Source organism: Pleurodeles waltl, chromosome 3_1, assembly GCF_031143425.1.
Source record: "Pleurodeles waltl isolate 20211129_DDA chromosome 3_1, aPleWal1.hap1.20221129, whole genome shotgun sequence".
In the NCBI taxonomy this organism is placed as follows: domain Eukaryota; kingdom Metazoa; phylum Chordata; class Amphibia; order Caudata; family Salamandridae; genus Pleurodeles; species Pleurodeles waltl.
This window is the reverse complement of record NC_090440.1, coordinates 1,140,392,543-1,140,464,631: the sequence shown is the minus strand read 5'-3', so window position 1 is coordinate 1,140,464,631 and position 72,089 is coordinate 1,140,392,543.

Genomic DNA, 72,089 nt, shown 5'->3' with positions numbered 1-72,089 from the left:
CTTAATGTCCATTTCCCTCAGTTTTTGTGACATGTTCTGCTATATGTCGTTCGTTCATACCATATCAACAATGCTACACTTAGCGGTTTTGTTCAATGAAAGGCCGAAATTCACTGACACATCTTTCCCCAAATGTGCCAGCTCCGAAGTATTTCTCTCTCCTTCTTCCTTAGCTACTTTACAGTCCATACTTTACAGTCCTTGTCTGCATCAGGGTTCTTCTTCGTCTATGAGTTCTTACTACCTGATCTCCAACTACCCTTCCTCTGTCTATCTTCATTATTCTGTCTCCTAAAGGCATTCTTCACGTACCACCTACTGTAGTCTGAGTTACTATTCCAGCCTCTGGATTATCGGACCTTTCTGTCAATTTTTGCTTTTTTTCTTCCATGTTTTCAGTTTCTCCAACATTGCCTCACAATGCTTTAAGCTTGTCTCTGTACTGTCTCAGACCCTCCCCGTGTCCCCGTTTGGCCTACTCCCACCCCTTTTCCCTGCTCATTTCTGTCCTTGCATCTCCTTTCCCCTCTGTACTGATCTGAAGTACACCTCTAATTTGTTCCTCCTGTTTCCAAAACACTCTTCTGCTGGTTCTGTCTTCTTGTTCACACTTGTATTCCACTTTCTCCCTTCTGTTAGTTCTGCTTCCGGATCTTGCTCTCCTGCAGTTTACCTCCCCTGCCTTTCACCACAGTATTCCCAGCCCTGATTCTAAATTACTCTTCCTCCCTTTCGCCCCACACCCTTTTCTCTGTGGTCGCTGCTTGCCCATGGAAGTCTCTTCTCTATCTACCCATCCTCCTGTGGCAGGGAACCCTAGGAATGTCCAGTATTTCTGAGGCTTAACACTCAGTGACTTCTCTGCCCTCTCTGACAATTTCATTTTTTCACTAGACTTTCCTAAGCCACACCTTCTTCTGCAGTGACCACTGCAAAGCCCCCATCCAGTATGGTGTTCCACTTCATCGTGGCTTGGCTTGTGGTACGAAAGCTTCATACCTACATACAAAGTCTGATCCTCAAAATAAAGGTTGTTTACTTTTGTTATAACCTCAATTTTGGCTGCTATTTTGTCTTGCCAATGTTTCTGTTTCCAACACAGGAACCTTTCTTGCTACCCAATCACTCCTCCCCGCATCTTACTCAAACCCCTATCAGAAGGCCTCACTAATGATCTTCATGTCACAGCTCCACAAGTGATAGCCATGGGAGCCGTCTTCAAAAAATGAATAGTAGGACTCATGTGATGTGCATATCACAATTCTGCTACGGTACTGTAGCCCATCCTACTGCATCCACAGGAAGTGGCCGTACATTCCAAGGACTCTAGTTCCTGTGCCAATCTGTCAGTGCTTTCATTACTTTGAAGACAGTCTTGATCCACTCTCTCCTTAGAACTATGGCCCATCTCTCCTTTATCAAACATTATTTATTGGCAGTTTTATATAGCATGAATGATATCCAATGGGTGACAGGGTGCTTTACAGTACAGAGTAGACCGGGGCGCTATAGTTAGGCTCAGATTACACACACACAAAACCATAGAAATTCAGCAGCTATAGTTATACTTATCTCAAGAAACTATAACTCATGCCCTAAGGTAACTATAACTCGCTCCCTCGCCATGCAGTTTTCTTATCAATAATTTTATTGAAAATGTTGCAGTGATAACATCAATGATGTCATAGAAGATATCATGTCAGATGTAATATGTTGGGTAATTAGTAGTGCATGGGAAGAGTGAAAGTTATAGTTACCTTAGAGCACCAATATGGTATGGTTAAGACTGAAATCCATAACTTGCACAGTCGTCATGTAAATCATACTTTGTTCACCAGATGCAATGCTGTTGACCTTCGTGGACTATCTCTCAAACTTAACCTCTTAATGTCCACACCGGAGCACTGTTTAAATGCTAATTTCTCGAAAACTACTGCCTGGATTAACAGCAAACCAAGCAAGGTCTATTCCTCAAGTAAAGATATACTTTTATACCAAGTTCAGTGCAATTCTGTTTGACTATTTTGTATGTATCAAGGAGATATGAATCCTATGGGAGTTATAATAGGAAATGCCAGTTTTTGAAAAGCCTTTTATTTTCAACCTCCCTCCATCTTTGAAAGACCTGCTCAACACTTACTATGGAAAACAAAAAGTGCATGTATTTTATTTGGAAAGATTTGTGCAGATTAGTGGCACAGCACCAAAGTCATCAAGAAAACAAAATAAATGCCTTTTCAATTGAACCTTTGACCTAACCACAACTACAGAGCAGGGACGCTATTGCCAGATCTTTAACTTACATATAGAAAGACTAAATGCTCTGTGAATCATCCATTTAACATTTTTATTTATTTAGAGAAGCTAAATATCCTGCAAATGAACTCAGCACTGCAAAATACAGCAAATATTTCACAGTTAGACCTCTTTTACATATGAACTTTGCAACCAGTGTCAAATATTTAATAAGAAGGCTTACCCAAGAAATATATATTCACTGAAAAAGTAAGAGTTGAAATTATGCTATAGTTAGGTGTGGAACTGAGATAACACATGTTTAACAATGGAAATTACTGAAATTCACCAGTTATAATTTAATGTACTAACTCTAACTTGTACACCAGTTGTGCACTGCTTATGACCTAAAAAAGAATCATCACCCATGACGTGTTAAATTACATCATTGATAAAATCACTGCTGGCATCATCCAGTCATTGTCACATTGTCCTATAGAATTTGTGGACTTGAAGTAATTAAACCTGTGCCCAATTCTCTCTCCCCAATCAAGTGATAAGTGGTAATGGGCATAACCTATGACCACATGCTGAACACAGCATATCTCTTAAATCACATTTGGTGGGTTTCCCTGTTTTTAGTTCTATTTGCTTACCTAACAAACAAAATACTTCTATGCTTTACCCCCAAAGAGTTGCAATTGCTAAGTCATATCTTTCTTTATTGCAGTATCACAGGTGAACCCGATTGAAATTCACAAAATGATAACTACAAAGGGTGAACCTTCATTTTTTGTAAGTGCTAAAGGTTTCTATGTTTAAATTAAGTTATGTACAACACTATAATTCCACAATGGCAAATTAGCAGAATTTCCCGAAAGTCATTTCCACAGTTAATGTATATTCTTTAATTTAATGCAACCACTTTGCACTTTTATCGAGCATTACAATATATTTCTACAGCAAATATCTAACAGGGGCACTTTTTTATACATAATTGGACATTCCTTGGTAGGTGAACATTTCACTAGTTTAATGTTTGCATCCTAGTCTTAAAGTATGCTATATGTTAAAAATTAAATATAGTACTTTTTGCTACTAAGTGTTATTGCCTTTCTACAGATTGATAACAAAAATATCTGTGTTGGAAAATGGGTTATTGGTAGGGCAGGTAGGTACCTACACCTAGCAACAAGCCACCAACCTCCACATAGGTACAGTTAGGTCTCAGTAAATTAATCCCAGCTCAACCCTTGGTAGCTTGGCAACGAGCGTCAAGGCTTAACTTAGGAGACAAAGTGTAAAGCATTCAAATATCACAAAACAGTATTTAAATAAAACACAGGAAACAGTTTAAAAATCCAAAACCAATTTATAAAAATAGTTTATATTTTTATCTTTAAAATGACACAAAAACGATTAAAATCGGTTCAGAGGAACCGGAGATATGAATTTTTAAAGAATTATTACTTTTCTAGCGCTTAGAAACAAAAAGCGCCAATCGGGTCATCTGGTTGCACCTCGACCGGGGCAAAGTCAAACTTTCAGGCCGACCGCGATGGAGCCCTGCTCGGCTACAGGTCGCGGGAGGCCTCGGTTAAAAAGTTACCTTCTGACTTAGTCTTTATTTTGAAGTTTTTCTTCACCGGGACGAACCTGCCAGTTGAATCCGACCTCCTGGAGCCCTTGTCCGGATACGCGATGTGGGTTTCCTCGGTGGAGACTTTTACCTTCGGACTTAGTCGTTTTTTCGAGATGAAAATCCTTCGACCGGGGAAAACCTGGATCTTGATCCGACGTCCATGGAGCCCTTCTCGGATACGATGGCTGGGAGGTCCCGGTCAACTTTTTACGTTCGGACTTAGTCTCTTTTTTGGATGTTTTTCTTTACCGGGACGAACCACGAAGTCAGGCCGGGTCGTGGTTGAGGCAAGCCGGCTAGAATTTCCGCGGCGGGTCGGTCCCTCTCTGGAGCTTTTTTCCAAAAATTCTCAAATCTTTTCCAAACTTCTGGGGCTTCACCCAGATGTTCTTTTAAGGTTCTTTTGGGGTCCACAGCTCACCCCAAGGGTCCAGAAGTTCTGTGATGGTCCTTGGGGGGTGCGGACTTCAACTCCCAGAATGCACCTGGCGCAAACTCCTTTTTGGCCACTGGACAGTGGTCAGCTGGTCGCTTTCTTCAGGAGTTGGTGCAGGGGACTCTGGTTTAGCAATTTTTCACCTGTAGCAAACAGGGAGTCCCTCCTTGAACCAGTTGAAGCCAGGCAAAGTCCTTCTTGTGGTGAAGCCCAAGTGTGCAGCTGGTGCAGTCCTTCTGAGTGCAGGGTCCAGGTGCAGGCCAGGGGTCCAGCAGGGCAGTCCTTCTTCTTCTTTAGTTCCTTTCTTGTTGAATTCTGGAGGGGATCTGAGGTGTGGGGGCAGGTCTGCCAGTTTTATCCTTGCTCCTGGGTGAAAAGCAGGGGGGCCCTGGTTCTCCAATCAGGGACAGGGTCGTCCCCCTGTGATGACCACTTCCTGGGAAGTGTGGCAAAAATCCATCCCAGAAGGCAACAGTCTCTAAAAATCCAACATGGATGAATCTGATTTTTGGAGGTTACATCTGGCTGAGCCCACCCACTGGTGTGGCTAAAAATCATAAACACACCCCTCTCCTGCCCTCTCCTAATCTAATCAAGGGGGCACCTAGCTGTCTGGGGTTGCAGGATGTGGGGGTGTTGCTGGGTGCTGCAAATGTCCTTCTCTGCCTTTGAAGACCAGTTTGGCAGCCCTCCCCCTTCCTGCCTCACCATCTGCTGAGGGGAGATTCTCTCCCCCAAGCACATTCCTTTGTGTGAAGTCTGGCCACTTCACACCTCATCAAGGCAGCATGGCAGAAGCTGCTGCAGGCTGGCCAATCAGAGCACAGCAGCAAAAACAATGCAGAGCTGAAATTGGCAACTTTTTAGGTAAAGTCTAAACTTTTTACCTGGACAAGTTATATTAAATCCAACAACTGGAAGTTGTGGTATTTATTACAACAATCAATTTGATACCAAATTCTTGGTATGTAACATTTAAGGAGACTTTAAAATTTAAAATAAAGTCTGCCCATTCTAGCCTATGAAGGCCATTTACTTCAATGAGGGAAAAACGAATTTGGCTGTTTTTACCTCACCAGGGCTTATAAATCTATTTTTATAAAGTCCCTGCTTATAGTTACATGGCACCCAGCCCTAGGGGCACATAGGGCACACCTTAGGGGTGACTTATATGTAAAAATAAGGTAGTTTAAGACTTTGGAAGTACCTTTAATTCCAAAGTCGAATTTGCATATAACTTTAATTTAAAAGCAGCCAGCAAGGCAGGCTTGCTTTTAAAATGACACTGGGCACCTCAGCAATGCACCTAGGTGTGCACCACCTATGCTGTGGTCCCTAAACCTACATGCCCTAGCATATACTAGGGACTTATAGGTAGGTTAACTTAGCCAATTATAATTAGCCTAATTTGCATATCCATTTTACACAGAGCACAGGCCCTGGGACTGGTTAGCAGTACCCAGGGCACCTTTAAAGTCAGGAAAACACCAGCAAAAAGTGGAAAATGGGGGCAAAAAGTTATGGGGCCTCTGCAATCAGCCCTGTTTTCTCACACAACCCCCCCCCCCCCCCAGCCCACACGCCCAGGAGACTCAGCCCAACCCTGGGAGAGTCTTCCTGGCTTGTTAGGCGAGGAAGACAGTGAAGAAAACTGGCTGTCCCTTTGCAGGGCCTACTCTGCCTTACATCCCTCTGTCAGGGTCACTCCCTCTGGGTAGTGAAGCCATCCCAACAGTAAAAGGACCCAACTCAAACTGAAACTTCCTTCTAGGGGGGTCTTCTTCCTTTCTCTCTGCCAACTTGGGTAGTGAGGTGTCCACCTCCCCTACTCCAAACTTTGCTAGGGCAACACCTAGCTTACCCAAAGAGGTCACCCAACACTTGAGCAACCCCACCATGACCAATAGGGTCAGGGGGCCTACTTTGCTATTGGCCCTGGGGTCTGCCTCCCAGGCCAAGTACAGTGCTGCCTGGAAGGCTAGCACCCAGCAGAGGCTACTGACAGCTGTCAGTACCCAGAACCACACCCTAAGCTCTCCACTGACAGGTGGCTGAGCTGCTTTAGGGGCATCTTTGGGGTCCTGGCACCCCTCTTGCTGTCTAGAGTGGGGGGCTACCACCTCCTGTGGCAGACACCCTCCTTCCACTCTCCCTTCTGTCAGTGCAGGGGCAACACCTTGCATCTGGACAGCTGCCTGACTACTCAGGACTTCCTTGGGGTCAGGTGAGGCCTCACCAGTGCCAACTCTGGGCTCCCCCTTTACTGGGGCAGAAGGCCTTTGGCTCCCTGGAACTCTCTTTAAGAGTGGCCTACCCTTCCTTTTCTTCTTTCCTTTTCTTGTGGACCCCTGTCTCCTAACTGTAGGGACTGACTCCCCAGGACTTTGGGTTGGGGGGGCGCCCTGGGCGACCACCCCATCTGTGACCAGACTCACCTCTGGGAGGTCATTGCCCAGGATACAATCTAGGGGAAGGTCAGCACTGACTACCACCTTAATCCAGTCAAGGATACCCTCCCTCTCTAGGGGCACTATGGCTACAGGTTTGGAGGTGACCTCCCCTGTGGCTATCCTGACTTTCTTTGTCTTTCCTGGGACATACATGTCTGGGGTCACTAACCGGTCACTCACTATAGTGTGACTGGCACCGGTGTCTCTCAGGCCAGTGGTAGGGATCCCATTCACTTGAATGTGGTGGAAGTGCCTACTCCCACCCTCAGGGATCACCAGCTTACCATCTGGTCCTGTCTCCCAGCTCAATGCTAGGAGGACTTCATCATCTGAGGAATCCTCCTCTATGGCTACACTGGACAGCCCAGTGCTAACCACCTTCTTTGGACAGGCTGCATCTCCTCTGAAGTGACCTGTCTGCTGACAGTCAAAGCAAGCCCTACTGTCCAAGAGCTTTTTTAACCCTGGGTCTCCCTGTCTCTGCTTGTCATAGTGGGAGTGGGATTTACTCTCCTCCTTCTTAGGGTTCTGGGGTACAGAGGGAGTCTCTGTGGTGGGCTTACCACCTCCCTCCTTAGGTTTTTGGGGACCTGTCCCCCCCTTCTTGGAGTCTCCCCCCTGGGACTTGACAACCACCCTGGTTCTCAACCACTCATCAGCTGCCTCCCCTAGCTCTCTAGGGTTGGTCTGCTTAGAGTCCACTAGATGCTGGCGTAACCTTTCTTGGGTACAATTGGTCAAGATGTGCTCTCTCATGATCAGATTGTATAACCCCTCATAAGTATCTACTTTGTTACCAATAATCCAGCCCTCTAGTGCCTTTAGTGAAATGTCCACAAAGTCAACCCAAGACTGGGTACTGACCTTCTGGGTGTCCCTGAACTTCATTCTATATTGCTCTGGGGTCAGACCAAACTTCTTGGCTAAGCACCTCTTCATACTAGGGTATGAATCTGCCTCCTCCCCCCTTAAGGTCAGAAGCCTATCCCTCCCTGAGTTGGGGACCAACTCCCACAAAAGGGAACCCCAGTATTGAGGCCTAACCCTTCTCATTTGGAGTGCCCTCTCAAAGGCCCCCAGCCACTTATCTATGTCATCCCCCTCTACATAAGCAGGAACTACCCCCTTGGGTAATCTGGGGCAAACTCCCCCACCCATGGACACCTCAGCTTCTTTATCGCTGCTTCCATCTCTTTTCTCTTTGTATGCCCACTTTTTCTTTTCTAGGGCCAGCTTCTCTGCTTCCAAAGCTATGTATGCTAGCTGGGCCTCCAGCTCTCTTTCTCTGATGGATGGGTTCTCTCCTCCTGAAAGGACCCCCTTCCCACCACTAGCTTTGGATCTGCCCCTAGTGACTGTATTTACTGAGGACCGTTCTTCCTCGTCCTCACTTAGGGTCAGATGCCTTCCCTCCCCTGAGTGGTTAGAGCTTGCATACTCCCTTCTTTCTCCCTAGTTTTGTGTCAACAAAAACTTTTTGCAAAAATTGGAAACAAGAATTTAGAAAAATTTCAAAAATTCAATAATTGAAATTAATCCAAATTAAAAATTAAAAACAATTTTTGCACTAGGACAATTTAAAGGATTTTTAATTTGTTTTACCTAAAACTGTAACGTGATATTAAACACAAGTACAGGATCCCGTCGCTGCTTCCAATTATGTTGGAAAATGGGTTATTGGTAGGGCAGGTAGGTACCTACACCTAGCAACAAGCCACCAACCTCCACATAGGTACAGTTAGGTCTCAGTAAATTAATCCCAGCTCAACCCTTCGTAGCTTGGCAACGAGCGTCAAGGCTTAATTTAGGAGACAAAGTGTAAAGCATTCAAATATCACAAAACAGTATTTAAATAAAACACAGGAAACAGTTTAAAAATCCAAAACCAATTTATAAAAATAGTTTATATTTTTATCTTTACTATGAAACAAAAACGATTAAAATCGGTTCAGGGGAACCGGAGATATGAATTTTTAAAGAATTATTACTTTTCTAGCGCTTAGAAACAAAAAGCGCCAATCGGGTAATCTGGTTGCACCTCGACCGGGGCAAAGTCAAACTTTCAGGCCGACCGCGATGGAGCCCTGCTCGGCTACAGGTCGCGGGAGGCCTTGGTTAAAAAGTTACCTTCTGACTTAGTCTTTATTTGGAAGTTTTTCTTCACCGGGACGAACCTGCCAGTTGAATCCGACCTCCTGGAGCCCTTGTCCGGATACGCGATGTGGGTTTCCTCGGTGGAGACTTTTACCTTCGGACTTAGTCGTTTTTTCGAGATGAAAATCCTTCGACCGGGGAAAACCTGGATCTTGATCCGACGTCCATGGAGCCCTTCTCGGATACGATGGCTGGGAGGTCCCGGTCAACTTTTTACGTTCGGACTTAGTCTCTTTTTTGAATGTTTTTCTTTACCGGGACGAACCACGAAGTCAGGCCGGGTCGTGGTTGAGGCAAGCCGGCTAGAATTTCCGCGGCGGGTCGGTCCCTCTCTGGAGCTTTTTTCCAAAAATTCTCAAATCTTTTCCAAACTTCTGGGGCTTCACCCAGATGTTCTTTTAAGGTTCTTTTGGGGTCCACAGCTCACCCCAAGGGTCCAGAAGTTCTGTGATGGTCCTTGGGGGGTGCGGACTTCAACTCCCAGAATGCACCTGGCGCAAACTCCTTTTTGGCCACTGGACAGTGGTCAGCTGGTCGCTTTCTTCAGGAGTTGGTGCAGGGGACTCTGGTTTAGCAATTTTTCACCTGTAGCAAACAGGGAGTCCCTCCTTGAACCAGTTGAAGCCAGGCAAAGTCCTTCTTGTGGTGAAGCCCAAGTGTGCAGCTGGTGCAGTCCTTCTGAGTGCAGGGTCCAGGTGCAGGCCAGGGGTCCAGCAGGGCAGTCCTTCTTCTTCTTTAGTTCCTTTCTTGTTGAATTCTGGAGGGGATCTGAGGTGTGGGGGCAGGTCTGCCAGTTTTATCCTTGCTCCTGGGTGAAAAGCAGGGGGGCCCTGGTTCTCCAATCAGGGACAGGGTCGTCCCCCTGTGATGACCACTTCCTGGGAAGTGTGGCAAAAATCCATCCCAGAAGGCAACAGTCTCTAAAAATCCAACATGGATGAATCTGATTTTTGGAGGTTACATCTGGCTGAGCCCACCCACTGGTGTGGCTAAAAATCATAAACACACCCCTCTCCTGCCCTCTCCTAATCTAATCAAGGGGGCACCTAGCTGTCTGGGGTTGCAGGATGTGGGGGTGTTGCTGGGTGCTGCAAATGTCCTTCTCTGCCTTTGAAGACCAGTTTGGCAGCCCTCCCCCTTCCTGCCTCACCATCTGCTGAGGGGAGATTCTCTCCCCCAAGCACATTCCTTTGTGTGAAGTCTGGCCACTTCACACCTCATCAAGGCAGCCTGGCAGAAGCTGCTGCAGGCTGGCCAATCAGAGCACAGCAGCAAAAACAATGCAGAGCTGAAATTGGCAACTTTTTAGGTAAAGTCTAAACTTTTTACCTGGACAAGTTATATTAAATCCAACAACTGGAAGTTGTGGTATTTATTACAACAATCAATTTGATACCAAATTCTTGGTATGTAACATTTAAGGAGACTTTAAAATTTAAAATAAAGTCTGCCCATTCTAGCCTATGAAGGCCATTTACTTCAATGAGGGAAAAACGAATTTGGCTGTTTTTACCTCACCAGGGCTTATAAATCTATTTTTATAAAGTCCCTGCTTATAGTTACATGGCACCCAGCCCTAGGGGCACATAGGGCACACCTTAGGGGTGACTTATATGTAAAAATAAGGTAGTTTAAGACTTTGGAAGTACCTTTAATTCCAAAGTCGAATTTGCATATAACTTTAATTTAAAAGCAGCCAGCAAGGCAGGCTTGCTTTTAAAATGACACTGGGCACCTCAGCAATGCACCTAGGTGTGCACCACCTATGCTGTGGTCCCTAAACCTACATGCCCTAGCATATACTAGGGACTTATAGGTAGGTTAACTTAGCCAATTATAATTAGCCTAATTTGCATATCCATTTTACACAGAGCACAGGCCCTGGGACTGGTTAGCAGTACCCAGGGCACCTTTAAAGTCAGGAAAACACCAGCAAAAAGTGGAAAATGGGGGCAAAAAGTTATGGGGCCTCTGCAATCAGCCCTGTTTTCTCACACAACCCCCCCCCCCCCCCAGCCCACACGCCCAGGAGACTCAGCCCAACCCTGGGAGAGTCTTCCTGGCTTGTTAGGCGAGGAAGACAGTGAAGAAAACTGGCTGTCCCTTTGCAGGGCCTACTCTGCCTTACATCCCTCTGTCAGGGTCACTCCCTCTGGGTAGTGAAGCCATCCCAACAGTAAAAGGACCCAACTCAAACTGAAACTTCCTTCTAGGGGGGTCTTCTTCCTTTCTCTCTGCCAACTTGGGTAGTGAGGTGTCCACCTCCCCTACTCCAAACTTTGCTAGGGCAACACCTAGCTTACCCAAAGAGGTCACCCAACACTTGAGCAACCCCACCATGACCAATAGGGTCAGGGGGCCTACTTTGCTATTGGCCCTGGGGTCTGCCTCCCAGGCCAAGTACAGTGCTGCCTGGAAGGCTAGCACCCAGCAGAGGCTACTGACAGCTGTCAGTACCCAGAACCACACCCTAAGCTCTCCACTGACAGGTGGCTGAGCTGCTTTAGGGGCATCTTTGGGGTCCTGGCACCCCTCTTGCTGTCTAGAGTGGGGGGCTACCACCTCCTGTGGCAGACACCCTCCTTCCACTCTCCCTTCTGTCAGTGCAGGGGCAACACCTTGCATCTGGACAGCTGCCTGACTACTCAGGACTTCCTTGGGGTCAGGTGAGGCCTCACCAGTGCCAACTCTGGGCTCCCCCTTTACTGGGGCAGAAGGCCTTTGGCTCCCTGGAACTCTCTTTAAGAGTGGCCTACCCTTCCTTTTCTTCTTTCCTTTTCTTGTGGACCCCTGTCTCCTAACTGTAGGGACTGACTCCCCAGGACTTTGGGTTGGGGGGGCGCCCTGGGCGACCACCCCATCTGTGACCAGACTCACCTCTGGGAGGTCATTGCCCAGGATACAATCTAGGGGAAGGTCAGCACTGACTACCACCTTAATCCAGTCAAGGATACCCTCCCTCTCTAGGGGCACTATGGCTACAGGTTTGGAGGTGACCTCCCCTGTGGCTATCCTGACTTTCTTTGTCTTTCCTGGGACATACATGTCTGGGGTCACTAACCGGTCACTCACTATAGTGTGACTGGCACCGGTGTCTCTCAGGCCAGTGGTAGGGATCCCATTCACTTGAATGTGGTGGAAGTGCCTACTCCCACCCTCAGGGATCACCAGCTTACCATCTGGTCCTGTCTCCCAGCTCAATGCTAGGAGGACTTCATCATCTGAGGAATCCTCCTCTATGGCTACACTGGACAGCCCAGTGCTAACCACCTTCTTTGGACAGGCTGCATCTCCTCTGAAGTGACCTGTCTGCTGACAGTCAAAGCAAGCCCTACTGTCCAAGAGCTTTTTTAACCCTGGGTCTCCCTGTCTCTGCTTGTCATAGTGGGAGTGGGATTTACTCTCCTCCTTCTTAGGGTTCTGGGGTACAGAGGGAGTCTCTGTGGTGGGCTTACCACCTCCCTCCTTAGGTTTTTGGGGACCTGTCCCCCCCTTCTTGGAGTCTCCCCCCTGGGACTTGACAACCACCCTGGTTCTCAACCACTCATCAGCTGCCTCCCCTAGCTCTCTAGGGTTGGTCTGCTTAGAGTCCACTAGATGCTGGCGTAACCTTTCTTGGGTACAATTGGTCAAGATGTGCTCTCTCATGATCAGATTGTATAACCCCTCATAAGTATCTACTTTGTTACCAATAATCCAGCCCTCTAGTGCCTTTAGTGAAATGTCCACAAAGTCAACCCAAGACTGGGTACTGACCTTCTGGGTGTCCCTGAACTTCATTCTATATTGCTCTGGGGTCAGACCAAACTTCTTGGCTAAGCACCTCTTCATACTAGGGTATGAATCTGCCTCCTCCCCCCTTAAGGTCAGAAGCCTATCCCTCCCTGAGTTGGGGACCAACTCCCACAAAAGGGAACCCCAGTATTGAGGCCTAACCCTTCTCATTTGGAGTGCCCTCTCAAAGGCCCCCAGCCACTTATCTATGTCATCCCCCTCTACATAAGCAGGAACTACCCCCTTGGGTAATCTGGGGCAAACTCCCCCACCCATGGACACCTCAGCTTCTTTATCGCTGCTTCCATCTCTTTTCTCTTTGTATGCCCACTTTTTCTTTTCTAGGGCCAGCTTCTCTGCTTCCAAAGCTATGTATGCTAGCTGGGCCTCCAGCTCTCTTTCTCTGATGGATGGGTTCTCTCCTCCTGAAAGGACCCCCTTCCCACCACTAGCTTTGGATCTGCCCCTAGTGACTGTATTTACTGAGGACCGTTCTTCCTCGTCCTCACTTAGGGTCAGATGCCTTCCCTCCCCTGAGTGGTTAGAGCTTGCATACTCCCTTCTTTCTCCCTAGTTTTGTGTCAACAAAAACTTTTTGCAAAAATTGGAAACAAGAATTTAGAAAAATTTCAAAAATTCAATAATTGAAATTAATCCAAATTAAAAATTAAAAACAATTTTTGCACTAGGACAATTTAAAGGATTTTTAATTTGTTTTACCTAAAACTGTAACGTGATATTAAACACAAGTACAGGATCCCGTCGCTGCTTCCAATTATGTTGGAAAATGGGTTATTGGTAGGGCAGGTAGGTACCTACACCTAGCAACAAGCCACCAACCTCCACATAGGTACAGTTAGGTCTCAGTAAATTAATCCCAGCTCAACCCTTCGTAGCTTGGCAACGAGCGTCAAGGCTTAATTTAGGAGACAAAGTGTAAAGCATTCAAATATCACAAAACAGTATTTAAATAAAACACAGGAAACAGTTTAAAAATCCAAAACCAATTTATAAAAATAGTTTATATTTTTATCTTTACTATGAAACAAAAACGATTAAAATCGGTTCAGGGGAACCGGAGATATGAATTTTTAAAGAATTATTACTTTTCTAGCGCTTAGAAACAAAAAGCGCCAATCGGGTAATCTGGTTGCACCTCGACCGGGGCAAAGTCAAACTTTCAGGCCGACCGCGATGGAGCCCTGCTCGGCTACAGGTCGCGGGAGGCCTTGGTTAAAAAGTTACCTTCTGACTTAGTCTTTATTTGGAAGTTTTTCTTCACCGGGACGAACCTGCCAGTTGAATCCGACCTCCTGGAGCCCTTGTCCGGATACGCGATGTGGGTTTCCTCGGTGGAGACTTTTACCTTCGGACTTAGTCATTTTTTCGAGATGAAAATCCTTCGACCGGGGAAAACCTGGATCTTGATCCGACGTCCATGGAGCCCTTCTCGGATACGATGGCTGGGAGGTCCCGGTCAACTTTTTACGTTCGGACTTAGTCTCTTTTTTGAATGTTTTTCTTTACCGGGACGAACCACGAAGTCAGGCCGGGTCGCGGTTGAGGCAAGCCGGCTAGAATTTCCGTGGAGGGTCGGTCCCTCTCTGGAGCTTTTTTCCAAAAATTCTCAAATCTTTTCCAAACTTCTGGGGCTTCACCCAGATGTTCTTTTAAGGTTCTTTTGGGGTCCACAGCTCACCCCAAGGGTCCAGAAGTTCTGTGATGGTCCTTGGGGGGTGCGGACTTCAACTCCCAGAATGCACCTGGCGCAAACTCCTTTTTGGCTACTGGACAGTGGTCAGCTGGTCGCTTTCTTCAGGAGTTGGTGCAGGGGACTCTGGTTTAGCAATTTTTCACCTGTAGCAAACAGGGAGTCCCTCCTTGAACCAGTTGAAGCCAGGCAAAGTCCTTCTTGTGGTGAAGCCCAAGTGTGCAGCTGGTGCAGTCCTTCTGAGTGCAGGGTCCAGGTGCAGGCCAGGGGTCCAGCAGGGCAGTCCTTCTTCTTCTTTAGTTCCTTTCTTGTTGAATTCTGGAGGGGATCTGAGGTGTGGGGGCAGGTCTGCCAGTTTTATCCTTGCTCCTGGGTGAAAAGCAGGGGGGCCCTGGTTCTCCAATCAGGGACAGGGTCGTCCCCCTGTGATGACCACTTCCTGGGAAGTGTGGCAAAAATCCATCCCAGAAGGCAACAGTCTCTAAAAATCCAACATGGATTAATCTGATTTTTGGAGGTTACATCTGGCTGAGCCCACCCTCTGGTGTGGCTAAAAATCATAAACACACCCCTCTCCTGCCCTCTCCTAATCTAATCAAGGGGGCACCTAGCTGTCTGGGGTTGCAGGATGTGGGGGTGTTGCTGGGTGCTGCAAATGTCCTTCTCTGCCTTTGAAGACCAGTTTGGCAGCCCTCCCCCTTCCTGCCTCACCATCTGCTGAGGGGAGATTCTCTCCCCCAAGCACATTCCTTTGTGTGAAGTCTGGCCACTTCACACCTCATCAAGGCAGCCTGGCAGAAGCTGCTGCAGGCTGGCCAATCAGAGCACAGCAGCAAAAACAATGCAGAGCTGAAATTGGCAACTTTTTAGGTAAAGTCTAAACTTTTTACCTGGACAAGTTATATTAAATCCAACAACTGGAAGTTGTGGAATTTATTACAACAATCAATTTGATACCAAATTCTTGGTATGTAACATTTAAGGAGACTTTAAAATTTAAAATAAAGTCTGCCCTTTCTAGCCTATGAAGGCCATTTACTTCAATGAGGGAAAAACGAATTTGCCTGTTTTTACCTCACCAGGGCTTATAAATCTATTTTTATAAAGTCCCTGCTTATAGTTACATGGCACCCAGCCCTAGGGGCACATAGGGCACACCTTAGGGGTGACTTATATGTAAAAATAAGGTAGTTTAAGACTTTGGAAGTACCTTTAATTCCAAAGTCGAATTTGCATATAACTTTAATTTAAAAGCAGCCAGCAAGGCAGGCTTGCTTTTAAAATGACACTGGGCACCTCAGCAATGCACCTAGGTGTGCACCACCTATGCTGTGGTCCCTAAACCTACATGCCCTAGCATATACTAGGGACTTATAGGTAGGTTAACTTAGCCAATTATAATTAGCCTAATTTGCATATCCATTTTACACAGAGCACAGGCCCTGGGACTGGTTAGCAGTACCCAGGGCACCTTTAAAGTCAGGAAAACACCAGCAAAAAGTGGAAAATGGGGGCAAAAAGTTATGGGGCCTCTGCAATCAGCCCTGTTTTCTCACAATCTGACATTACCCAGAGGAGAGGAATTCTGAAAAGAAATCTGGTAAATTCTTTAAGTAAATTGGCAGCATGGTAGTAGGCTAAAGCACCTAATGGTCATCACACACAGAGACAGAAGTGTCCTTTTGTCCTTTGCTTGGTATTTCAGACAGCAGACCACAATAAACAGAATGAACTATTGATGGAGCCCAAACCCCCTTGCTAGAGACCATACCTCTTCTAATTGCCCTCAGCTAATTTCCAACCTTCTCTAGGCTGCCTGTCCATGGCACTGTTTTCCTTTCCTCCCATTGGATGCCCAGATTTTATCTTAACAAACGCTCCGCCTCATGTCATTGTGTCTCTATTTGAGGGTTCTACCATCAACGTTCTGAGTGTTTTTATAGCACACATTCACAATCTCCAAGCCCACTCTAATTATTTCTGGTCGGCACAACACCATTGCTCTCTCAAGCATGGGCCTTCGGGCCAGAGGCCAGGTCCTCGGTGGATGGTCGCCTAGAGTGGTTTCTCGTGTGTGAGGAAGCTGAAGCCTTCTCTGTGTGATGTACAACGCGAGGCGCTGCAGGGAGTCGTGCGCACCAGTGATGGCAGGGCTCCACACAACAGCACAGCTTGCCAAAGGTGTAATCCACGTTGTCTTTTTTAACGTACCAGATGTCAGTAGTCGAAATGCACAGTAGCTTTCAAGAAATGAAAAGCAACATTTATACATCTCAACAGACATTGTTTGGGACAGTCGAGCGCTACACAAGGGGGGTGGGCGACACAACAGCAATAAACGTGTATGAATTCTGTTAGCAGGATAGATAGCTCAGAGAGTTTAACCACCGGCTGTTGAGATTTTTATGTTACATGCAAGCATAGATTCGAGTACGTGTGTCCCGGCAGCCTTTCATCCATTCATGATCCACAAATGAGTAGGAGAGAGTTACCTGTAACACTTCAACAGGACAAGCCAACAAAATAAACGCTGCATACATATGACATTATTGTTTGGGCCTACAGCAAATCAGGGCAACGGCCTGGCATCAAACAAGTAATAGTACAAACAAACTGCAGAGTGGAGAAGTATCGTCTCCACCAATCCACCAAGGTGAGTGTGTCCAGTGTGGGTATCATTTCCCTGACGAAAGAGGGGAGTGAGGGAGTGGGCAGGCGAGAGAGACGGTGAAGCAACGCACAATCGAACAGATATGACTCTCACACATATGTAGTATACCGTCTGCCTAGGCACAGAGGGCCTGTGTGTCTGTGTGTGTGTGTGTGTAGGAGTGGGGGATGTATGCAGAAGGTGCTTAAAGACCTTCTTGACGGTCCACAGACAACCAACCTTCCAGCCAGCGCGTTTTTATTTTGTTTACATCATACACCTGTCTAAGTAATAAAGTAATGAAGTCAGTCGGCTGTTGCAGCAGGGTATGGGGGAGTCACAGAGGCAGCAGGAGGCACCGGAGACAAACCACCATGGGTCCTGTCTCAGGCACAGCCAGCGGAGAGCCCGGGCTGGTGCAGCCATCTATCTACTCCTTTGCCATTGGTACTGGTACATTTCGCCCCAGATATCTAGGCCCTTTTCTGCGTGTTCAGGCTACAGCAAAATTGATAAAGAAATCTAAAGAAAAAACACCTAACTGCTCGTGTCAACCACATGAGAAAAGTCGACCATAGAATAAAATACTATATTGAGAAGTACAGTGGTTGGGCTTGTGTTTACCAATGTCCTATTTATATCAATTTTATGTATCCTAAGCTGCCAAAATGTGTCACTTAATGGGTGTCACTGCACACTCCTGGCTCTTAAAAGCGCCTTTGGCAGTTGTAAATAAATATGTATTTATAAAGCCCGAGGTGCCCTCTGCACCCAGTGCCTGAGTTTGTGAAGATTATCGGCACTTCTAATATTTGCTCCTCTTTTTCGATCTAGCCTAATTTGCGGTGACCTACTTCTTCACGCCCTCATTTCCATGAGAATCCCGCGTGTCAAAAAAAAATCAGTCCATCTTTTGGAGCTTCAAAACATCCGTGCTGGCAAACACGATGAGGCATCTGACAGTTCCCTTTCTGCCTTGGCAGGTTGAGGCTCTGAAAAGTTCTATTTATGCTGCTTTGTTCACTATGTATTCATTTTAGGTATTTTCTACAACGCCAGCATGATGTCACGCTGTCACTTCAGAGTAGTTTGTTGTACACAAATAAGGCATCGGATGCAGGCACTAGGACTGTCACGTGGCTTCCTCTCATAAAGACGCTAAGGCCCATATTTATACTTTTTGACGCTAAACTGCGCTAACGCAGTTTAGCGTCAAAAAGTTTTGCGCCGGCTAACGCCATTCTGAAGCGCCATGCGGGCGCCGTATTTATTGAATGGCGTTAGCCGGCGCAAGCAGACCGGCGCTGCCTGGTGTGCGCGAGAAAAACCACGTACACCAGGCAGCGCCGGCGTAGGGGGAAAATGGCGCATGGGCGTCTTAAAATGGGGCAAGTCAGGTTACGTCGAAAAAATCATCGTAACCCGACTTGCGCCATTTATTTTCGACGCCCATCCCCCATCAACATGACTCCTATCATTGTAAAGACAGGAGTCATGCCCCCTTGCCCAATGGCCATGCCCAGGGGACTTCTGTCCCCTGGGCATGGTCATTGGGCATAGTGGCATGTAGGGGGGCACAAATCAGGCCCCCCTATGCCAAAAAAAATTATTAAAAAAAAATAAAAAAATACTTACCTGAATGTCCCTGGGGTGGGTCCCTCCGTCCTTGGGTGTCCTCCTGGGGTGGGCAAGGGTGGCAGGGGGGGTCCCTGGGGGCAGGGGAGGGCACTCTGGGCTCATTTTGAGCCCACTTGTCCCTTAATGCCATGCCTGACCCAGGCGTTAAAAAGCGGCGCAAATGCGCCGTTTTTAGCCACGCCCACTCCCGGGCGTCTCTTTTGCCCGGGAGTATAAATACCACGTAAAGGCCTGGGAGTCATTTTTTAGACGGGAACGCCTCCCTTGCATATCATTAACGCAAGGAAGGGGTTCACGCTAAAAAATGACGCACATTCCGGGAACTTTGGCGCTATTCGCCTCTAACGCCATAGTATAAATATGGCGTTAGTTGGCGTTAGTTTAGCGTCGAATTTGCGTCGAAAAAAACGACGCAAATTCGGCGCAAACGGAGTATAAATACGGCCCTAAGGGCGCAATTCTCAAAATAAGTACATAATGCTTAGATTTTGAATAATTTTACATGTTGTGGGGATTTCACAGAGAAATCTAGGAATAGTTCTGAGCAGCTGAGGTAGGCACAGTTTCTCTGCATTTGTTCTCCTATACTTTTGTGAATTGAAAGTCAATCAGAAGTCAATGGATTTACACATGAGTAAGTGTAACAGGCACATTTACACATACCTAACTGTGCTGTGAAATACAACTCCTAACTTTCATTTTTTTCTCTTCACTGTAAAATATTTTTCCCTTGAACAAGCCCTTTCACTCTTGACATTACCAATTTTGCGGGTGTTACATTCCCATTATCACCTGAGATACAAATTTATCTATGCAGTTTAAAGAAGAAAACCGCTGAAGTTCATTGAGGTAAAGGGTCTATCAAAGATTTATGGAAACCCTCACGAACTTGTTTGCTTGTGAATGCTTACTGATGGCAAGTTACACCAGCAATCCGCCTACTGGAGCTTATGTATAATATTAACTCAGACTGGTGAAATACTTTGTGTGAGCAACTCGATCTATAAGTGTAAATTCACAATATAGGACTATAAACCGTGACCATACACACACAAAATGAGGTATTTTCGCCACTATGTTCAATATATGTGTGGGAATGTCGTTGTAAACTGGGACCACTGTTTCCTAGTATTGATGGTAAAACATTCTATGTCACATGGAATAAATATTTATTAGCGCTTTATTCTGTAATTTGGGTCTTGTATTTACTGCCAGCTTTCATCTTGAAAATCTCTCTTACACGTATGTCACATACTGTATGGAACTGGCCACTCACTTTACGTCTATTTTTTTAAGAACCTCTCACAAACATTACCACGAAAACTCCAGCTGGCCAGCTTTAGCCAACCCGGAATAGAATTTGCACGTTGAAACTTTGTGGCCATCCCTGGCTTTTAGTTGGCATCTTGCGTATCAAATGCGCACCTCTAACATCTGATGTAGTGGGAATCCTGCAGCATCGCTGTCATGCCGAGGGCATCGTGAGTGTATATAGTATGTAATCATTTCACAAGGCTGTGGAATGGCAGTATCTGTCAGTGTAGATCAGTAGTACTGTGAGGAGGTTATGAAAATGGCAAGCTAGGGCTCCAGGGTTCTTGTCTTATTTCCTGTCAATGAAAAGTTAATTCTTGAGGGGAAAATTAATCTATTTTCAGAAGATTGCAACCTTATGTTTTGGCACAAAGTGAGTGAATTTGTAAAATGTGTTCATAGATGGAATTTGAATAACAATGTTGATTTGGGGGCATTTTAGCTACAGAGTGTAACAACTATTTACAAAAGACATCCTGCTTTCCAGTTATCCCAAGTAATTTCAGGGGTGTTCAGCCAACTCTTTTTATGTCTGGAAGACTTTGTATTATCAATTCTCCCAAGAAATACAATTATAACAAGTTCACTGAGCTAGTGGATTTTGGGTCAGCCCCTTTCAGTCACTGGCTTTCATGTGTCTTTTATTGTTGGGACAGAATAGTCCTCTGCATGGTGATGGATGTGCACCCCTGCCCTAAGTGCCTAACTGTACTGATGTCTGGATCCTTAATGCTGATATTTGTTGTCATAGGCAAACATAGATCCTGCATGTGTGTCATTACCTCTGCCTGTCTTACTGATTGTGGTCTTGTTGGCCCCGGAAGGGGCGCCCAAATAGCTGCCCTCACAGTGGTGGAAGGCTGCTGCCTTCACCAAGAGTTAAGCAGCTCAAGCGTGGTGGCAGCATGAGGGTGGTGGCAGCATACTGTGTAGTGATAAGTAGGAGTGAAGAGGTCCCGGCAATACAGTACTGTTCATTTTGTGTATGCTCTATACATGCAATGGGTGTATATGTGCCTGTGATTGGTATGATACATGGAGGGCCTTGGTTTCCATTTTGGGATTCCCAGCCCTGCATGGGGAAACATAAAGAGGGGGTTAGGGAAATCCCCTCCAGACAGATTTGTGTATCACTGCATTCATGTAAGCTGGATGGGACACACTCTGGGAAGAGAGAGACAGGCTTACCTGTACTCTTCAAAGGATACTTTTTGATTCAGTGAGAGGTCACAGAGAAGGGGCCTAGGCACATCTTAGAAAGAAGATGGGGCTAAGAGAATCATAACGAGTATGGCTGGGTCCCTGGATTAACCTTTTGATGCACATATCACTGTGGCTGACATCTAGATGTGAAGTCCAGACACTTCCATTGCCCTGTCATGTGGGGCAGCGGTGGCACACCTGCTGGGACAGACTGCTTTTGAAGAGGAACTAAGATAAGAGAAGTGAGTAGTTCAAAAGAAGCAGACCCCTGACATAAAATGTCAAAGACTCAGTCCTTAAATCACATTTGGTGGCTCTGCAAAACTTCTGCCTATTACTGTGATCAGGACTACGGGCCAAGGCCTGCTAGTCTCCCTGCTGGATGAGGAGACATCATCACCCAGGGAACCGGAGACCACCTTCCCTGGAGCCTGATGTACTAGCACCTGCCTGCTTGCCAAGGCCAATGTACCCTATGAGGAAGAGGATAGCGTGGGGGAAGTGAGGTCCACTGGGAAGCCCTGTCAAGTCAACTCCCTGTGTGATAAAATAGCTGCCTCACTTATTGGGTCATTGCCCCTATGCAGAAAAGAGTCAGTGAGCCCTGTATTCCAGGACAGAGCCACCCTAAAGTGATCCATGTTCTGATCGGCGTGGAGCACATGCGTAATGTCGAGTCGACGTCCCTGTATGCCATAAGGGGCCACCATCAGGAAGACTTCTGTGTACTAAGGCCTGTTACCTTGTGTGGTAGCAGGTGGCAACTTCGCATGCCAGGAGGGGCAGCCATGAAGAACACTGCCATGTGGTAAAGGCTGTAGCCTTGTGCTGTACTTGGCAGTGACTCCATATGCCAAGAGGGGCCACTGTGGAAAAAAACTATCATGCAGTAGGGAGCATAGCATTGTGCGGTAATGGGTGGCAACCCTGCCTGCCAGGAGGGGACACCATGAAAGTTTTCACCATGCCAATTGGTCAATCAGGCAGTAGCCCCTATGCTGTGAGATAAGTTGACCCTGTTTGCCAGACACTAGGAGCATCAAGAGCTGTGACCTGAGCTGTCACCTCATTCCAGAGAAGTGAAGACACCCTGGGAGCACCTGTGCACCAACACTCAGACAAGGGACCCAAGACAGGATCATCGCAGGCTCCTCTCATTGTGAGAGGAGTTGGACACTTAGCCTACAGAAAGACCCTCAGAGAGCCTGTGGTCACTTCCGGAGTGCAAGTGAGAGACTCTGCACCCGCTGAGTGTAGCCGCCTGGGCTGTGTGCTGCAGACTCACCTAAACTCAGCTGCAGACACCGAGAGCACCAGTGGATGGAACACTCTCAGGAACTCCATAAGCTTCACCCAGGCTGGTGAGGCTAAGACATGTTAAAGGACTATCACCCCTGGGGGAACTTGTTGTTGAAGCTAGCAAGGTAGTGCTGGAACATTTGACTTTAAATCAGAGTCAATGTGGACTCTTGAGACTCGGACTACTAGTGGGGTATACCCTGGATGTTAACAATAGCGTATGGGGAATAACTACTATCATAAGGATTGAGTGAGAAAGAGAATCCCCACAGAATCACTAGAACCCCGACCTCAAGGGGGACTGTGTAATTGCTTGTGAATGCCATATTTTTCCTTTGTTCTGGGTTGGGGTAGATAGAAATTAGTTTTTACTTTTTTTCATAAAGCGAATATTTGGCTGGACAATGATTTATTGCTGCTGCGCACATTTGAGTTGTAAGCCCATATTCAATATCCTTTATCCACACGCCCTTCTTCCAGAGGGAACCTTGAACTGCACAGACCAGCTTACCATGAGAGTCAAATGCAGAAGGGGTACTTGGCCCAGTTGCTCGGGATCCATAGCAGGTCAGGTCCCGGGACATCAGGAGTAAAAGGTCTCATCCCAACAGTTGGGCCCAGTAACCCCTGCTTGCCCTGTGGCCCTCTGAAGGGGTTTTGACATTCATGGTTTGACATTGAATGGATAGGGTGTCAATCAACATCATGCCGTTTCACAGATACTTACATTGTCTCATTTGCGTTCCAATTAGGTTTTGGTGATGGGCTTTAGGTATCGCCTTTATTGGACGGTATGTGTGACATGCATCTCGTAACTGAATCCCAAAATGTGATCTTCAATGTGTTAACTTACTGATATGGCATTTTATTTGCCAATTTATGCTGTTCAGTAGTTTCCAGTGTACGCATGCATTTATGATTAATAAACACAGTAAATCCAACAACATGATATCAAGACAGCAATGTAGAACAAATGAACATACAAGGACAAATAGAGAATAGCATTGTATCTGTATAACGGATTAAGCCTCCCACACAGCAAGAACTTTCTAGACAAAAGTGCCATAAATCAGAAAGTAGTTCCTCCACTTCTAGCCAGTTGTTCAACTCTGGGATTGTTCTTTCTGCATTGTCTCCGGTGCTTTTTGGTTTTGTGGAAAAAAGTGATCTGTACACCCACTCGCACACTGAAGGGTTGTCTGATGTTAACTGTTCTGTTTGCAGTGGACAAACCTTTCCTTGTGAGCTGCCCTCAACCTCTTAAAAACTGAAACATTGCATGTGATTGTATCTTTACCTCTGGTTACATGATTGTTAAGCCTTAGTAGCTGTAATGACCTACTGCCCATTTTCAAAATGTGTTCCGAATGTTCCTCTCTGATGTTGGTCTCTAACCAAAATTTGATCTCCTATTCATATCATTGTAGTTGGAGTTCTCTCTTTTGGCTGACTCTGTGGTTAGTCTTTCCTCTTTTTTCCTGGTTCGCTCAAATGTCCTGGGTATTTTGTCTCCACTGCGTGCTGTCTGCATAGTATCTGACTCATTGGCCAATTGATCACAAGCGTTCCTGGGGCACGCTGAAGTGTTGCAGTAAATTCATGGGAAGTCATGCATAGGCCCCTCAATATTCTCATCCAAAGTGTCACTATTTTCCCTCAAGGTTAGTACTGCGTCTGTGATATTGAATTCAGGCTGACTCCAATCAAAGTCATCATGATGCGTTGGCTATCTCTATTTCTGGATCTGTTCAGGAAAATCTTCCACTAGTTGGTCTTAGCCATTGTTCATACATGTGGCAAGCACTTGCCATTATTCATGTTTTCAGTGATTTACTTTGTGGGGATGCTAATGGGGCAACCAAGTTGAAGTATGCTTCAGAATTCATAAACCTCTCTTCTGTCTTGACATGGACTGCCTGTGCCTCGATAGGTAACTAACAGTATAGTCTATATGATACAGCTTAGGTATTTTTGTGCAGATGAAAGTTTCATTTTTCAATCTGTGGAGAGAGGGTGTGGTGATGTGCCCATAAATGCCAGTGTATGTATACACACAAATGCCCCCTGAAAGAGGAAAATCAGATAAACTAATTTCTTCACTTTTTTTGGGGAATTTGGTGCTATCATATCATCCAATCCCGTACACGAATAAATTAAAAAACAATAGCTAAGTCATATATATATATATATATATATATATATATATATATATATATATATATGTATATATATATATATCTTATTAATATGAGGCATGCTTTGTTAAAGTAATCAAAACTTTAAAATAATGTTTTAATCAACAATCCACAAATACATACATATCTATATATCTATCTATAGATTTATATATATATTATATATATATATATATATATAGATAGATAGATATATAGATATTTTGTGTCAAGAGCACCAGCCCCCAGTTGATCAGTAATCACATGGAATTCAAGTTTCTCAAGCTGCAACAGACAGGGTAACCACCCAACCGCTCATCAATAATTAGTTTCTGTACATTCCTTACATTAGGTCTTTATAAAAGTAAATCCATTCCTTGGCAATTGTGGTGGTTAATCTGTCAATGTTTTGGTCCCCCAATGTCTAAAAAGTACTCAAGACCATCTTTAGGACAGTGTGTCAGTATTATGGTACTTTTTAGACCCCTTATCTTTATGCTAATATTGTACCAGCTAGACTACAAGTAAAAAATATTCCCATTACTTTTGTGTAAGATGAAGAGTTCAAAACCAGCTTCAGTTACGTATCGAATAAATGTTCACACAGCTGGATGGACCTTAATATCGAAACAGCTCTAAAACTCATAAAAAAATATAAGAGGAACTAGCAGAATTGAAAAAGAAATTTCTTGAAGACTCAACATTAACTAACACAAAAGAATGTCTAGAAAAATTACAGGCTACTATTAAAGATTTTCAATATTCAATATACAGAAAAAGAGAGACAAATTACAGAAAGATATTGAAAGGCACTGCAAAGAAAAAACTTACCCTTAGTTAAGAAAATATTTTTACCATCAGAATACAGGAGGATACTCAAATACAGCTCCTCCAAAAATAATAGCTGTAACAGGCACAGATTTAGACAGTGATCAAAGCCTCTCAAATAATACTGCACTAGGATACAGCACGATTCTGTCAACATTCAATCAACATCTAATCAATCTTTTTTAGCTCAAGTCCCAAAGAGACAATCTTAATTAGAATGAGGGAGAGAGGAAACAAGGGGATGGTACAGAAACAAATACATACCAGGCCAACGCCAGACCCGGAACCAATATTACAAATGGTAAAAGTCATTAATGATGATTCTGCTACTATAGCAATCGTTAACCTCTCATTGCATATACTAAGTACAACTGAAATTGAAGTATGAAGTGCAGGGTTATCGTTTGTCCTTATATATCAGAATGACCTATTTATATCTCAGATTGAGCTTTTTCAAACTTTTAGATCTAAAAGATTAAAATATTTCCACAGAACTACACTGTCCCTCAACATTTTACCCACCGTCTAACTTAATATCTAAAGAAGTAATCATCTTTGAGAATGCTGTGATTTCTGAAATTCTGCCCCTCTTTTAAACATCTAAGTACATTGAATTACATATCTCAAAAACACAATCACCCACTCTCTGTGATCTGTCTTCACTACAAGATGTCACCATAAAACCAGCTGATAAAGGAAGAAGTATAGTATTACAGCACAAAACTGACTACAACCTAGAAATTATACGATAATTGAGTAATGAAACCCAAAGTAGAAAACTCACTAACAATCCTATAGCTTTTATTAGGAAACAGATTGCAGAACATAACTACAAATTGTCTTAATGAATCCTGGATCAGTTAAAATGAGTTTGCCTAACTTAATAAAAATGGCTATACTATTCCAGCATTCTACCTTTGCCCAAAATACATAAGAACATAGGAAGACCACCAGGTAGACGCATTGCGGCAGGGTATAATTCAATATTTAATTTACTAGCTGAATATGTAGCGTTTTGTATTAAAACTTTTGTTCCACTCACCAAATCTTATGATGAAGATAATAGGGCAGTCATTAATTTGTTAGAAGGAGAACATTTGACACAACACCGGTCAACCTGGTTACTATGGATATCAAAAACATCTACACAAATATTCCACAAATAGAAGCATTAGAGATCTTACACTCAATTTTAGAACCATGCCATGGCCCATACAGCCCCTGCCTCAATCATAGTAGACTATGCAACTTTTGAATTTGAACAAAATTACTTCATTTATAATGATGAGTTTAATGCTCAACTCAAGGATGTGGCCATGGGAGCTGTTTTTGCTCCAGATATAGCCAATCTATATGTAGCAAACTTTTAAGAAAGAACTATATATTCTGACACTAACCTTTACAACTCTCATATTTGTCATATTTGTAAATAGCTTTGATACATATACAATGTTTTTTTATTTGGCCTGGAAAGGTTGCAGCTTGGAAGAGTTTCCATATGTTAGTTAACAATGAGAGACCCATTTACGTTTCACTGAACTATAACAACAATCAAATCAATTGTTTAGACCTTAAAATTAGGAATGAAAGTCGTTTATTTTATATGAAAACCAACTGTGAAGAATTCCCTACTGAAATATGAGAGCCACCACACAAGCAACAACTTACCCTTCGGGCAATTTTGCATAATTACACAGAACTGCACCAAAAAAGCTGAATATTTTGGTAAAGTCAGTCGTTTAGTCCTTAAAATGGTGTCTAGAGGCTATCCATCTAGATTAGTGAAAAGATCTCTTAAAAGAACCTGGTACAATAATAGAGAAGATTTTTTTAAAGAAGAGAACAAAACACAGAAACACTAGTTGTGTGACATGTGTGGTTACACAAGGCACGGAATCCAATAAGTTTAAGAAAGCAATTCTAGAATATTGGAATCAGATAATATTACAATAGAAACACCTACGTTCACTTTCAAAAGGGGCTGTAATCTAAGCGACCTGCTTTAAATAATGTTTTTCTCAGTTCATTTTAAGACTGTAGACTTAATCAAATAGCTGGTCCTGTTTACTGGTAATCAATTGATTTGAGATATTTATGTCCTTTGGTTGGCTGCACTAACAGATTTATTCTGTGTTAGTAGTTACTCTCATTATAGTTGTATTTTAAATGCACATAATGGTAGATGCGAGTCTCTATTGTTTGGAGATGCAGGCAGCTTTCCTAACTAAGGGCCTGGTGTAGATCTTGGCAGACAGGGTTACTCTGTCACAAATTAGATGGATATCCCGTCCACCGTATTACGATTCCATTGTATCCTATAGAAATGGAAATACAGCAGATGGAATGACTCTCACAATTGTGACAGAGTAACCCGTCCGCCAAGACCTAAATCATGCCTTAAGTGTTGCCACTAATTAGGTTATAGGACACAGGTTTAAGTGATTAACATAGGATCCATGATGTGCGATTTGGATCGTTTGGCATGTTGCGGTCTGTTTTTTTTCACACAATGATTCCACAAACGGTGTGGAGTTTCACTTCTATTCTTAAGAATTTGTTTCCTAGTTTTCCATGTGTCGGGCACAGCCTAAGTCTGCCTGCTCCACTTCATTATTTTATTGGTGGTGTGCTTCATACCCTATTTGTTTTACCCTATTGTAATTATTGTCTCTTTATTATGTTCTATATGAAGGTTCTATTTTAAATATAAGGTTTGTAAAACGTATTTTTATACCGGCACATTGTCCTAAAAATGGTCTGGAAAACTTTTTAGACCTCAGGAGACTGAAATTTGATAGATTAATCATCACAATTTTCAAGGAATGGACTTACCTTTATAAAGATGTAATACAAGAAATTAAATGGAACAAATTATTTATTAGTGGTTGGGTGGTTGACCTACCTGTCAGAGCTCACTTTTTGAACAACTTGAATTCTATGTGATTTCTGATTGACGGGGGGCTGGTGCCCTTGAAACAATAGTTATATTTATCTCTCTTTCTATATATAAGTATATCTATAGCAATATATCTATCTGTATATCTATACATATCAATACTGACGGTCAGCAGTAGGTAGTTATAGTTTGGACCTAGTTTCCATAGGAAAAGATTTTATTGTTGTACCATTAACTTTGGTTCTGTTTGACAAATCTTCACAAAATGTTCAAAACTAGTTTGCTACTCACTTCAGCTGCTGTCTTGAAAGATTCGGGGTGATCTGTCAAGCGGGCTGAGAAAAAAAGAGGGTCCCAAAACACATTTTTCCCATGCATTTTCTCATAGGGTTTTTAGATATGACTACAACCCGAACCGCTGAATGGAATTACACCAAATTTGGAAGGAATCTAGATCTTGGTGCACAGATGGTGCTTTTTGTTTATAGGTGTAAATCCATTCAGTAGTATTTGAGTTATAAGACGAAAAGTAAATATAGATGTCTGGACAGTTGGTGCTCTGATTGGCCAATTTAAAGGAGGTTGGTGACAACCTGAATAATACGTTTCGGCAGCCATTACAAGACTCAGAGACTTAGGGCCAGATGTAGGTAAGTAACAAATGTGACTCGCAAATTGCAACTCGCAATACGAGATGCAGAAAGGTGTCTCAGACACCTTCTGCGACTCGCTATGGGGTCGCAAAGACCCACCTCATGAATATTAATGAGGTGGGTCGCAGTTTGCGACCCCATAGCGAGTCTAGGCACTCACAGGGATGGTGGCCTGCTGGAGACAGCAGACCACCATGTCCGTGACTGCTTTTTTAATAAAGCAGTTTTTTTTTTTTTTCTTTTTGCAGCCCGTTTTCCTTAAAGGAAAACGGGTTGCAAAAAGAAAAAATACCGAAACCATTTAGTTTCGTTTTTTTCAGAGGAGGTAGTGGTCCATAGGACCACTGCCTGCTCTGAAAAAATATTTATTTTTGCATTCACAAAGGGGAAGGGGTCCCATGGGGACCACTTCCCTTTTGCGAATGAGTTACCATCCACTTCAAGTGGATGGTAACTGCGAGTTGGTTTGCGACCGCTTTCGCGGTCACAAAGCAACTCAACATCGCGATGCGGTCGCAAATAGGAAGGGAACACCCCTTCCTATTTGCGAGTAGGAATCACATTTTGCGAGTCGGTCCCGACTCGCAAAATGTGACTCTGCATCGCGTTTGGCCTTTTGCGCCTCGCAAACTGCGTTTTTCGCAGTTTGCGAGGCACAAAAGGCTTGCTACATCTGTCCCTAGGTCCCAGTGTCCTGGAAATGAATCAAAAAAATATGTAAGTGGATAGGGTGAATACACTCAGACCCCAAAAGGCATATGGGGGCGGTCCCTAATAGATCCCCCCTTTATTGTCTTGCCACAACCTGGACAGCATACTGTGGCAGCACTTATAGGACTCTGAGGTATGGTCCTCATTGAAATGCATTGTAGTGAATGGTAGGTTTTGAGGGTCACAAAAAGGGGAACGTTTAAAACAGATTTTAGTTACAATATAAATCATTTGTTGATGGTACCATACTCATTTTAAGAAATTGTAGTGCTGGAGCATTTACAGCCTTTGCAGGAATCGATGCTCATAGAGGAATAAAGTTAATTAATTTATTATAAAGACAAGCTCAAAGACATGTAGACTGTTTGCAGTATCAGATTTAAAGATACATAGGGCCTGATTTTAACCTTGGCGGACGGCGGAGGCCGTCCGCCAAGGTTCCGCCGCCAAATGACCGCACCGCGGTCACAAGACCGCGGCGGCCATTCTAACGTTTCCTCTGGGCCGGCGGGCGCTCTCCAAAAGAGCGCCCGCCGGCCCAGAGGAAATGCCCCTGCAACGAGGACGCCGGCTCAGAATTGAGCCGGCGTAGTTGCAGGGGTGCGACGGGTGCAGTTTGCACCCGTCGCGTATTTCAGTGTCTGCATGGCAGACACTGAAATACTTTGCGGGGCCCTCTTACGGGGGCCCCTGCAGTGCCCATGCCATGGGCATGGGCACTGCAGGGGCCCCCAGGGGCCCCGCGGCACCCCCTACCGCCATCCTGTTCCTGGCGGGAGACCCGCCAGGAACAGGATGGCGGTAGGGGGTGTCAGAATCCCCATGGCTGCGGAGCGCGCTCCGCAGCCATGGAGGATTCCCCCGAGCAGCGGAAAGTCGGCGGGAGACCGCCGACTTTCCGCTTCTGACCGCGGCTGAACCGCCGCGGTCAGAATGCTCGTGCGAGCACCGCCAGCCTGTTGGCGGTGCTCCCGTGGTCGGTGGCCCTGGCGGCCACCGGCCGCCAGGGTCAGAATGACCCCCATAATCACCAAGGGTTGTCCAAGGTGATGAAATAAGTTTAGGTGAACTAACGTTAACAAAACTAAGCCTTCCAGAAGGACAATACATAATATTAAACGACACATCTGCGATACAGATATAATATGTTGCTCAGAATCAGCAATCATCAGTCCATTCAATTTACCATTCTGGCGGGAGCAGTGAAGGCAGTGGAGGATGAGGGAGTGGTTGTTGGTGGTGTATGTCTGCTGGACTTGGGTGCAGGTGCATGGGCAGTGTGCTGATGTGAGGTGGATGACTGTTGGGTGTGTGAGTGCGTACATTTGTGTCCTTTAGGAGGGGCGACAGACAGGGTGGGCGAGGACAGAGAGGACACGTGCATGGCTGTTGTGAAGGTGTCTGCCAGTGAGGTGAGTGTTCTGCTTGGTGTGGTGATGCTGGTAGTGGATGTTGATGTAGTGCATGCAGGTGTGATTGTGAACGTGACTGGGAGGGAGGTCGTGGAGGAGGAGGGGAGACAGTGGAGGCAGTGGATGTTGTCGTGTCTGCAACTGTATGGTGGTTGAGTGAGTGCTTGAGGGAATAAGTGTGGTGCTTGTGTTTGCCTGTGCCACTCTTGGGTGTTGTCTTGTGTGAATGCTCATCTGTATGTGTGCCTGGGATGGGTTGGGGTTGAGGAGAATGGGACTGGGAAGTGATAGTTGGAGGGGGGACGGTAGAAAAAGGGACAATGGCTGCCATCAGAGAGGAGGCCAGAGCCTGAAATGATCTCTGTTGGGCCGCCAATCCACCTTGAATGCCCTCCAGGAATGCATTGCATTGCTGCGTCTGAGATGCCAGCCCCTGGATGGCATTCACAATGGTTGACTGCCCTACAGAGATGGATTTCAGGAGTTCAATATCCTTCTCACTCAGGGCAGCAGGGATCACTGGGGCAGGGCCTGAGGTGCCTGGGGCGAATGAGATGCCCCCCCCCTCCTGGGTGAGCCGGCACGGCCAACTCGCTGAGGGGCTACTGGGAGGGTGGTGCTGGTACGGGGGTTGGGGGCTGTACCTGCAGCTGGGGTGTCCACAGAGGTGTCCGCCACCAACAGGGGGCTTCCATCGGAGGAGGTATCAGAGTCTGTGTTGTCTCCTCCAGTCCCCCACATGGTGCTCCCCTCACCCTCCGTCCCACTGGTTCCCTAGGCGTCGGTGGACTCTGTCTCCAGGGTCCTGTGGGATGCAGCTCCCTCTGTCGCTGGTGCCCCTGCTCCTCCGCCAGATGATGCTAATGCACACAAGGACAGGATGACAAAACAAGAAAGGGGGGAGACAAAGGATACACTTGGTCAATGACTGCACCAACACCACCATTGGCATGCACATCGCCATCACAGACGCGGCACTATGCATTGCACTACCAGTGATATGGATAGTCACAAAGGCAAGATGAGGACCACACACCGCCAACTGCAGCACACCTGGGACCCACGATGCCCTGCCTGAAATGGACTTCTAAGAAGCTAGGTTACATGTATTTGCCATGCAACCATTACCCTTCTATTCACCCATGCTGCAATGTCTGGCCTGGCCTTAGGGGCACCCATTAACACACATCCACCACCCGGATACCACCCCACCAGCCAAAATATGTAATGAAACCCACTGTACTCACCCCATTGTGGCTGCTGTGATTCCCACAAGCACCCACCCAGCTCAGGGTAGGCCACCACCAGTATGCGGGCCATGAGGGGGCCAGGGTCCGACGGGCACCCCTTCCTCGTTAGGAGACCATCCCCAGCTGGGCGTCTCCGCAGTCTTCCGTGCCCAGCGTCTCAGGTCCTCCCACCGTTTCCGACAGCCGGTGCTCCGCCTGCCATAGAACCCAGGGTCTGCACATCCTAGGCGATGGCATGCCATAATACCTTCTTTTGATTGGTGCTGACCTGCAGAGGTAATACAGACAGGAGACCTGATTAAACAAACAGTCCAGCCTGTCACACACATGGCCCACCATATCCGATTCCATCACCATTGGCACACACATAGGCCAGCGCACATCATATACACCGCCAACAGACAATCCCCCACCTCCCACCCACCCTTAGACGATGCCTTCACACACATCTCCATACACATGTGGCCAAAGTGTACTCACTTGTTGGTCTGGAGGTCCATACAAGTGTCCGTACTGGGGTAGGACCCCATCCACCAGTCGCTCCAACTCCTCCGAAGTGAAGGCTGGGGCCCTTTCCCTGGTCACACGGGCCATGGTAGGTTCCAGACACAGGGCACAGCAGCACACGCAGATTAGGTCTTCTCCTGTTGAAGGTCAGGAAACAAGTGAGGAATTAGATACAAAATGGCGATCATGTCCACGGCGGTGTACACCTTCACCGCCGGTGTACATCCCCATTGGCCACTGTACTCCATAGGGCCCAATATTATCCAATGAGGAATTGCACGGCGGTGCAAGACCGCCTACCGCCACGAAACCCAATATGGGCGGAATTACCTCACTTCCACCTGTGCCTCCATACAGGACAGGCGGTTGCCATTTCAGGAGTGGGGTGGACAGGCCTATTGACAATTACTGCATCACTGGTTAAATAGGTACATACTTCGACATTTACACTGCCCCAATACATAAGTGCACCATGTGGAATGCAGTTGTGGTTTTGTTGTTCCAATTGTGACAACCTACTCACTCTTGTGTCCCTCACATACCTACCGCTGCGGATGTATAGGAGGTGGAGACATGGCCCGTGTACAGACCTCTGGTGGACTTGGCTACACTGGAGGACAGGCACGTGATACTGACCTATAGACTGGACAGGGCCACAATCGCAGAGCTGTGTGCCCAATTGAAGCCTGACCTGATACCTGCTATCCATCATCCGACTGGGATCCCCCCTCTTTTGTGTAAATGCTATCAGTGCTCCATTTCCTGGCAACTGGTTCTTTCCAAGTGAAAGTGGGCTTGGTAGCAGGAATGTCACAGCCAATGTTTTCATTCGTGCTGGTAAGAGTTTTGTTTGTCCTGGTGAAACACATGTGCAGCTACAATTCTTTCCCCGAGGTGGAAGATTGGGCCACAGTGAAGGCTGGATTCTATGCAATAGAACATATCCCCAATTTTATTGGTGGGATTGATTGTACACATATCGCGTTTGTACCCCCACCAGAATGAACAGGTGTTCAGGAATTGTAATAGTTTCCACTCAATGAATGTGCAAATGGTGTGCCTAGTGGACCAGTACATCTCCCACTTCAATGCTAAGTATCCTGAGTCGGTTCATGATGCCTTTGTTCTGAGGAATAACAGGAGCCTAAATGTGATGGGACAACTGCAGAGGGACAGGGAGTGGCTAATAGGTGAGCCTTGGGCCCCCCCCACTGTATGTCAGTGTATGCCTCTGGTGTCAACCTCATGGGGTTCTGTGTGGCTAAATGTTGTCCCTCAGTACTTGCAGGTGACTCTGGCTACCTAAACCTATCTTGGTTGCTGACCCCTGTGAGGAATGCCAGGACAAGGGCTGAAGAACGTTATAATGAGGCACATGGGAGGACCAGATGGATCATCGAGAGAACCATCGGCATCCTGAAGGTCAGGTTCAGGTGCCTGCATCTGACAGGTAGATCCCGTGCTACTCACCTGAGAAGGTCTGCCAGATAGTAGTGGCGTGCTGCATGTTGCACAACCTGGCCCTCAGACGCCATGTACCTTTTCTGCAGGAGGAGGAGACTGGAGATGCCCCTATGACAGCAGTGGACCCTGAGGACAGTGAGGATGAAGATGCTGAGGATGAGGATAAGGACAACAGAACATCAGTAATCCTTCAATACTTCTAATGACACACAGGTGAGACAGTGTTGATTAACATTCCTATGACTATTGGTGTATTCTGTATGGCTGTGGCAAGATGGCATTCACTTCCTTTTAACTCTATTTACTGTTACATATGGTTTGCATATAGCAGATGTTGGTGATATAACAACTGTGTACTGATGTGCTAACTACAGCCAGCTACAGGTCATTATTTCTCTGCTCCCACAATGTACAGTACTTTTGAAATGGATATAACTGTTTCCATGAACACACATTTTCAACACATGACATACAAGGAGTTGAGTTGTGTCCAAGGGTGTTTATTTAAGTGCTAAAAAATGAGGGGAAAGTGCAATGGAATGGGTGATGATGGAGGAAAGTCCAGGGTATTGTTCCAGTCTGTTTGTAGCACAGGTCCAGTGTCCAAGTGGCCATAGGAAGGGGAGCTAAGGCAGTTCAAAGTGGACAACGTGACAGTGTGGGACACAAGGGGGACAATCAGGAGAATCTAATTTCCTGGCAGTGGTTATGATGTTTGCCATGTCTGCCAGAACCCCTGCTATGGAGATCAGGGTGGTGTTAATGGCCTGCAAGTCCTACCTGAACTCCTGATACTGTCCCTCCTGCAGCCGCCTGTTCTCCTGCACGTTGTGTAGGATCTGGCCCATTGTGTCCTGGGAATGTTGGTAGGCACCCAGGATCTCAGAAAGTGCCTCCTGGAGAGTCGGTTCCCTGCTCCTGTCCTCACCTTGGCGCACAGCAGTCCTCCCAGTGTCCCTGTTGGCCAGTGCCCCTGTCCCCTGAATGGTGTGCCCACTGCCACTGACCCCAGGCCCCTGATTGTCTTGGTATGAGGTATGGCCTGGGATCCCTGTACAGTTGGGCACACTGCTGATTGATGTGTCCTGGGGACAGAGGTGTGGGTACGATGGGTGGGTGCTGTGGTGTTGGATCCTGATGAGGGAGGCTTTGTGGTGGTCTGTGAGTGTGCTTGGGTGACCGGCTGTGGAGTGGTCCCTGATGGGCCAGGTAGGTCATTCAGTTCCAGAAGTCCAGAGTTACTGTCATCATTGGGGGCATGTTCTGTTGGGGGACTGGATAGTCGTAACACCTCCAACCCACGAAATTAGCTGGGGTGACTGTTGGGGTGTAAGTGATGTATTATGCTTCATGTGCATGACATATTGTATATCCCTATCCTCCCCTCTATGGTTGGTGTTGCCCTGCCAACTTTTGCTTGTGTATGCTGATGTATTGTGGGATTGTTAGTTTCCCTATGCTGTGCATACTTTGGTGATGGGTGTCCATACGGAGCTCGGAAGGGAGTTCATGCATTGGTATAGCATGCAGGGCTTGGGGTTAGTCATATGTGTAGGTGCAGTGTGTGGGATGGAGTGGAGTGATGGGAGTAAGGGTGAGGGCGTGAGATAGTATGCAGGTATGTGGGGTTGATAGGTAGACTTACCAGTGTCCAGTCCTCCGGCTACTCCAGCAAGTCCCTCAGGATGCAGTAATGCCAGTACTTGCTCCTCCCATGCTTTAAGCTGTGGGGGAGGAGGTGGGAGTCCACTGCCAGTCTTCCGTATGGCGAGCTGGTGCCTTGATGCTATGGAACGTACCTTCCCCCTAGATCGTTCCACCTCTTCCTGATGTCATCCTTTGTTCTTGGGTGCTGTCCCACAACATTCAACCTGTCCACGATTCTCCACCATAGCTCCATCTTCCGGGCAATGGAAATCTGCTGTACCTGTGCTCCAAACAGCTGTGGCTCTACCCTGACAATTTCCTCCACCATGACCATTAACTCCTCATCAGTGAAACAGGGGTGCCTTTGTGGTGCCATGGGTTTTGTATGTTGTGTGTTTGCGAGAGTGTGTTGAGTAATGTGGTGGGGTGTGTGATGTGGGGTGTGTGAGAGATGTATGGGTGTCAGTGATGTGTTTGTAGTTGTCTCTGTGATGTCGGTGGCTTACTCACAGTCTTTTGGTGTGGGCAAAGGGTTGTGGGTACTGTGGGTGTGTGTTTTATAGTGGTGTGGGTATGGTGTGTGTATGGGTGTCAGGTGTGTGTTTTTGGCATTGTCCTATGTGGTGTTGTTTTGTATGTGGGTGTCCATTCTGAGCGCAGCGGTATGTATCGCCAATGGTTTACCACCGTTGAATGTCTGCTGTGGTGATTCGTGGGTCATAATGTGGTAGGTGTTGTTTTGTTGGCGTAACTGTATGGGTGTTGGTACCGCCATTTTATCATTGTCCTTTGGGCTGGCGGATTTCTGTTTATGACAGTATTTTGTCAGATTGGTGTGTTTGTGTCATAATATGGTTAACGGATATCCTCCACTGTGGTGGTATGTTGGTGGCCATCAGCGTGGCGGTAAGCGGGATTTACCCCCAGTGCCATAATGAGGGCCCAAGTTTTCTCTTTCGGCCAATTGATGCTGAGTACAACTCTTTTATCTAGCACAACTGGTCCTTCATCAGCATCTGAGCTTGCTTGAGTCAACTGATTCTATCTCGACCCTTCTGTACATCCACTGTTGTCGACTCTCTCAGAACCCAATCAGACTGAGTCTGGACTGCAACAGCCACTTTTCCGCCCCCAACAGCTTGGCTAACCTGATTCCTCTCACTCACTGTAACCAACCCTTCTGGAACTGACATTGTTTTGTCAAGGGGATCTGGAATATTGCGAGTGTGGCTCGCATGTACCCAGTTCAACAGACCAGCACATTTTGCTGCTGTAGAGGTTACGAGAACCACCTGATGAGTGCATTTCCAACATGGTTCCAAGCATGTCTTTCTTACATGCTTCCTTATCATAATCAAGTCACTGGGACATTATTAGTGACACAGTTCCTGCTGCAGCTGTGCTGTGGCTTCTCCAACCAGATTAGACAAAGACCGCACCATGCCAGCCATGGTGCCGGATTATTTGCAATAATCCAGCACCAAGTCATCCGTAATATTCAGAAGCACATTTGCAGGTACTGCTGGCAATCTCATAGCTCGGCTCATGAGGATCTCATGACGTAACAAGCCTGTCTCCCTGTCAGGAGTGCTGCGCATACTCATCAAAACAAAAGGCAATGCATCTAGCCATTTCAGTTCTGTGGATGCACATACTTTCGCCAATCTGGACTTTAAAGTTCCATCAACCTGTTCTAGCATACCTGAGGTTTCTGGTCCTTAGCTACAATACAGTCTTTGTTCAACGTGTAACGCTGCACACAACATATTTAGGACCTCACTGTTGAAATGAGTTCCTTGGTCTGATTCTAGAGAAGTCAGGAAACCAAAACATAGTTTCAACTCTGTAAGTCACAACTTTGCTACTTTGAGACTATAATTTCTCCCCTAGTGGGATAAGCTTCCACACTGTGAAAGAATATGCATACAGGTAAGACATATCTCAGTCCATTGCACACTGGTAGCTCGATAAAGTCCAGCTGTAATCTGTTAAACGGTCCTCCTGGCCTACCTACATGATTCAGTGCAACTACTGTGTGTTTTCCTACATTCATGTGTTGACAGGTAAAACATCTGTGACATGTGGCTTCGGCAATCACTCTAAACCTAGGGTTAAACCATGTTTGTCTGATGTTCTGATACTTGCATCTCTACTATGTGTGCTTGTCCATGGTAATATCTTGCAATTGGGAACAGTAAACTATTTAGCAACACTGCGCTTCCATCACTTGAAATCTACACATCATCTTCATTTCTCTTGACAAATCCTGCTCTAACCCAACTGTGCTGTTTTTCCTCTGACACTTTTCCCTGCAGTCTCTGCACCTCATCCCATGTGTCAACAGCAGTCAATAGGAAATTTTGACTTGTCTCATCTTGTACATCACTGTTCCACTCTCCATTGAAGGAAGTACAACCAAGGGTGCAATATCTGGCAACTTCGTCAGTATAAGTATTATCTATACTTACCTAATCAGTTGATTTCCTGCAAGCCATACATTTTACAGCAGTAATTTTTGCTAGCAACTGTAATGCATTTAACAGATGATAAATCTTTTCACAGTTTCGGATTGGGGAACCAGAAGAGGTCATAAAACCTTTCTGGGACTATAACTGTCCAAAATCATGAACAACATCAAACTATATTGCCTCTCTGTGAAAATTGTCATTTTAAGCTGTTTAGAAGCACAGCATGCTCTAGTAAGAGCAACCAATTTGGCTACTTGGGCTGAAAAGACTCCTCAAAGCCAAGAGGCTTCTTTCACACCTGAAACTGTGCATAGTGCACAACCTGCTCTCAGGGTATCATCTTTAACTCTTAAACAGGAGCCATCAAAGAACATGACATAGTCATTTTCGTCTAAGGGGACATCTTGAATGAATACCAGGTCTTGGTTAGACGCACAATTCAGTCACATTGAGACAGTCATGCTTAACCTCATCTTTTTGCTCAGTTGCATTTTCAAGAGGAATAGGCATCAATGTTGCTGGATTATGCACAGTGCATTGTTTGATGTTTACATTGGACAAGATGAACATAGTCTGCTCATAATGGGTCAAACGTAAACCCGTCAAAAATTGAGTCTTGGTACGGGTCAGCAAAATTTCCACTGAATGTGGAATAAAAATGTTCAGTGGGTGTCCCATGAGAATGCTTTGCACTGTTCGATGCTGATCCTGAGTGCAGCGGCCCCCTTTAAACAACCAAGCAACGCTGCTGCTACAATATCAAGCGTAGCAGAAAAATAAGCCACAGGCTTGTTTGCATTTCTATGCAACTGTCAAACTGAGAGTGCACATCTACCTCTTTTGCAACAGAACAAAGCAAAACATTTATTATAATCTGCCATTCCCAGAGCTGAGGCTCGGCATAGGCTTTCTCTCAGCTCTGTGAAGGCACATAGGTAGTTGTCATCCAGTGGTACTGGATTAGATACATCCTTGTGTGCTAGCCTCTGTAAAGGCTTGGCCAAAAGGAAAAAAGTTCAGAATCTACTAACAACAGTAGTCAACCATTCTCAGAAATATTCAGACTTCTTTTTGTATTGCAGTAGGATTCATTCTCATTATTGTTGAAATTCTCTCTTGTGCCACTTTCTTTACACCTTTCTCAATGTGATGACCCAAATACAGAACCTAATTTTTGTAATATTATAATTTTGTAGGGAAAACATTATGACCACTTCCTCCTAAATGATTAAAGAGAACAATTGTATATCTTCTGCATGCTTCACGGGTATTTGACACAACCAACAGGTCATCAATATACTGCACCAAGGGCGGCTCCTCCATGAGGGTGGAGGAGTGACTGGGCGCTCCCAGCTAATCCTGATGCTGCACTGAGAAGCATCAGGATTGGCAGCAGGGCAGGCTGGGAGCCTGAGCCTTCCTGCAGCCACCAGAGGAGTGGGGCTCGGCACGGCTTTCAGGTACGTTTTTTTTTTTTTTTTTAAATGTTATTTATATTTTCTCCCCTTTGCCATCCCCAATGATCCCCCCACACGCACCGCCCGCCCCCTTTAACAACGTGAGCTGCGACTGTACTGCACTAAGACTGAAGGATAGGACATTTTAAGGGATTATTTTTCAAAATCTGATTTAAAATGGATGATGACTCTGTATACCCCTGAGGAGTTCAGCATCATGCGAAAACATGACTGTCAAATTTAAATGCAAAAAGTTACTGACTTTCCTTGTGCAATGGTATAAAAAAAAATACTTGGCAAAGATCAATCACAATAAATCATTCAGCCTCACAGGAAATCTTAAATAAAATCACTGCTTGATTTGGTACCACGGGACAACATGGAACGGAAATCTTGTTCACTTTTCTCAAATCTTGAATTATGCAGTACTTTCCATTGGGCTTCCACAATCCTAAATTGGGAGAGTTCCATGGACTTCCCATTATTTCCTTTAAGATACTCTGCTCAATGAAACAGTGAATCAAAAGAGTTATATCAGAAAATGTGTTTGGGGAGTATTACAAGGGGGTATTTTTGAATACACTGCATTTTGTTTCACTGTTATTGTAATGGGCTCAACACCTTTAATGAATCCTCTTTACTTTCCTAAAAAATCTCAAACTTTTGGTGTCACAGTTTCTTTGAAATCTTTGGGCAAATCGTTACATGTCATCATTGGGTACAATGTGACACTCGAGTACTGTTGTACAATTTTGGAGGGCACATCTTCCTCATTTGTCTGTATTGCAATTCCTCTTGGTGTGTAGCTAATGGAACAACTTAGCTTACACAACAGATCACATCCTAGCAAACGAACAGGACTTGAACCACAGACAACAAATTGGTGCTCATCTACGAACAAAACTATTTTGACAGGGACATACTCTGTTACGGCGTTTGTCAATTGCTTATTTGCAACTCCTACCACTTGAATAATTTTTCCTGAAAGGGGTAAATTTGGTACTTCAGCTGTCCTGACTGTGGCACGTGTAGTTCCTGCCTGTGTCAACCAAGAACAACACATCATGGCCCATAACATTGGCTTTTACTTAAGTACCACATTGATCTACTCCCAAGTACCTGTTGAACCAATCTGTCAATTGTTATGCTGTGAAACCTTGAAAACTAATATTATTTCGCTGACATATTTCTTGCGGGGTACTGCAAAATACATCTGGGATCTGGTCTGGTCTGAGCATGGGGTGAAGTGAGTTTCCCTGAGAAAACCTTGCATCAGGAGTAAATCTTGCTTGGTTTAACATCAGGTTAAGTTCTGCAGCTCATGTAGGGGTCAAAAGTGGAACAAGAGCAGCTGTTATCTCCATCTCTGAATTGTTTGAATGCACTGATCTTCGCATACTAATTGATGATATCCTAGCAGATGTAACTGGAGCTTCAGGAACAGTTGGGACATATTATTGAATGGGCATTACTTACAGAATTGTCTGAATATACAAGGAAACAACTTGACCTATAGTCACAGGAACTGTTAATGCATCAGGACCCACAAGATGTTTCTGATTTTGAGGAATTGTCATTCCAGCACTTTGCCCTGTTAAGTTAAGACAGTACTGAAACTTTGCCCTCTTTTACTCGGGGTATCATTAGACATTGACTGAACTAAACTAAGCATTGGCATAGGTTGATGTGGGGCACAATTTGTAACAAGCTGATTCACACAAGGTGACTGTACGATTTGACTCACATTGGAATCTGGAAGAACTTGATTTATAACTGGACGTGATACGGCCTGAACTTTGTTAACAGTTGGATCTGGTGGATACACCATGGGCACTTGTGTTACAGAATTTACAGGTGTACGTGATACTATCTGATTCAGGGTCTGTGCAGCTGGAACGGTTGGCACATTTGAGGTAACATCTTGTACTGCTTCACTTCTCACTTCTGTTGCAACTGAATGATACAGTGGTGGACGATTCATCAATAACTGATTTATGAATTAATCATCAAAATGATTATAATACGTTACAGTCTTTTTCCTTTTGGCTTCCACTGTCTGTTCTGCCTTTTCTGTCTGTTACTTTTGAATCTTAGGGCTGTACTTTTGTCACCTTTCTTTGAAATCGCTGGAAACATTCTGACACCATCTAATATATTGGCTTTCCACATTTTCTGCTCTGCATCCCATGTAGTTTCAGAAAGTGTCTTAATTGCTTTCTGCATCCTGTTCTTGTCTTTTGTTGACATTCCTTCACAGGCAATAGGTTCCCAAATATTACGGGCTTTAAATTGTGCGGGTCTTGGAGGCAGTTTTGTTTCATCCATTATATGCCTCAAGTTGTCTAAAATTCTCAAATGGAAAGTTCCATATCAGGGAAAAGCTAAAGCGCCTTCTTTCTCAGTGATTTTGCACCTTTGTTCAAACCATGTACATGCATGAAGACCTTTAGTGGACATACAATACAACCTGGAGTTCCTTCCGGTGGCATTTCTATGCCCTCTCTAACTGGAATAAATACATCTCATCTTAACGCACTTTTAAGTGAATTAAAAAACATAATTTTTGCTCAAATTCAATTAATCACCACAACTTTCGATCAAATCAGAAAGTAACTTCAATCCCCTTGCTCTCTCTGTTCTCAACCAATAGTAACGTGGCACTGTTCACCAATACCAGTGCGACTTCACAACAACTGACCCATACCAGCATGGCACAATATGATGTCACACTCACTTCTTTCAGCAGCTGCAGTCGCTTTGCAACTGCCTCTCACACAATAGCGCAAACACACTTAATGCAAAATATTGTAAGCAAAAACCAACAACCTGTCTGCAGACTACATGTGTGAACTCAAACACTTCAAGCTGTACAGGCTTACCTTTCTCTGGCTGTAGCTTTCACAATTATACAAGGAGTGAAACATGACTAGCAATTCTCACTCCAGCTGATACAGATCCTCCAGGTGCACTCAGGATTCACTTAATACCAACCTATAACTCACACTAGCTCAAGGAAACTATTGGCGATGTCAACGACGTCTCACAACCTGACTGCAGACAATAAATCAACCAAGTGCCTTCTATACTTGTGCGTTATCCTGGAAGCTTAGGCCACAATGGATCCGTCAACAATAACAACAAAAACCGTTGACATTTTTGAGCAAAAAGCACCACAATCACTTTGAGTATGATGACTCCGCTAAACACTTCACAACATCACACTTCACCGCAATCTTCAAAGCCTAAGCATCGCAAGTGCGAAACCCTATTGATACTCACAATCTCTCACTTGTAGTTACAAAACTGGAACTTCATCAATCTTCAGAATGTACCATGGAGCAGATTCTGGGGTGAACACATTTTGGATTTTCCAATCACATGAGGTTAATCCTAACTCCCTGACACTGATTAAAAATGGTTCTCCCCCCTTATGGGACAAAACATAACTCTGCTACCAGATCTGCTAGAGCATTTTCATCCCTTCGCAGGAATCAATGGTCATTGAGGTGGATGGATGGATCTTTGGATCCAGTAAGTGGTTTCAATACAAACCCAATTAATTTAAACACCATAACCAATGTGGACACAGAAGGAAAACTCCACTCACGAATAAAGTTAAGGGATTTATTATAAACACAACCGCAAAGTCATGTAGACTATTTGCAATATCAAATTATAAAGATAAATAATCACCAAAGGTTGTCCAAGGTGCTGAAATAAGTTTTGGCGAACTAACATTAACATAACTTAAGCATTCAAGAAGGACAATACACATTATTAAAAGAAATATCTGTGATCCTAACATAATACATTGCTCAGAACTAGCAACCATCAGTCAATTCAATTTAGCAGAGTCATAGTTTAGGCTGGGCAGTGAAACCCCTACAGCTAACTAAATCAGGGAAATATATGTATGGGACAAACAAATGTGTGTAAAAGACAAAAGGCACAAAAAGGATAAAAATAATTTGAAAAAAAGATAATCTCGGACTAACTAAAGTAGGTAAAGATAGAAAAAAAGAAAAGCATCAGCATGTCAGAAGTTCGAAGGGAGAAAGAGATTTCTAAGCCCCATAGGAACATCTCAAGATGCAAAAGCAGAGAGGAAAACCTTTCCAAGGGACTCAGCATTCAAGGGGTCTTCATCAGCAAAAGCATCTGCAAGCATCAGGACAGCATCCGAAAAATCAGAATCTGACCAAAATCCACTTGCGTACTGTTATATTTAGGGCCATATTTATACTTATTGACGCAAAACTGCGCTAACGCAGTTTTGCGCCCAAAAAAATAGCGCCGGCTAACGCCATTCTGAAGCGCCTTGTGGGCGCCGTATTTATTCAATGACGTTAGCCGGCGTTAGCCGCCGGCGCTGTCTGGTGTGCGTTAAAAAAAAACGACGTACACCAGGCAGCGCCGGCGTAGGGGGAAAATGGCGTATGGGCGTCCACAAATGGTGCAAGTCAGGCTGAGGCAAAAAAATCGCCTCAACCCGATTTGCGCCATTTTTTTACGACGCCCAACCCCCATTGAAATGATTCCTGTCTTAGCAAAGACAGGAGTCATGCACCCTTGCCCAATGGCCATGCCCAGGGGACTTATGTCCCCTGGGCATGGTCATTGGGCATAGTGGCATGTAGGGGGGCACAAATCAGGCCCCCCTATGCCACAAAAAAAATAAAAATAAAATACTTACCTGGACTTACCTTAATGTCCCTGGGGTGGGTCCCTCCGTCCTTGGGTGTCCTCCTGGGGTGGGCAAGGGTGGCAGGGGGTGTCCCTGGGGGCATGGGAGGGCACCTCTGGGCTCATTCTGAGCCCACAGGTCCCTTAACGCCTGCCCTGACCCAGGCGCTAAAATCCGGCGCTAATGCGGGTTTTTTAGACCCGCCCACTCCCGGGCGTCATTTTTGCCCGGGAGTATAAATACGACGCATATGCATCGGAGTCATTTTTTAAGACGGGAACGCCTACCTTGCATATCATTAACGCAAGGAAGGTGTTCACGCAAAAAAATGACGCTAACTCCATGAACTTTGGCGCTAGACGTGTCTAACACCAAAGTATAAATATGGAGTTAGTTTTGCGTCGAATTTGCGTCGAAAAAAACGACGCAAATTCAGCGCAAACAGAGTATAAATATGCCCCTTAATTCTCAAATACCTTCCTTTTCTATTTCATTAAAATATTCTGACATGCAGAGTGAGACATGTACTATCAACACCAGAAGCAGCCTGCCAGTTAACTCCCTGGTAATCAGCAGCTTTACTACAGTTTTCTAATGAACAACTGGAGTGCTAACATTCTGAATTTATGCTGAAGTATGGCACATCTGAACGCCATCTTGATGGATTCAACGTGGAGAACTGAAAGCATTTTCTACTGAGGATACTGCAGTAAATGAGGAAATTCAGGAACTACACACCAAATAAGTCTCCCAAGATGGCACACAGTGAAAATATAGCTCTTTTGGGCTTAAAAACTTTGGGAGTCTCCTGTCTGAATTGGGTATGTTGGCATGTATTATTGTGCTGCCACTGCCTCTTCCTTCTGGCCTCAAAGGTCTGTTGTATTGCCACAGCCTCTAGTTGAACTTTAGAATTCCATAGAGAAGCTGCTGATCACTTGAGAGTTAACTGACAGGCTTCTGCTTATGTTGAAAGTGCATGTTCCAGTCTGCATGTCAGAAAGGTTTAATGAAATACAAGAGGAAGATCTTTGTGAACTCACCTAATACGTGTCCTAATTTCTTTTATTTAATTCTACAGCACTAGCCATAATGTTTATGACAAAATGAACCCCTTCATTTTGTTCCCTTCAAAATTAAGGGGGTCATTCCAACCCTGGCGGTCGGTGTTAAAGATGCGGCTAAACCGCCAACAGGCAGGCGGTTAAAAAAATGGAATTCCGACCCTGGCGGAAACCGCCAACAGAGACCGCCACATCAACACACCGGCCGCCACGGCGGGACAAACAAACAGCGCAGCGGTCACTGCCAACAGACAGGCGGGAGACAATGTCCCGCCCACCCTATCACAACACACCAATCCGCCACATTTTCCGGGGCGGTAGCCCCGCCGATAAAAACACGGCAGAAACAGCCATTTCAAACGGAAAACGCTCACCTCCATACACCCCATGAGGAATCAGGACAGCATGGAACCCGAACTCCACATCCTCCCAGCGATTGTCTTCCTGCTCCTCTACCAGGAGCACGAACGCCGGCGCAGAAGACAACGGTGAGTACTGCACCTACGACACAGGGAAGGGGGGAGGAGAAAATATTACGGGCACACACATACGCGACACACCCACCCCCACCCTCACCCCCTACAACACACACATCAATGCATAGAAATACATCACAGTTCCCCCCCCAAACCCCCCGAAAGAAAGCAAAGACAAAAGGAAATGATTCTAAACATTGGAATATATTGTAATACTGGCTGAATTATATATATATTTCTACACATCAAAAACACTTATAAACATATATGTACAAGTCCGAGCATTGTAGCAGGCATTGTCCGTGGACCACTGGGCCCAAATCACATGGGCAAAGTCCACACAGGATACCTGACTCCAACGGAGAGAACACTGCAGGGGCATCAGATAGGAAAACTACAGGCACCTCAGGGGGAAGGGAAGGGGGGGCACCTCAGCCAGATGAGTGCATGATGCCAGATCCACGAGGGGCCTCCACGGCCACTGTTCAATCCTGGGGAGTGCAAAGCCACAGTCTCTCAAGTCTCTACAGTGGGTGGCTTGCCCACTGTTCAATCCTGGGGAGTGCAAAGCCACAGTCTCTCAAGTCTCTACAGTGGGTGGGTTGCCCACTGCCATATCCTGGGGAGTGCAAAGCCACAGTCTCTCAAGTCTCTACAGTGGGTGGATTGCCCACTGTTCAATCCTGGGAAGTGCAAAGCCACAGTCTCACAAGTCTCTACAGTGGGTGGGTTGCCCACTGTAACATCCTGGGGAGTGCAAAGCCACAGTCTCTCAAGTGGATGACAGTCTCCACTGGTTCTGGAGGGGGACTGGTGCCCAGAGTGCTTCGTGCAGCCCTGCCCGACACAGATGCGGGCCTGCCCCAGCCGCAAATGGGCCAGTGGTGCTTGAGACGGCGGTGCCCAGTTCAGCGGTGCTTGAGACGGCGGTGCCCAGTTCAGCGGTGCTTGAGACGGCGGTGCCCAGTTCAGTGGTGCTTGAGACGGCGGTGCCCAGTTCAGCGGTGCTTGAGTGAAAGGGCCCAGTTCAGCGGTGCTTGAGACGGCGGTGCCCAGTTCAGCGGTGCTTGAGATGGCAGTGCCCAGTTCAGCGGTGATTGAGACGGCGGTGCCCAGTTCAGCGGTGCTTGAGACGGCGGTGCCCAGTTCAGCGGTGCTTGAGTGAAAGGGCGCAGTTCAGCGGTGCTTGAGACGGCGGGACCAGTTCAGCGGTGCTTGAGACGGCGGTGCCCAGTTCAGCGGTGCTTGAGACGGCGGTGCCCAGTTTAGCGGTGCTTGAGTGAAAGGGCCCAGTTCAGCGGTGCTTGAGACGGCGGTGCCCAGTTCAGCGGTGCTTGAGATGGCAGTGCCCAGTTCAGCGGTGATTGAGACGGCGGTGCCCAGTTCAGCGGTGCTTGAGATGGCGGGCCCAGTTCAGCGGTGCTTGAGACGGCGGTGCCCAGTTCAGCGGTGCTTGAGACGGCGGTGCCCAGTTCAGCGGTGCTTGAGACGGCGGGGTCCAGTTCAGCGGTGCTTGAGACGGCGGTGCCCAGTTCAGCGGTGCTTGAGACGGCGGGGCCCAGTTCAGCGGTGCTTGAGACGGCGGTGCCCAGTTCAGCGGTGCTTGAGACGGTGGGGCCCAGTTCAGCGGTGCTTGAGTGAAAGGGCCCAGTTCAACGGATCCAGCCATGGCGTGCAGGTCATTTGGCACCTGTCCTGTGGCTGGCGGGGCCTTCCTGCCCATCTGTCGGGTGGCTGGCGGGGCCTTCCTGGTCTGCAGTACCGGGCCTGTTGGTGTCCTCCTGCCCACCTGGGATGGGGCTGGCGGGGCCCTCCTGGCCAGCTGGGCTGATGGCGGTCTCCTCGGGCGTGCTGACCTTCCCAGCCTTCCCTGTTTGCATGTGGCCCTTCCCCACCTTGGGCGGTGTGCCACCTGTCTCCACACTTCGTGCCGGAGCCATGGTAGGGATTTTAGTGCCTGGCGTTTTCACCCTCTTGCGCCGGCCGCTGACTATCTTTGGGTGTTTCTCCGGGGGTGGGCTGCCCGTGCCTTCGCTCTGTACTGAACTGGCTGCTCTTGAGGGTGGGGGACTCCACAGTCCATGGCAGATTGTCATCACAGGGCCCGGTTTTGTGGTGGCTGAGGTGCTGACTGGAGTCCTATGAGATGGACGGGGTGGGGGAGTTGTAGGAAAGAGGTCAAGTTTGGACAGGAATAGCAATTTAGGACCAGTGGGACGGGTAGGTGTACTGGGTATGGGAGTGGAGGAAGAGGTTGTGGTTGTAGGAGTTTTAAGTCTGGTGTCTTTGGGTGCAGGTGCTTGGGCTGGAGGCTGTCGTGAGGTGGATGGCTGTTGGGTGGGTGGCTGCCTGCGTTTGTGTATCTTGGAAGAGGGGGAGACAGACACACTGGGAGAGGACACAGGGGACGTGTAAATGGTAGTGGGGGTGGTGACTGCACGTGTGTGGGGGGTTCTGGTGGGTGTGCTGGTAATGGACGTAGTGGCTGAAGATGTTGTGCATGCAAGTGTGAGTGGAGACGTGACAGGGAGGGAGGAGGGAGACGAGGAGGAGGGGGACACAGTGGAGGCAGTGGGTGTTGGTATGTCTGTATGTGGATGTTGCTTGTGTGAATGCTTGTGTGATGTGTGGTGCTTATGTCTGGATGAACTTCCCTTGGGTGTTGAGGTGTGTGCAGGCTGGTCTGATGGTGTGTCTGGGATAGGCAGAGGTACAGGTGATAGGGTCTGGGTGGAGGAAGTTGGAGGGGAGAGGCTAGAGACAGGGACAATGGCTGCCATCAGTGCTGAGGCCAGAGTGTTGAACGATCGCTGATGGGCAGCCTGACCAGAATGAATGCCCTCCAGGTATGCATCACTCTGGTGCACCTCCCTTTCTACACCCTGGATGGCATTCAAAAGGGTAGACTGCCCAACAATGAGCGTCCTCAGGAGGTCAATGACCTCCTCACTGAGGGCAGCAGGGGTGACAGGGCTTGAGGTGCCTGGGGCGAAGGAGATGCCCACCTTCCTGGGTGAGCGGGCACGGGCCAAACGCTGAGGGGCTGCTGGGCGGGCGGTGCTGGTGCGCTGGGTGGCGGCTGTACCTGTTGTTGTGGGGGGCACGGATGTTGCCGCCTCCACAAGGGAGCTCCCTTCAGAGGACGAGTCCGTGTCACTAATGTCCGCTCGTGTCCCCGCTGTGGAGCTCCCCTCGCCCTCCGTCCCACTGGTGTATTCGGAATCCGTAGCATGGCCCTCCAGGGCCATGTGGGATGCAGCTCCCTCGTGCTCCGATGCCACTTCTCCTCCGCCTGATGATGCTAATGCACACATGAACAGGAAGACCACAAAAAAAGGGGGGGGGGTGAAAATAAAGACATGTTGAGTGCATGCATTGGCGACACCGTTGGCGGAGAGGACAGACACAGAAGCCCCCTGCACTACGCCGCGCACTTGGGGTCCACTACTCAATCCGTGGGACATGGCCTACAAGCCTATGGACGACAACTGCACACATAGATGACACAGGGCCATGGATAACTGTACTTGGCACCCAACAGAGGTGGGGGGCGGGGGCACATGGCCATGCCTTACGGAGGGGCCTAGACTACAGAAATCGCCCTGGCCTAGGGATACCCACAGCCCTCCTCCCCCACCCAGACACCTCCACTGCGAGCAAAGTCAGCAGAATGAGGTTGTACTCACCCCCTTGTGTCTGCTGTGATGTCCTCACGCGCCCATCCAAATCGGGGTAGGCCACCGCTAGGATCCGGGACATCAGGGGGGTCAAAGTCCGACTGGCACCCCTCCCACGTTGGGAGGCCATCCCCAGCTGAGCCTCCGCCGTCTTCCTGCTCCAGCGTCGGATGTCCTCCCATCTCTTCCGGCAGTGGGTGCCCCGTCTCTGGTGGACCCCCAGGGCCCGGACGTCCTTGGAGATGGCACGCCAAATGTCTATCTTCTGGTGGGCGCTGACCTATGTGAAATGTACAGGGGGAGAAAAAGAGTCATCACCTTCTGCACCCTCAATGTGAGTGGCCCCCCATTCCTACCCTTGCCATTTGGCACATCCTGTCATCCCTTGTTTGATGCATGCCTCATTCGCTCCCCTCCCCACCATCTTTCATCCACCCGACTCAACACAGGCATTGCCCCCAAAGCATGGTCCCAGTGTACTTAACTGTTGGTCTGGAGGACCGTAGAGTAGCGCATACTGGGGGAGGCCCCCATCCACGAGTTTCTCCAATTCCTGAGCAGTGAAGGCAGAGGCCCTTTCCCCAGTCGCATGAGCCATTGTCTCTTCCAGACCGAGGTCACAGCAGCACTTGCAGTGTAGGACCTCTCCTGTCGAAGATCAGGTATCGAGTGATTAAGCAGATAGAAAATGGCGGTCACGCCCGAGGCGGTGTGTACCGCAGCAGTGCGTACCGCGACCGCCGGCGCACATCGTCCTTGGCTCCTGAGACCCATAGGGTTCAATGTTAACCAATGCTGCTTTGCGCTGCGGTCTTCGACCGCCTACCGCCACGGTGTGCCACGCCAGCGCATTGACCTCACATCCCATTGTCACACTTCACAGGTCAGGCAGCCGCCATTTCAAGGGCCCACATGGCTTACTTTTAACTGCGTCACACATACCTAGGCCTTGCATCAACACTCATGCAAACCATTCAATGCATTGGGAATCGTGTTTTGTGCAAACTGTGGTTACGTACCTGTGGGCTGATTGACTCTGTGCTCGCTATTGTCCTTCATAGGCACCGTCCGCTGGGACATGCGAGGAGATGGAGGAATCTTCCCGTGTACAGACCGCTGGTAGACCTGTCGACAATGGAGGAAAGACATGTCATTCTGACATACAGACTTGACCGAGCCACTATTCAGGAACTGTGTGCCCAGCTGGAGCGAGACCTGATGTCACCCATCCGCCAACCCACAGGAATCCCCCCTCTAGTGCAGGTGCTGTCAGTACTCCATTTCTTTGCAAGTGGGTCATTTCAAACAACAGTGGCCATATCATCAGGGATGTCCCAGCCTATGTTTTCCAAGGTGTTGTCCAGACTGTTGTCTGCCCTTCTGAAATACATGCGGAGCTACATTGTTTTCCCTGGGGTTGAGGATTTGCCTACAGTGAAAGGTGATTTCTATGCCCTTGGACATATCCCCAACATCATAGGTGCCATTGATGGGACCCATGTGGCTTTAGTACCCCCCAGCAGGAGTGAACAAGTGTACAGAAACAGAAAGAGTTATCATTCGATGAATGTACAGATGGTGTGTTTGGCAGACCAGTACATCTCCCATGTTAATGCCAAGTTCCCTGGCTCTGTGCATGACGCCTACATCATGAGGAATAGCAGTATCCCTTATGTGATGGGTCAACTACAGAGGCACCGTGTGTGGCTAATTGGTGACTCTGGTTACCCCAACCTGTCATGGCTACTGACCCCAGTGAGGAATTCCCGGACAAGGCCAGAGGAACGGTACAATGAGGCCCATGGGAGAACTAGGAGGGTGATCGAGCGGACCTTCGGCCTTCTGAAGGCCAGGTTCCGCTGCCTCCACATGACAGGTGGATCCCTATTGTACTCACCAAAGAAGGTGTACCAGATCATTGTGGCCTGCTGTATGCTTCACAACCTGGCTTTGCGACGCCAGGTGCCTTTTCTGCAGGAAGATGGTCCAGATGGTGGTGTTGTAGCAGCTGTGGAGCCTGTGGAGACTGAAGAAGAGGAAGCCGAAGGGGACGATATAGACAACAGGAACACAGTAATACAGCAGTATTTTCAATGACCCACAGGTAAGAGTCCAACCCGTCATATTACATATACTTAACCCCCACTACCTCTCTACTGTCTGACCTTTTCCCCCTGTGTATGGTAACTGAGTTGTGACTGTCCCTTCCAATTTCAGAGATGTGGGCCATACTGCGTGACATCTGCTTTGTTTCCCCATGGACTACAGCTGTGTGACAGTGGTATGTTGGCATCACAATGTAAATATGCATTTTGGGACGGTAATGTCTAATACATTAGTACAAAATCACAGCCAGACTCCTGATTGTTTGGTCGTATAACTGTTTATTTCAGTGATCTATATTGGTGGGTGGTTGTAAGTCGGTGAGGGGTGATGGTGGAGGATTGTCCATGGCAGAGTCCAGACTATAAGTATCACAGGTGCAATGTCCAAATGCCTGTGGAAAGTGGAGCATGGGCAGTAGAAGAATGGACAGGGTGTCAATGTGGGACAGTGGGATGACAATCAGGGAGGTATCCTTTCCTGGCGGGGGTCTTGGCATCTTACTCTGTCTTCTTCCTGGATCTCAGGGCCCGCTTGCGGGGTGGTTCTCCTTCTGCAGGGGGTGGGGTGCTGGTGGCCTGTTGGTCCTGTGGCGGGGCCTCCTGTCCACTAGCGCCGGTGGAGGTGGTAGGCAGTTCTTGGTCCATGCTAGTGTCAGGGGCCCTTTGTCCTGCCACAGTGTCCCGCAATGTGGTGACTACCTGATTCAGAGCCCCTACAATGGTGGCCAGGGCGGAACTGATGTTTCGTAGTTCCTCCCTGAACCCCAAATACTGTTCCTCCTGCAGAAGCTGGATCTCCTGAAACCTGGCCAGGACCGTCGCCATCGTCTCCTGGGAGTGGTGGTAGGCTCCCATGATGGAGGAGAGGGCCTCGTGGAGAGTGGGTTCCCTGGGCCTGTCCCCACCCTGTCACACAACAGCCCTCCCAGTTCCCCTGTTTCCCTGTGCCTCTGTCCCCTGGACCGTGTGCCCACTACCACTGCCCCCAGGTCCCTGTTGTTGTTGGGGTGGGGGGTTAACCTGGGTGCCCTGTAGTGGTGAACACACCGCTAATTGACGTGTCCTGGGGACGGTGACTGCACGTGAGTGGGGTGTGCTGGTGGGTGTGCTGGTGAGGGACGTAGTGGCTGTAGAGGTAGTGCATGCAGGTGTGTGTGTAGACGAGACTGGGAGGGAGGAGGGAGACGACGAGGAGGGGGACACAGTGGAGGCAGTGGATGTTGGTGTGTCTGCATGTGTGTGATGCTTGCGTGAGTGCCTGTGGGATGTGTGGTGCTTATGTTTGCCTGAGCTTCCCTTGTGTGGTGAGGTGTGTGCAGGCAGGTCTGATGGTGTGCTTGGGATAGGCAGAGGTACAGGGGATTGGGTCTGGGTGGAGGAAATTGGAGGGGGGAGGCTAGACACAGGGACAATGGCTGCCATCAGTGCTGAGGCCAGAGTTTGAAAGGCTCGGTGAAGGGCCCCCTGACCAGAATGAATGCACTCCAGGAATGCATTGGTTTGTTGCAACTGCCTTTCTACACCCTGGATGGCATTCAAAATGGTAGACTGCTCAACAGTGAGGGACCTGAGGAGGTCAATGGCCTCCTCACTGAGGGAAGCAGGGGTGACTGGGGCAGGGCCTGAGGTGCCTGGGGCGAAGGTGATGCCCACCCTCCTGGGTGAGCGGGCATGGGGCGAAGGCTGAAGGGGCTGCTGGGAGGGCGGTGCTGGTAGGGGGGGTGGCGGCTGTACCTGTAGATGCGGGGGCACAAATGTTGCCGCCACCACAAGGGAGCTCCCATCAGAGGACGAGTCTGTGTCGCTGGTGTAAGCTCCTGTCCCCGCCGCGGAGCTCCCCTCGCCCTCCATCCCACTGGTGAATTCTGAGTCCGAAGTGTGGCCCTCCATGGCCATGTGGGATGCAGCTCCCTCGTGCTCCGGTGTCACTGCTCCTCCGCCTGATGATGCTAATGCACACAAGAACAGGGAGACCACAAAAAGGGGGGGGAAACAGAAGAAAGACATGTTGAGTGCATGGCTTACCACTACCGTTGGTGGACAAGATAGACACAGAAGCCCCCTGCACTACGCCGCGCTCTTGGGCTCTACAGTGCAATTCCTGGGAAATGGCCTACAAGGCTATGGACGACATCTGCACACATAGATGACACAGGGGCATGAATAGCTGTACTTGGCACTCTACAGAGGTGGGGTGGGGGACCACAGGCCCATGCCTTACGGAGGGGCCTAGCCTACGGAACTCGCCCTGGCCTAGGGAAACCCACAGCCCTCCTCCCCCACCCAGACAACTCCACTGCGTGCAAAGTCAGCTGAATGATAGTGTACTTACCCCCTTGTGTCTTCTGTGATGCCATCAAGCACCCATCCAACTCCGGGTAGGCCACCGCCAGGATCCTGAACATCAGGGGGGTCATGGTTCGACGGGCACCACTCCCACGTTGGGAGGCCATCCCCAGCTGAGCCTCCGCCGTCTTCTTGCTCCAGCGGCGAATGTCCTCCCATCTTTTCCGGCAGTGGGTGCTCCGTCTGTGGTAGATCCCCAGGGTCCGGACGTCCTTGGCGATGGCACGCCAAATATCTTTCTTCTGGTGGGCGCTGACCTACATGAAATGTACAGGGAAAGAAGAGAAGTCATTACCAACTGCACCGTCAAAGTGAGTGGCCCCCATCCCTACCCTTGCCATGAGGCACATGCACCCACCGTCTTCATGCCCGCAGAACTTCTTACATCCAGCTCTCTCCACACAGGCATAGCCCATACAACATGCTCACTGTGTACTTACCTGTTTGTCTGGAGGACCGTAGAGTAGCGTGCACTGGGGGAGGACCCCATCGACGAGCTTCTCTAACTCCTCCGATGTGAAGGCAGAGGCCCTTTCCCCAGATGCACGAGCCATTGTCTCTTCCAGACCGAGGTCACAGCAGCACTTGCAGTGTAGGTCCTCTCCTGTCGAAGATCAGGTATCGAGTGATTGAAGTGATAGAAAATGGCGGTCACGTCCGCGGCAGTCACGTCCGCGGCAGTGCGTACCATCACCGCCGGCGTTCATCGTCATTGGCTCCTGGGACCCATAGGGTCCAATGTTAACCAATGCAGCATTGTGCCGCGGTCTTCGACCGCCTACCGCGACGGTGTACAATGCCAGCGCAGTTACCTCACATCCCATTGTCCCACTTTAGGGGTCAGGCAGCCGCCATTTCAGGGGCCCACATGGCCTAATTTCCAACTGCGTCACACATACCTAGGCCTTGTCTCAACACACATACAGGCCACATTTTGTGTAAGATTGGTGTTCTGTGTAAACTGTGGGTACGTACCTCTGAGTTGATTGACTCTGTGGTCGCTGTTGTCCTTCCTAGGCACCGTCCGCTGGGACATGTGAGGAGATGGCGGAATCCTCCGGTGTACCGACCGCTGGTGGACCTGTCGACAATGGAGGAGCAACATTTGATAATCACCTACAGGTTTGACCGTGCCTCAATCCAGGAACTGTGTACCCAGTTGGAGCCAGACCTGATGTCAGCAATCCGCCATCCCACAGGAATCCCCCCTCAAGTGCAGGTGCTGTCAGTACTCCATTTCCTTGCAAGTCGGTCTTTTCAAACAACAGTGGCCATAGCATCAGGGATGTCCCAGCCTATGTTTTCCAACGTATTGTCCAGAGTGTTGTCTACCCTGCTGAAACACATGCGGAACTACATCATTTTCCCTCAGGTGGAGGATTTGCCTACAGTGAAAGGTGACTTCTATGCCCTTGGACATATCCCCAACATCATAGGTACCATTGATGGGACACATGTGGCTTTGGTCCCCCCCCACATGAGTGAACAGGTGTACAGAAACCAGAAGAGTTATCATTCCATGAATGTACAGATGGTATGTTTGGCAGACCAGTACATCTCCCATGTGAATGCAATGTTCCCTGGCTCAGTGCATGACGCCTACATCCTGCGGAATAGCAGCATCCCTTATGTGATGGGTCAACTCCAGAGGCACCGTGTGTGGCTATTAGGTGAGCCCCTGGAAGCAAGACAGTGGGAATGGTTGTCTGGGGATGTCCCTAAGAGTTAGTCTGTGTCTAACAGTTGTCCCTCGCCATTTGCAGGTGACTCTGGTTACCCCAACCTGTCATGGCTACTGACCCCAGTGAGAAATCCCAGGACAAGGGCAGAGGAACGCTACAATGAGGCCCATGGGCGAACAAGAAGGGTGATCGAGCAGACCTTCGGCCTCCTGAAGGCCAGGTTCAGGTGCCTGCATATGACAGGTGGATCCCTATTCTACTCACCAAAGAAGGTGTGCCAGATCATCGTGGCCTGCTGTATGCTTCACAACTTGGCTTTGCGACGCCAGGTGCCTTTTCTGCAGGAGGATGGTCCAGATGGCGGTGTTGTGGCAGCTGTGGAGCCTGTGGACAGTGATGAGGAGGAAGCAGAGGAAGAAGACATGCAGAACAGGGACTCAGTGATCCAGCAATATTTCCAGTGAAACACAGGTGAGAATACATTCCTGCCTACTACATGTACTTTTACACTACTACCTCTATCCTGTCTGTCGTTTTCACCCAGTGTATGGTCACTGAGTTGTCACTTTCCCTTACGGTTTCACAGGTGTGGGTCCCACTGTGTGTCATCTGCTTAGATTCCTCATGGACTAGAGCTGTGTGACATAGGTATGTTGACATTACTATTTCAAGAACATTTTGTCACTGTAATTGCAAATACACTATTTCGAAATCACAGACAGACTCCAGATCATTTTGTGCTTTAGGTGTGTTTATTTAAATGCAAAATAATTGGAGGGGGAAGTTAAATGGTGAGGGGTGATGGCCGAGGAGTGTCCATGGCAGAGTCCAGTCTATTAGTCTCACAGGTGCATTGCCCATATGGGCATAGGAAGTGGAGCTGGGGCAGTTTAAATATGGACAGGGTGACAAAGTGGGAAAGTGGGATGACAATCAGGGTGTTCTCATTTCTTGGTGGGGGTCTTGGCATCGTGCTCTGTCTTGTTCCTGGATCTCAGGGACCGTTTGCGGGGTGGTTCTCCCTCTGCAGGGGGTGGGGTGCTGGTGTGGTGGTCCTGTGGCGGGGATTCCAGTCCACTAGCGCCGGCGGAGGTGGTGGGCAGTTCATCGTCCATGCTAGTGTCAGGGGCCCCTTGGAGTGCCACAGTGTCCCTCCTGGTGTTTAGTACTTCCTTCAGCACCCCTACGACGGTGCCCAGGGTGGAGCTGATGGTTCTGAGTTCCTCCCTGAAGCCCAAATACTGTTCCTCCTGCAAGCGCTGGGTCTCCTGAAACTTGGCCAGGACCGTTGCCGTTGATCTGGAGGGGGCTTTGTGCCCAGAGTGCATCACTCACCCCGTGACGGTCCCTGTTGCGTCAGTGCCCCTGCCGCTCATGGGCTAGCGGTGCTTGACTTGGCGGTCCTTGCCCTGTTCAGCGGTGCTTGACTTGGCGGTCCTTGCCCTGTTCAGCGGTGCTTGACTTGGCGGTCCTTGCCCTGTTCAGCGGTGCTTGACCTGGCGGTCCTTGCCCTGTTCAGCGGTGCTTGCCCTGTTCAGCGGTGCTTGACTTGGCGGTCCTTGCCCTGTTCAGCGGTGCTTGACTTGGCGGTCCTTGCCCTGTTCAGCGGTGCTTGCCCTGTTCAGCGGTGCATTACTTGGCGGTCCTTCATTGGGCAGTTGGGCTGGGGCTGGCGGTCCTTCATTGGGCAGTTGGGCTGGGGCTGGCGGTCCTTCATTGGGCAGCTGGGCTGTGGCTGGCGGGGCCCTCCTGGGCAGCTGGGATGGGGCTGGCGGGGCCCTCCTGGGCAGCTGGGATGGGGCTGGCGGAGGCCTCCTGGGCTGTGGCTGGCGGGGCCCTCCTGGGCAGCTGGGCTGTGGCTGGCGGGGCCCTCCTGGGCAGCTGGGCTGTGGCTGGCGGGGCCCTCCTGGGCAGCTGGGATGGGGCTGGCGGGGCCCTCCTGGGCAGCTGGGATGGGGCTGGCAGGGGCCTCCTGGGCAGCAGGGATGATGGCGGTCTTCTCCGCCGTGCTGCTCCTCCCAGACTTGCCGGCTTTCTTCTGGCCCTTCCCCACCTTCGGAGGAGTCACAGCTGAGTCCACACTCCCCTGGGTGCGGCTAGGGTGGCTGAAGTCTTCCCCCTCTTCCGCCGGGCACTGGCCAGCTTCTGGTGCTTCACAGGGGGGGGACTGGCTGTTCTGTGGCTCCGTGCCACACTGGCTGTCCTGGTGGCCGGTGCACTCCACATACCTGTGACTACAGGCACCACAGGTCCCGTAGATTTTGTGGCTGAGGTTCTAGTTTGGGACCTATGAGTTGGACAGGGGGGTGGGAAATAGGTTAAGGGTGGACATGAAAAGTTGTTTGGAGACACTGGGACGGGTAGCTGGAGGGGGTTTGGGAGTGGAGGAAGATGTGATGGTTGTAGGAGGTGTAAGTTTTGTGGCTTTGGGTGCAGGTACATGCGCTGGAGGCTGTTGGGAGGTGGATGTATGTTGGGTGGGTGTGTGCCTGCGTTTGTGTATCTTCGTAGGGGGCATCACAGACAAACTGGGAGAGGACACAGGGGACGTGTGAATGGTAGTGGGGGTGGTGACTGCACGTGAGCGGGGTGTGCTGGTGGGTGTGCTGGTGCGGGACGTAGTGGCTGTAGAGGTAGTGCATGCAGGTGTGAGTGTAGACGAGACTGGGAGGGAGGAGGGAGACGACGAGGAGGGGGACACAGTGGAGGCAGTGGATGTTGGTGTGTCTGTATGTGTGTGATGCTTGCGTGAGTGCCTGTGGGATGTGTGGTGCTTATGTTTGCCTGAGCTTCCCTTGTGTGTTGAGGTGTGTGCAGGCTGGTCTGATGGTGTGCTTGGGATAGGCATAGGTACAGGGGATTGGGTCTGGGTGGAGGAAGTTGGAGGGGGGAGGCTAGACACAGGGACAATGGGTGCCATCAGTGCTGAGGCCAGAGTTTGAAAGGTTCAGTGAAGGGCAGCCTGACCAGAATGAATGCCCTCCAGGAATGCATTGGTTTGTTGCAACTCCCTTTCTACACCCTGGATGGCATTCAAAATGGTAGACTGCCCAACAGTGAGGGACCTGAGGAGGTCAATGACCTCCTCACTGAGGGCAGCAGAGGTGACAGGGGCAGGGCCTAAGGTGCCTGGGGCGAAGGTGATGCCCACCCTCCTGGATGAGCGGGCACGGGGCGAAGGCTGAGGGGCTGCTGGGAGGGCGGTGCTGGTAGGGGGGGTGGCGGCTGTACCTGTAGATGCGGGGGGCACAGATGTTGCCGCCACCACAAGGGAGCTCCCATCAGAGGACGAGTCTGTGTCGCTGGTGTCAGCTCCTACGTCGCGCTGTTGGGCTCTAAGGTGCAATTCCTGGGGAATGGCCTACAAGGCTATGGATGACAGATGCACACATAGATGACACAGGTGCATGAATAGCTGTAGTTGGCACTCTACAGAGGTGGGGTTGGGGGCCACAGGGCCATGCCTTACGAAGGGGCCTAGCCTACGGAACTCGCCCTGGCCTAGGGAAACCCACAGCCCTCCTCCCCCACCCAGACAACTCCACTGCGCGCAAAGTCAGCTGAATGAGAGTGTACTCACCCCCTTGTGTCTGCTGTGATGCCCTCAAGCACCCATCCAAATCCGGGTAGGCCACCGCCAGGATCCTGAACATCACGGGGGTCATGGTTCAACAGGCACCCCTCCCACGTTGGGAGGCCATACCCAGCTGAGCCTCCGCTGTCTTCTTGCTCCAGCGGCGAATGTCCTCCCATCTTTTTCGGCAGTGGGTGCTCCGTCTGTGGTGGACCCCCAGGGTCCGGACATCCTTGGCGATGGCACGCCAAATATCCTTCTTCTGGTGGGCGCTGACCTACAAGAAATGTACAGGGGAAGAAAAGAAGTCATTACCAACTGCACCGTCAAAGTGAGTGGCCCACATCCCTACCCTTGCCATGTGGCACATGCACCCACCGTCTTTCATTCACGCAGAACTCTGACCCCTTTCTTCTTACAACCAGCCCTCTCCACACAGGCCTAGCCCATACAACATGCTCCCTGTGCACTTACCTGTTGGTCTGGAGGACCGTAGAGTAGCATGTACTGGGGGAGGACCCCATCGACGAGCTTCTCCAACTCCTCCGATGTGAAGGCAGGGGCCCTTTCCCCAGACGCACGAGCCATTGTCTCTTCCAGACCGAGGTCACAGCAGCACTTGCAGTATAGGTCCTCTCCTGTCGAAGATCAGGTATCGAGTGATTCAACAGATAGAAAATGGCGGTCATGTCCGCAGCGGTACGTACCATCACCGCCGGCGTACATCGTCATTGGCTCCTGGGACCCATAGGGTCCAATGTTAACCAATGCAGCATTGCGCCGCGGTCTTCAACCGCCTACCGCGACGGTGTACAACACCAGCGAAGTTACCTCACATCCCATTGTCCCGCTTTAGAGGTCAGGCAGCCGCCATTTCAGGGGCCCACATGGCCTAATTACCAACTGCTGTCACACATACCTAGGGCTACTCTCAACACACATACAGGCCACTTTTTGTGTGTGATTGGTGTTCTGGGTAAACTGTGGGTACGTACCTCTGAGTTGTTTGACTCTGTGGTCGCTGTTGTCCTTCCTAGGCACCGTCCGCTGGGACATGTGAGCAGATGGCGGAATCCTCCGGTGTACCGACCGCTGGTGGACCTGTCGACAATGGAGGAAAGAAATGTGATCATCACCTACAGGCCATCCCACAGGAATCCCCCCTCAAGTGCAGGTGCTATCAGTGCTCCATTTCCTTGCTAGTGGATCTTTTCAAACAACTGTGGCCATGGCATCAGGGATGTCCCAGCCTATGTTTTCCAACGTATTGTCCAGAGTGTTGTCTGCCCTGCTGAAACACATGCGGGGCTACGTCGTTTTCCCTCAGGTGGAGGATTTGCCTACAGTGAAAGGTGACTTCTATGCCCTTGGACATATCCCCAACATCATAGGTACCATTGATGGGTCCCATGTGGCTTTGGTCCCCCCACACAGGAGTGAACAGGTGTACAGGAACCGGAAGAGTTATCATTCCATGAATGTACAGATGGTATGTTTGGCAGACCAGTACATCTCCCATGTGAATGCCATGTTCCCTGGCTCAGTGCATGACGCCTACATCATGCGGAATAGCAGCATCCCTTATGTGATGGGTCAAATACAGAGGCACCGTGTGTGGCTATTAGGTGACACTGGTTACCCCAACCTGTCATGGCTACTGACCCAGGTGAGGAATCCCAGGACAAGGGCAGAGGAACGCTACAATGATGCACAACTAGGAGGGTGATCGAGCGGACCTTCGGCCTCCTGAAGGCCAGGTTCAGGTCCCTCCATATGACAGGTGGATCCCTATTCTACTCACCAAAGAAGGTGTGCCAGATCATCGTGGCCTGCTGTATGCTTCATAACTTGGCTTTGCGACGACAGGTGCCTTTTCTGCAGGAGGATGGTCCAGATGGCGGGGTTGTTGCAGCTGTGGAGCCTGTGGACAGTGATGAGGAGGAAGCAGAGGAAGAAGACATGCAGAACAGGGACTCAGTCATCCTGCAATATTTCCAGTGAAACACAGGTGAGAATACATTCCTGCCTACTACATGTACTTTTACACTTCTACCTCTATCCTGTCTGTCAATTTCACCCAGTGTATGGTCACTGAGTTGTCACTTTCCCTTACAGTTTCACAGGTGTGGGTCCCAACGTGTGTCATCTGCAGGGACTAGAGCTGTGTGACATAGGTATGTTAACATTACAATTTCCAGAACATTTTGTCACTGTAATTGCAAATACACTATTTCGAAATCACAGACAGACTCCTGATCTTTTGGTGCTTTAAGTGTGTTTATTTAAATACAAAATATTGGAGGGGGAAGTTAAATGGTGAGGGGTGATGGCGGAGGAATGTCCATGGCAGAGTCCAGTCTATTAGTCTGACAGGTGCATTGCCCATATGGGCATAGGAAGTGGAGCTGGGGCTGTTTCAATATGGACAGGGTGACAAAGTGGGACAGTGGGATGACAATCAGGCTGGTCCCATTTTTGGCGGGGATCTTGGCATCGTTCTCTGTCTTGTTCCTGGATCTCAGGGACCATTTGCGGGGTGGTTCTTCCTCTGCAGGGGGTGGGGTGCTGGTGTGGTGGTCCTGTGGCGGGGCGTCCTGTCCACTAGCGCCGGCGGAGGTGGTGGGAAGTTCATCGTCCATGCTAGTGTCAGGGGCCCCTTGTAGTGCCACAGTGTCCCTCCTGGTGTTGAGTAGTTCCTTCAGCACCCCTAAAATGGTGCCCAGGGCAGAGCTGATGGTTCTGAGTTCCTCCCTGAACCTCAAATACTGTTCCTCCTGCATGCGCTGGGTCTCCTGAAACTTAGCCAGTACCGTTGCCATCGTCTCCTGGGTGTGGTGGTAGGCTCCCATGATGGAGGAGAGGGCCTCGTGGAGAGTGGGTTCCCTTGGCCTGTCCGCCCTCTATCGCACAGCAGCCCTCCCAGTTCCCCTGTGTTCCTGTGCCTCCGTCCCCTGGACCGTGTGCCCACTGCCACTGCCCCCAGGTCCCTGTTGTTGTTGGGGTGGTGGGTTATCCTGGGTTCCCTGTAGTGGTGGACATACAGCTGATTGATGTGTCCTGGGGACGGAGGTATGGGCCCGCTGGGTGGGTGCTGTGCTGGTGTTTCCAGAGGGGGGAAGGTCTGTGGTGGCCGGTGCCTGTGTGAGGGGAACAGACTGTCCTGAGGCCCACGATGGTCCGGACTGGTCATCTAGATCCAGGTGGACAGAGGTGCTGTCATCACTGTGGGCCTCTTCTGTGGGTGGAGTGGAGATGTCTGGACCCTCCTGTCTGGTGACGTTGGGTAGTGGTCCTGCAGGGGTGTAAAGGCATGATTATTGCATCTGTGTGTGTCATGGTGTGCAATGGGTGGGTGAGCGTGTACCCCAGTGCTGGCATTCCTGTGTGGGGGCTTGTGTGATGATGGTTTAGGGGGGTGTATGGGTATGTGCAGTGGGCATGCTTTAGTGATGGGTGTCCATGCGTTGGTGTTGCATGCAGGGCTTGGTGTTGGGATGGATGGTTTGTGATATTGGTACATTTGTGAGGAGTTGGAGTGATAGGGGTGGGGGCGAGGGTGGGGGTATGTGATAGCATGCAGGTAGGGTGGGGGAATATGGAAGTTAAAGGTTTGACTTACCAGAGTCCATTCCTCCACCGGCTCCTGCGAGGCCCTCAGGATGCAGAATCGCCAAGACCTGCTCCTCCCATGTTGTTAGTTGTGGGGGAGGAGGTGGGGGTCCGCCGCCAGTCCGCTGAACCGCCTGGTGGTGTCTTGAGACCACGAAACGCACCTTCCCCCGTAGGTCGTTCCACCTCTTCCTGATGTCCTCCCGATTTCTTGGGTGTTGTCCCACTGCGTTGACCCTGTCGACTATTCTTTGCCATAGCTCCATCTTCCTTGCAATTGAGGTGTGCTGCACCTGTGCTCCAAATAGCTGTGACTCTTCCCGGACGATTTCCTCCACAATGACCCTGAGCTTCTCCTCCGAAAACCTGGGGTGTCTTTGCCGTACCATGGGGTGGTGTGGGTGATGTGTGGGGTGGTGTGTGTAGTGATAAGTGTGGTGATATGTAGTGGTGTGTGGTGTTTTGTGCGTGGAAGTTGTGTGGGTGATGGTGTTGTGTGCCTGTGGATGCTTGGTAGTAGTTTGTAGTGTCTCTCTCTGGCCTTCTTTCAGTATTTTGGTCGTAGTGGTTTGTGGGTGATGTGGGTGTGTGTTTTATATTGTATTGGGTATGTGGGAGTGGTGTGTGTATGTGTATCAGGTGTGTGCATTTTGAATTGTCCAATGTGGTGGTGTTTTGTTTGTGTGTGTGTATTTTGAGCGCGGCGGTGTGTACCGCCAATGGAATACCGCGGTTGAAAGACAGCCGCGTGGATTCGTGTGTCGTGATAGTGTGGGCGTATTTCTGTTGGCGTGACGGTGGAGGTTTTGTTTTCGCCAGTTTATCACTGACCTTTGGGGTGGCGGACTTGTGTGGGTGTCTGAGTTTTGTCGGATTCCGAGATGTGGGTCATAATAGCTGTCGCGGAATTCCGCGGCCGCGGCGATGTGTTGGCGGTCTTCTGCACGGCGGTAAGCGGCTTTTACCGCCAATGTTGTAATGACCGCCTTAGTGTTTGGCCCATATATTGTTTCTTACAGCTTTGCATTGACACTGAATCACATTAGTAATATATGCTAAGTGACATGTAAGACGCTGTCTTATTCCATAGGTCCTTTTTGTAATAGAACAGGTTACTGATGATGTTTGTAAAATGTATTCATATGTGATGCACTTTTTAGGGACACACCAATAAACCCTTGCATTTGTTGCAGCTTGCTTGAGTTCAGCTATCACAATAAGAGAATGTAAATTGGGAGCTCTGAGGTAAGCAATGAGTGGCGGGTTTGGAAAAACCTTTTGCAATTTTCCATAAGTGGGTAGTAAGGTAAATGTTTTTTGCAGTATTTTACTGTAGTTGTGAGCTGATGGGAGATAGTCAACCACAAATGGGATTCTGTCACTTTTGTTTCTGCTGTTGGTATTCTAAATAAGTGCTTTCCCTAGTATTTCTTGGTAATTCTTGGGGATTGTCGATGAAAAATAAAAAAAAATGTTTAGATTACTTAAACGAAGCACGTCACATACGGAAAACAAAGATATACATTTAATTCATCTATTGTGTATTGAATTAATTTGTGTAAGGGACTGGATGGTATGACAACACCAAATTACATAAATAGTGAATAACTGAGTTTATATGATTTTCCTTCCCCAGGGGGCATTTGTGTGTATATATATATATACTTTTATCCACTTCCCTGAGGGATTATTGGGGTGCACTATTTTGTAGGATTGTAGGTGTCTGTGGTTAATATTCCAGGAACTGGAGATGGTATTGAGGGGGCTCGGAAGGAGACCTTTGATGAATGTGGGACTACCATGCATGCCCCATTCCAGTATCCTAAGGGACAAGTGGTATATACCAATCATAAATTGAGAAATCCAATCGAACTGATTTACATGAGTGTTTTAAGGAAACGCCTCTTTTTGCATGTTCACCCCCACATTTCTGGACTGATCCTGCTGTGTTTTTGACTCTGATAGTGCAGTGAGGGATGCTAAACCGACCTCAGAGTCAGTGTACTAACCCCTTCCAAAGTGTATGTCAAATTGGCCATACCCAATTCACAATTGCTGACTTACTCTAAGTTCCTGGTATATGGTACCCAGGGTACTAAGGACATGTAAGGCAGAGTATCCACCCGGGGCTGCAGCACTGATTGTGCCACTCTGTGAGTGACAAAGTACCAAGTGGCTCCCAGCCTGCCATTGCAGACTGGAATGGCAGCGGTCATCGTGCTAGTTCGCCTTTGCCATTCAAACTAAAGGCAAAGCCACCACTTCCCTTAACAAACTATGTAATTATCCCATGAAAGCCTATAGAGCTCCATGACAGGGGGCTGTATATTATTAAGTAGGGCATATCTTTTTTATATATGCCTTAGCAACAACACCTGTACATTGTCATTTTACTGTGTAAAAGTTAGTAGCCCCATTGACTTATACGGGTATACTGGTTGGCTTCCAGCCTGGCTAACATTTGAATGGATTTACCTAACTGGGTACTTTAATGTATCAAATTAATTATGGCATTAAACCCAACCAGAAGCCGAGGTGGAATTTAATGCCACTATTAAAGTAATGCAACTTTTAGAGAGTTGCCACTCTGTGACCCAGCTGGTCCAGTAGCCTCACACGGGCACTGGCCAACTGACTACTTTCTGCCCACCTGGGGAGTAGTGTGAATGATTCCCAGTCTAAGAAACAGTAGCAGCCTGCTGCAGGGCTAGGTGTTACTTCCCCTTTGCAGGAAGCCACCTAACCCAAAAGGCAAACTTCAAAGCCGTAGTTGGTGGGCAAATGGCGATCATACTCCTGAAGGGCTGCCATTTGTTCAGGTAGATGGGCTAGGAACAGGGACAGAGAGGAGAGACCAGTGCCCAAACCGTTTTCCAGTGGGCATGTAGTGTCGCGTAGGCTCTCATTATCCTAATGAGACTACTGGATGTTGAGCGGCAAGATCGTTCACAGTGTGGGGGACTAAGTCTGACCCACGGTGAAGGACCCTTGTCACTCTAAATCCGGGTTTTGCTCCGGCTACTGAAAGGGAAGAGACAATTGGGCAGCCGAGCGCATGACATCTTAGCACTTCCCAGGGAAGTCGTGGTCACTCAGGTCCCAACCGGTTCTCTCATACACAGTATGGTCTCACATAGAAATTACAAAGGCAATTTAAGTTTTTAAAGATTGGTTTAATAAAACGACTGCATTTTAGATAGCAAAGCGTGAGCTGAAACAACCAGAACTACACAACACAGTAGGATTAAAATAGTAACGATGAGAGTAAAGTACAAGAATAATGCTATCATAGTGCCACTAGGTTATGTTCTCTCTAAGTTATATTTCGAGCACAGCATGTGAAGCTCTAAGCCTGCCTTTCAGGTTCCCCCGGGAGGACATCAACCCTCATAACTGAGCAAAGGCCTGTAATCTGCATCAGCATCTGCAACGGGCAGTCAGCATCTAGTTTGTAGGTTCCTGGCCGGAATCTCCCTCTGACATGTACTAGGACCAGCAAGTGTTTTTATAACTAACACGCAGATGTTCTAAGAAAACGTCCCTACGTAAGGATGTGTATTTTCTATGAGTACTGGAGACTAAACTTCTACCACGTTTACCGGCAATGTACCAGACTGTAGCCTTGACTGAAGCACAGGGTGATCAAGAATGCATTATTTGAGAACACAGTGCTGAACTAAGCTAAACAGTGTGATAGAAGGAAAGTAAAACAAGACCGTAAAACTGGTTATTGTAAAATAACAGTACGAGGCTAAATAAAAGGTATCTAGGGCAAAGTGCACAGCGGCCTAGTATGTTAAACTAACGTGCATGAAGCTATATTAAAAATGGCTACACTACACCCTCCCCTTGTCTGTAGAAAGTGGTTTAAGCCGAAGATAAAATGACCTAAGCTAAAATATATCGAAAACCCTATTCAAATTTTAACAAGTTAAGAGGACACACAAGCATACTAATTTGCAAATTTAAAAGTGAGCATGCGGCCAAATGCCGAATTTAAAGGAAAACGTCAATTTAGGATAAGTCCAAATCAAGCATTAGTCATAGAAAGCAGGAGATTCTCCACCTCGGCAGATGACAAAACCGGTAAATCCACGCCAAAAACTACCAAGGAGCAGGTGTGTTCCAAAGCCCCAGTATCAACCAAGGCGCCATCCCGTGCAGTGCCTACGAACAAGTTAATATCAACTTCCTCCAGGAAGGGTAGCTCGTAATCAGCTTCTCTAAGCAAACGCAGCTGCAGCGCGCATGTCTGGTACTGAACCCTCATCGAGAACATCAACAGATCAGCATCAATCAATGGGGGGCGTTGCTGTGAGAGACAAACGTCCAGTGCATGTTCAAAAGAGCACCAAAGGCACCGAAACACGGGCTGCACACAATCCAAAACCGGTCTGAATGACAGAGACCAGTCACACTCCAAATATTCCAGGAGTGTTGCTTCAAAGTGCTGCATCATGCGTTCACGACACAGCTTCGCTGATGGGAGCGCCCACATTCGTCCTTGTTGCGGCGGCACAGCCATTGCGGAAGAAAAACAGCAACAGCAAAATGACGGCTAATGAAGCCAAAGTTATTGGAAATCCCCCAAAAATGCTGTCGAAAATGGAATGAATAGCCAAAGGTATTAAACCGAATGTGGAGGAAAAGGTGTGAACAAAACCAATACCAACAGCTTTGAAAAAATGAGCTAATCCAGCTGTGCTGGCCGCATTAAATATACGTCCCACGAGTTCACCAAAGTGTCTCGGAAAGTTTGTATTTAACAGAGACTGTATTTCCGCCGATGACCTTGCCACCTGAAGTGCGTAGGTCTCGCATGCAGATGTAAGGGCCACATGCTTCTGAAACAATAAAGCCTTTAGTCTACCTAACTTGTCAAATTTCACCTTGGAAGTAGCAATGTGAGGCCAAATATCCGCTACCTCCCTAATTTTGGTGGGGGGAAACAACACGTTCCCGCTGCAAGTAACGACGTTAGTGATCGAAACAACGTAAACTATTCCGGCCCGTATGCCACAACAGTCTTCACTATTGAGGAGGACGTAGCTGCAGTTTCAAAGCACCTGGAACGTGCGTTTAATCAAGGGAATTCGAAGTGCCTTCAGATAGCAAGCCAAATTTGCAACCGAGGCATTACACGTCCCATGCAAGGACAGCTGCTTACAAATCATCGAAAGGCTGACTGAAGTCTCACATCCACTACCGCTAAGAAAGACCTCTTTCATGCCATTGAGGCATTTGTACGAGAAGGGAAGCTCCCACACCTCATGAATGTAACTATCTCCCAACTTTTCATATCTGCCTACTGGAACATGTTTCAAACAAGAAGTGAATTGTAATGTAGAAATAGGCAGATTAATAACCCTGTGTATCAACCACTCTACTGAGGGAATCTCGGCCACGGTAAAAGGCAATCTTTCTAACTTTTCAATGTTGAGCATGACATAAGTCGCTTCCTTCTTAGCCATTAGTTGTTGTTGTCACGTCAAATTAAAGGAAAAATATATTTCCCTGGCACTGATGTGCTGCCACGGAACGCGACCCGCCTTCAGTGTCTGAAGCATCCAACCCAACTGCATAATGGACAGAAGACATATCAGATTGTAAAATGTCTATAGCAGAAGAAACAATGTTGTTAATTGTATATATCCGGTCAGACAAGGTGTGAATCCCATTATCCACAACAGATAATGCATTTTTCAGATTTTCCTGATCTATCTGCCTCAACCGGGCTGCAGCCTCCTGTTGGGAAAGCTTCCATATTTCATTGTATACTTCATACAAGAAACACTTCCTACGTGGTATCTTTGGGCCTGACAAAAAATCTTGTAATTCAGTGTTATTAGACAGGAGAGTGAGATGTGTCTTAACTGCATCTAGTGAGGACTATTTTAGCCACTGTTGGCACAACTTTCCCACACTATAAGTTGTAATTATTTCAGCATGTTTTGGTGATATATAGCGAGGTTTTGACCTACTTGTTCGGAAACCCCCCGAGGAGGTGACAAAACGTTGATGACACGCATTGGTATCTATTAGCCACAATAACCACCCACCTGGACGCGTCAGTGAAGTGTTAAATGAACCATTCTGGACCCATTCATTAAGCTCACTAAAAGTTGCATTTGTGTATTTTTGCCAGTTATTAAATTTTGCAGGGGCAGGCATGCTGGGCATGTTTAATTCTCTGATTGTAGCTAAGCCTAAACAACTGGTCTGTTGTACAGTTTCATTTAAAAAAAATCATTTGAACAGGGATGAGATATGCTCTAAACAATGTTTCTCTACCCTTTGTTTGCCAATTTTTGGTTTCCCAAACACTTTTCAAATCAACATTTTTTTACCAATATTCATAACCTTCAGTTGATAACTGGGAAACAAAGGAGTCCGAATATATAAATTTCGTATTGGTCAACAACATTTGTTTATCCCTAGTTGGAGTTATCTTAAAATAATATGACTCAGCATTTTTTTGATGATGCCCAGAAAAATACTTAAATTTCTCAAAAAACGTTTTTGAACTCCCTTGTGGGGGAGTTGGGCAATGTTCCCATTGCGTATAATCAAATATCGTTTTTGGACTGCTCGCTTTATGTATGAAGTGGTGCCCATAATAATTAAAGCAAAACATGTCACCATAATTGTCCTTAAACTGGTAAACATCCTCATTTTCATAGACAGAATATTGCAATTCTGTCATCATTGAGTCAACTGTTTTCACATCCCAATCATCAGATACAATGCCTGGTATGACAATGTCATTCATGGATAACTTTAGCACATACGGTATTTGAATTATTTCAGTGGGACCCTATATATCAAACATTACTTTATCCCACAAAATCCCATCTTGAATTGGCACTGCAGAAATGTTCACAAAGGACAAGTCTCTTCGAACCTTCTGTGATGAAAAATGTAGTTTCAATACCTCCTCCACCTGTTCAACCGCTGATCTCTCGAGAAGAAAATGCCCATGTATTAACAGAAAAAAGGTAATAACAAACCCAATCCAAAGAAAAAATGCTAGGACAGTCAATGCAAGCCACAGATAGTTCCATGGAAAAATAAAATATGTATCTTTAAGCCAATGTATCAGCTTACGTGGACCTGACAGGTCAGCAGTCGATGATGCAAACGAGTCCGATAGACCATCGTTGTTGTCGGCAAAGTAACCAGAGGCAGTTTGTGCAAAAGGCATTGCTGTTGTCAATGGAGGAGTCGGTGTTTCCCATGGTGGTACACTGTAAACAGCACCATCCGTCACGTTTGTAGTTATGGTCACTTGATCAAATGTTTCTAAGTTGCTTGTTGTTAGTGGAACTAATGCGAAATCATCATCCACCCTCCCCAAGCTCGGAGAGGCAACAGTGTTGGTATAGAGAACTTGAAGCGGAACTTCTTCTCCAGTAGTGAGAGGGATTCGGGAACTACTGGATGTTCCTCTTGGTCGGCTGTGTAGAATCGGCCACATGTTGTAACTTGACATTGTCAATAGAAACAAGGCGATTTTCTTTGGCACCTGGCAACAGGGGTAGAATAACAGTTCTGGTTCCGTGTATCCCCAACACAGGGACTGGTGCACGATAAGAAGGGCCAAATTCTTTTTTCACTGTGACCTTTTCACGCACAAGATCCCCAACCCTGGGAATCCAGCTGGTAGGTGTTACTGGCACATCCTTGATTCCTGTGGAGGCAGCACTTTTAGAAGAGTTATCTTCACGGAACTGCTGTAATTCCTGTAAAACAGTGACACTATCATTTATGTCAAAAGGTGTTTCCTCTGCCTCCACACCAGGACGATCAAGATCCGGAACAAACATTTGTGTTCCGAACAGGCACTCATATGAAGTACGACCCCCCAGGGACCTTCTAGGCAGGTTATTTAGTGCTCTCTGAACTCCATACAGGTGGGTTAGCCAACTACAACCCTTACCTAAGACTCCTCTACGGTGGGCTACCAGGGTCCTAACACCATGAGTGCAGACATCTGGGGAGCCTGCCAACATCTTTGGAGTGGGCAGAATAGTACACTCTGGGATTGTTAGGTGCCACGCATTTCCCGAAAGTCATCACTAAGAGGGAGGGGACCTGGTAACTCATTGGCTAGTGAACATGCTCAGGGCACTTTTGTGGGATAAATGTGACACCCCTGGCACCCTGAACCTCAGATCAAATCGGAACTGGAACAAGGACCGAAGAAGGACTGCCCTGCTGGCCCCAGGACCACACAAAGGCCGATATGTACTAAATATTCTGTTTGCGATTCCTAAATAGCGAATCAGAAGAAATCGCTATTTGGGAATCACAATTAGAAATGTACAAAAGTTGCGATTTCCTAATAGTGATTCCTTTGGAATCACAATCGCTATTAGGAAAGATAATTTAGGAAATCACTAAACTGCTATTTCTTAATAGGAAGTTGCATTTTGCGCACATAGGCTTAGATTCAGTGAAATAAAATGTACTCGAATGTGCCTTTCATAAAGTGGGGAACCTAGCTGTGAATGGGCTATGGGGAATGATACCGGGAATTACTCTGCTCATTCCAGATATGAACATATAGGTAGAGTGGAGGCATTAAATTTGGGCATGCTAAAAAGGGTCACTGTGCTGTCCCAATTTGTATTAAATGACAGGACAGGAATGGCAATTCCACAGGACAAAACATTGCTGCATATTTTATTGCAAAGAGCTCAGGCAGTTGCACCTCAAGCAGTAATACAGTAACCTCCAACCTACTGTGTGCCATAACTTCACCAACGATCTTGTCATGAAAATTGACACTGCACATTCTGAGATGGTAAAATAAGGTGAACAATCTTGTTGTGTATAGAGTTGTCAGTGATGGCAACAAAAACATACACACACATAAGATCAGGAGCAGTGCAAATATTTG